This window comes from Cibotium barometz, chromosome 41 (genome assembly GCF_041138505.1).
Source record: "Cibotium barometz isolate CiBa-2024 chromosome 41, ASM4113850v1, whole genome shotgun sequence".
In the NCBI taxonomy this organism is placed as follows: Eukaryota; Viridiplantae; Streptophyta; class Polypodiopsida; order Cyatheales; family Cibotiaceae; genus Cibotium; species Cibotium barometz.
In genome coordinates this window covers 16,506,499-16,578,587 of record NC_141086.1, presented here as the reverse complement: position 1 = coordinate 16,578,587, position 72,089 = coordinate 16,506,499, and the positions used below count along the sequence as shown (strand labels likewise).

The 72,089-nt window shown below is 39.7% G+C and overlaps 1 protein-coding gene across 2 annotated transcripts; it reads right to left on the bottom strand.

The window, feature by feature from the left end:
• Nucleotides 1-50,139: 50,139 nt before the first annotated feature.
• On the bottom strand, nucleotides 50,140-53,014 carry LOC147614717 (transcription factor bHLH35-like). Of its 2 annotated transcripts, XM_086780052.1 has the most exons (4): nucleotides 52,020-53,014; nucleotides 51,464-51,667; nucleotides 50,518-50,688; nucleotides 50,140-50,421 (listed from the first exon to the last, which is right to left on the bottom strand). In XM_086780052.1, exons 1-4 carry the CDS (start codon nucleotides 52,590-52,592, stop codon nucleotides 50,335-50,337), a joined length of 1,035 nt encoding a protein of 344 aa, XP_086636178.1. In that variant the 5' UTR covers nucleotides 52,593-53,014; the 3' UTR covers nucleotides 50,140-50,334. The 2 variants fall into 2 exon arrangements, with proteins under 2 accessions (XP_086636178.1, XP_086636179.1); XM_086780053.1 differs by lacking the exon at nucleotides 51,464-51,667 and having other exon boundaries at nucleotides 52,020-53,006.
• Nucleotides 53,015-72,089: the final 19,075 nt, after the last annotated feature.

The window sequence follows — 72,089 nt, the reverse complement described above, 5'->3', positions numbered from 1 at the left end:
TTTTGGTAATTTGTATGGGCTCACCTTAGCTGTAGTGTTCTCCTAGTTCTCCTTTTGCTTTTGCACCCATTCCGAGATCTCCTGAATCTCTCCTTCTTATCCTAGATTTTGGGCCCACTTAATTTCTTCCATGGCTTTCTCCTGCAAGGTTTTATTTAGCTTTGAGCCTTTTGCTTTCCTAGAATATGCTTCTATATTCTTTATTTGATCATTTGCTACTTTTATTTTTTTGCCCTTTGTTTCTGTATGTTGCCTTATTGCTTCAACCACATATATCATGTACAACATGTAAGATTCCTCCCTCCAGCTTTTGAGGTGTAAAGGTGTAAGAACCTCCCCTTCTGTTCTTGTAATTATCCCCCTCTCTGAAATAGAAGAAAGATCTTGTTTTACCCTATTTTGGCCTAGAGAGAGAAAATATCTAGAGAGAGATAATCCAAAATTGAGATATCTTTGGATATAAAAATCCTCCTAGTGTCTAAAATGGATTCCCCTAAAACAGAAATTCAAAATGAACTTTCCAATGTGAACTTGGAATTGATTAAAAATGTGTATAAGGGACTTAGCCTAAGGATCTACATTTTCAAGAATTTTTGGATTATGGTCCAATTAAGGTTCCAATGGGCCAATTGGATTAATCCAAGTGTTGGGATGAGATAAATCCAAAAGAATAAAAAAAATACCCAAAAATGAGTAAATGCTCACATAAGATGAAGAGTTGACTGAGTACAAGGTTTAATAGTTAAAAACTATGAGATATTACTAAAAAAATGAGATATTTTAGAATAATGATGCATTTTTGACACCTTGGTAGTAAGGAGAGGGGGACACTTGAGGTAGGCGTCTATTTCACACATATGGAAGGGTTTTTAATTCAAACAAATTGTGATATTTTTATCTCTCCTCTCTCCTAGATCAAACCAAATCAAAATGGGAGCTAAACTGGTCCAAATCTTGTCCAAATTGAGTCAAACTGAACTTGTCCAAATTGAGTCAAAATGAACTTGTCCAAATTGAGTCAAACTAAACTTGTCCAAAAATTGAGTCGAACTTGTCCAAATTGAGTCGAACTTCTCCAAATTGAGTCAAACTGGTCTAAATCTTATCCAAATTGAGTCAAACTAAACTTGAAAAATTCTAGAACCAAGTTGGACTTGGTTAGTGGCCTCCCTCATCTATAAATAGATCCTTAGTCTTTTGAAAAAAAATCTGTGAGCTATACCATGCCAATATTACATTAAAATAATCATATTTTATATTATCCCTTAAAAGTCCTCTACTTTTGGAGAGCTTGGAGCTTCTCTCTCTCTTCAACAACTCTTGGATCTTTCTTCTCTACTTACTAAACCGATTTATTGGTTGGGGGCTTCACTTCTAAATAAAGAAGCAAGCCAAACCTTGAGGTAAAAAGGAATTTATGGTTTTTGTTAATATTCTCAAATGATTTCACTTCTCAACCCCTCTCAAGCTTGAGAAGTTTCTAATTAGTTGTTTGTAATACAAATCAAGCTTTCCCTAAGAATTTTAATGATTAATCATAAAAAAAGTTAATCTTTATTCTTATTTAGAATGCTTTTTATGTATATTTCTCTCTCCCAAAAGAATAGTCATTCCTAGGGCTAATTCTTTAGAAAAAGAATGCTTCTCATTGATAAATTCTTAATTCAAAACCAAACTCTAAGCTTGTAAAGCTAGAGGATAAGAAAATGGTATTTTTATGCTTTTATGATAACAAAATAATGGTAAATTCTTTTAAATTATTTAAGCTACTTTAAGTGATTCTAAATGTGAAAGAGATAACCCTATCATTTTGGAAAAAGAGGAATAATAGAAATAGCATAATCTAGTAGAATAATCATAATTAAGTTTATGATTATGGCTAAATTTATGATTTAATATCATAATTTGGATTTAAGTTTAAGAATAGATTTTTTATCATAATGGTATTGCAATGTCTTATTCTTTTTTAAAAAAATTAAAAATTATGAGTAATAGCAGTGAAGCTATGGCAAAATTTTTAGGAAATAATACATATCTTATTTTTATGCATAATGCGAAAAGAGGACTTCCTACCATAGTCTAGGATTGGACATCCTACGCAAAAAGATTGATTTTCATCATATTCATGAGAAATAATTTTGTAATTATGCATAATTAATTGATTATGAGAAAAGAGTAAATTTTGATAAATTTATTTTTATGCAAAAAGAGGAATTCCCATGATAATTGAGATCCAAGTAATTAAATGGTAAAAGAGGAATTTTTGATAAATTTATTTTATGCAAAAATAGAAATTCCCATGATATTTGAGATCCAAGAAATTAAATGGAAAAAGAGGAATTTTTAGTATAATTCAAATTATGAGTATTTATCAAAAGTGGAATTTTGAGCAGTATTGGGAAATATGGGTAGAATTGATTTTTGTAAATCCCATGAATCTTTCACTCAAAAGAAGAATGTTGAATATATTTCACTTGAGAAATTGAGATAGAATATGAAAATATCCGTCGAGAAAAAGTACCTTTAACTAGGCCAAGTAATTGGCAGAAATTTAGAAAAGTCTCATCGGTATCAAAAGTACAAAATGTTACTTAATATGAATAGATGTGAATACGATGTGAATAAGATGTGAATACGATGTGAATAAGATGATGTGAATGCAATGTGATAGGATGTGAGTGGATGTGTTGTGATAAGATGTGGATGTGGGTGTGATGAGATGTGGATGGGATGTGATGTGATGTAAAGGGATGTGGATGTGGATGTGATGAGATGTGGATGGGATGTGATGTGATGTAAATGGATGTGGATGTGATGAGATGTGAATGGGATGTGATATGATGTGATTGGATGAGAATGGATGAAGGATGATGGGAATACATATGATTGGATGTGGAATAAACAATGTGAATTGATGTAGAAGAATGTGGAATAATGAGAAATGATGTGGAACAATGTGGAAAGATGAGAGTTCGTTAGAAATTGTATTTATGAAACATGTTTTTAAATGACTGTTTTATGTCAAGAATGCTAGGAAAGCATTTTGACCATCTTGTGAATGAGGTCATGGAGACCTAATTGATAAAGTTGCAATAGCTGACGGAGAGTCAATGGAGGACGTCTCACATAGCAAGGTCGACTGAGGTCTTGACCAGCCTCGGTTCGATTTAAATGGTGAGCTTCCGGTACGGTGGATGAGGGACCAAGGAAGCGGCCTATGAGTGAAGCGCTAGGTGACCTGCGAAGAAGGAGCCTAAAGGGTGCTAACCATACGGTGCTTGGGCTCTGGGTCACACAAAGATACCCATGCGTGCATCAAGGAAGAAAATGGAACAAGGAGTTAGAGTTGTTTTCTAAACTTGGGCATGGATCTGGTTGATTGATCTTGCTGGTCCTCAACAACGACGGATGAGTCCATGGCTCTTTTATATGGATCTTTTGGTTGATCTTGCTGATCTTCAACAGAGAGTCCATCTAGATTTTTATAAGTGAATATATTTCTGGGTACTATGAGCTAAGAACTATTGAAAAGGCCCCTAAGTGGACAAGTGGTGAGCGTTCTGGTTGCCAATGATGCCATAGGTACACCGATGAAGGAATGATTGGAAGATAGAATTCAATCTGGATATGTTGGAGGATTATGATCAGTGATACTATGGTTTCATTAAAAGATTGTTTTAAAGACAGCTAAATCTGTGAGAAAGGCAATTTCATATTGGGTGTGTAAGTGGTGTGACTATCTTGAAGTTTGCTTGAAGCTCTTGGCTAGGGGGCTTGGGAAGTCTTTTCCCTGGTATGCGGGGGGCAAAACATAACCAAATTCCTAAATGGATCCTATCACTACAGTGGTTGGGCGGTTGGCTAACCCATGGGATTGGCTGGACTGATGGATCCCTAAAATGAGACTCAATTCTGTTATGGTACGATAGATGAAGTAAATCCCGGATCCTATCACTATAGTGGTTGGGCGGTTGGCTAACCCATGGGATTGGCTGGACTGATGGATCCCTAAAATGAGACTCAATTCTGTTATGGTACGATAGATGAAGTAAATCTCGGATAGTTTTTATTCTATGGAAAAGAAGCAACGGTTATGCCTCTTGATGAGGAAAACAAGTGCAAGTCTCTTCCTTGATCTGACCATGTGACTTACAGGTTCGGTCGGATCAGTCTGGTTAGTTAAGGCTCCTTAGTACTACGTTAGAATAAATATATCCTGGAGGAATTGCCCGTGCTTTCTGGGCGAGGGAAGTTTTTCCGGGTTCGGTTTTGGAAGAACCGAGGGATTAGTCTCTTGTCCAGATATCCGTGGGTGAGGCCCCGAGTGAGAGGCTCTAACCTGCGCAAGAAGTGCTACTTCCACTGCTAGCACCCCCGATTTTGTTGCACGGAGGGGGCAGGGATCTTTCACAACGACACGAGGTCTGGATGTTTATGGAGTATTTTGGTCTCTTCATCGTCATCAAAGCCTTCTAACATGTTGAAAGTTTTGGCATGGACTGGCCTCCGAGCAGGTTTTACTAGCTCCTTTGCATCAGTGAGATCCACATGAACCTTCCGCTTTCCCCTTGTAGTGGTGATTCTGTTCTTGCCCCAGTCCTACTTTACCTTACCATGTCTCATCAGCCAAGGCCTTCCTAATAACACCTAGTAAGATCCGGTGTGATTTTCTGTGGTGAGTGATAACAACTAAGTTGACCTTGAAGTCAACCTATTTGATCCTCATTGAGACATTTTTCATGGTTCCCTTAGGTACCACTATCCTATTGTCAGCCATTCTTATGTTGAACTGAATGGGCTCCCACTTGAGGCCCAATCCCAATGCGGTTTCTTCACTATGACAACATTCACCCCAGATCCTCCATCCAGTACTGCATTATTAATGATAACATTGCTGAGTTGAATTGTGACTTTGGCCACTTCATCATCTCTGGATGCTGGTGGTTCTTCTGCTTACATATTGCCACACTCTGGGGTTTCTTCCTCTATCGTGTGCTTCAATTCTTTGCTAAGTCCTTCAATGGTTGCCATCAAGATTTTGGCCTTGAAGCTTGGACATAAATCCAATACTTGTTTTTAGCCAAACCTGTCTATCTAGTAGCATTGACATCACATTTGTTTGCAACCAGTCATCATTTTTTTGGTTTTCTTCCAGGCATTCCTTGTCAAAGTGCTCTGTTTTCTTGCTTCCACTTGCTTCTGGGAAATCTACAATGATTTCTCTTGAGTCATCCTCCTTTTTCTTGCCTTGCCTTCTTTCTATTTCCTTAGCAGTTTGAATTATCACCTTAGCTTGCTGTTCCCAGTCCAAGCTGCCTTTTTGTGGCCTTTGGGTGAGTCTTGATTACCAAGCAGAATTATCATTGCACTAGATTCACTTACCTTAGCCCTTGTTTACTGTCAGGATGTCATGAACCTCCATTTGCGTGTCCTCTGCTACCTGCATCATGTAGGCACTTGGCGAATTCTCCTTGAGCCACATCAATTATGCCTGTCCTTCTTCATCATGCTTTTTCTTCATTGCACATTCCGCTTTGGTATGTCCAGGGGCTGTTGACAATAGTAGCATGTGAATCTAGTGGTTCCTCTAGAACGTCCTTGGGCCTCTTCTCCCTGAAAAATTTCTGCTACCTCTATTCCCATACCTTCCCATTCTAGGGTGTCTTCTTTCCGCTCCCTCTATGTTGTTCACCATAGGAGATCTATTTTTCATGTTGTACCTATAATTCCATGTACTGTGGTTGTGCATGTTACAGCTGGAACAAGTTGGAGGCACGGTGCATTCTTCTTTGAGGTGGCCTTCTTGTTTGCATTGTGAACAGAACACATTCTTCCAGAAATCTGCACCTTTGCCCTTTTTCATTTCTTGCACCAACTACTTTACCTGCTGCATCAACTCTCTGGAGCTTGCTTGTACCTTTGCCCTTTTTCATTTCTTGCACCTGTCAAAGTCGTGCATGCGGAAGCTTGAATACACGCTGTGAGAGAGAGAGAGAAGTTGACGCAGAGAGAGAGAGAGAGATTGGCGAACAACGCTTGAACTGCTTTAGCAATGAATAGATGAGAATTACAAAGGTGGGCATGGGTATTTATACCCTCATGTTGGAAATGGCCGACCTATATAGGATAAATTAAATAAATAATTCATGCCCTTTGTTAAGGCTCGTTCCCACATGAGATACTACTTTTAACACCCTCTCTGTAGCTCATAGTGGGCATAGATGAAGAAACCAAGTCGATGCAGATGCAACCATGGACACCTCAGTACTGGCCGGATACCAAGTACACCTCGGAAAATGCACCAAACAACCTATCTCCTCAAGGAATGCCATCTTGAGCTTCAACTGCCACATAGAATAATGAATTGCAGACAACTCCACATCCATGATCCCCCATTCGTTGAACTGCGAACACATCACGTTCAAAAAATCCTCTGAACCTTGAACTATCGACACACGACGCCCAAAATTCTGCTACACAATGAACTAGGAACTCATCCCATCCATAGTCTGCTCTACCAATCAACTACGAACACATCACGTCCATAGATTTGTCAAGCTGTTCCATGCCAGATGCATGTGCCTTGAACTCCGACACACGGGTCCAAATCACCAAAACGGGAGCACAGACTGCCCCTCTCTGCCACTCACATGCCTCTCTCTGGCTAAAGCACGTGGTAGCATCCATCCACCAAGCTAGAATGCTGGAGCATGTGCCAGTGTAGTCCTCGCCACACCGGCAGACGCCGTAGCATCTCTAGTAGAATCACTGTCACTGTCATCCTCATCAGCTTTGCCTTTGCCTTTGTCATTCATCGAGCCTTGAGCTTTAGCTTTGGATTTGCAATCCCGAGCCAAATGCCCTCGCTTTCCGCACTTATAACAACGGCTCCTAGACTTCTTATTGGATTCCGATGCAGCATGTGCCGATTCTACATCCTTCGGAACTCGAATCTTGCCTTGGGAAATGAGCACTGCTTCCTCCTTAATGAGAAAAGAGCTGAGATCATCAAATTCCAGCTTTTCTTTCGTGACTTGTAAGCGTAATTCCCTCGAGACCATCTCATACTCCTCAGGCAACTTCGTAAGAACCAAGGCAGCTAACTGGGTACTAGTTAATGCACTATTCATAGCCGAAAGTTGATCTGGCGAAAGCATTCTTTCTTCTGATGGAAGTTGGAAAGTCGATTGTATGGCCTGTGGCACAGCAGATGTTGACCGCTCAATGTGAGTTGAGAGTAGTTTGGGAATACTTGCACCAGAAGTAGCCAAAACAGTTGATTTCGAGCTGTCCTTTTGCAATCGTAGAATAGAAGCATAGGACTTCTTTGGTGCCTCCTCGACTCTTCAACTATATTTATGGGTGAAGCCTCCATCGCACATTGTGCTGAACTTGCCTCAAACTCAATAAATGCGAAACATACTCCTCTCCTCTGGTTGCGAAGATTAACCCCCCCCATGCTTCGTGCCTACTCGCCTTGCTTGGCTGACCTGCTTCACCAAACAAAACGCAAGATTCTCCTTACCTCTTGCTCGCTGCAGCCGCTTGTGGTGTGCAACCTTGCGCCACCAAGCGCTACTGGAACAAAAGCGCAGCCTTGCTTGTTATACTTTACCCTGTTCTCTTCTCTTGCATGTAGCTTTAGCGACGTTTGGCGCTCTGGCGGCACCTAGATGCAGGAGCCTCTTCCGCGGGGTCTCCCCGTTAGCCTCTTCCTAGCATCGAACCGGAGCCTATACTCTCGGCCGTCACCTGCAGGCTCCACGACGTCGGCAGCGAACCGCACTCTCTTCCTCTTCTCCACCTCTCTATGCGCTTGTCCAAGGACCCTAGAGCCTCAGCTCTGATACCATGTCAAAGTCGTGCATGCGGAAGCTTGAATACACGTTGTGAGAGAGAGAGAGAAGTTGACGCAGAGAGAGAGAGAGAGAGATTGGCGAACAACGCTTGAACTGCTTTAGCAATGAATAGATGAGAATTACAAAGGTGGGCATGGGTATTTATACCCTCATGATGGAAATGGCCGACCTATATAGGATAAATTAAATAAATAATTCATGCCCTTTGTTAAGGCTCGTTCCCACATGAGATACTACTTTTAACACACCAACTACTTTACCTGCTGCATCAACTCTCTGGAGCTTTCTTGTACCTTTCCAAATTTCTTCTTTTTGTCTTTCTTTTTTGTTACTGCCACACTGGAGTGTCCTCCTACAAAGAGTTGCTTGAATTGTCCTCTTCAGTGGGGTGACGCTCTTCCTGGGCTTCCTCTTTTGTCTCCTTTCTCGACTTCTTTTTTTTGACCTTTTGGCTAGCTCCACCAATTTCTCAAACTCTTTTTCAGTTTTCACTTTGCTTTGTGCTGACTGCTATGTGGATGTTTGGCTTAAGCCCTTGGACAAACCAATCAACAACATTTGCATCGAGGGTCGAGTTTGTTCCGCCACTCTCTACCTCAAGCTCAATAGCTTTGTTGCATAAGCTTCCACATCCATGTCCTCTTGTTGGAGCTCTCTCATTTGATCACAGAGTTAAGTTGTAGACTTGATCTTGCAGAATCTTCCCAAAAAGGCAATCATGACTTCTTCATAGGTCTAGAAATGGTTGTCCTGATATCTTGATACCCACTCCGTGGCTTTGTCTTTGAAGGTATTCATGAAGGCATCTCTATGGATTTCACTCAGCTCTAGTTCTTCTAAATCCTAAGGTCTGTCACTTTCCAGTATTGCTCAAACCTCCTCACATGGAACAAGTTGGAGGCATCTTCCCCTTTATTGCTTGAGAGCACCATGAAATTTTTGGCTAATGACACCATGGCTCCCTTGAACAGGGGGTTTTCTTATGGTTGTTATTCTTGGTTTGGTTACTCCACCCTTTCTGGGTCTTTCGAACCTGGATTGTGCACTACTTCTCGCTCTTGGCACTCCTTTTCTTGGTCCAAATGGTACCTAAGTTTTGATGCTTCCTCTTGCTCGTGTAGGTTAGCAAATGTTTTTGCATTATCTTCTTCATTATGATGGTGTGAAGTACTCCTAGTTGCGAGCTTCCTAGAGGGTCTCTTGGAAGGCATTACTTTTCACCTTTTCTAGATTTTTGAACATACGAGAAGCATGCTTGAATCTAGTGGGTTGGGTGGTAAAAGGCTCTTTGTATTGACTTTCTAGAAAATTCCTTTCATACTGTGGTTTCACCATGGATTTGTTCCAAATAGATTCACACTTTCCCTTTCCCACTGGTGTGGAATGCTACTCAGCAGAGGTTTCCCAGTAGGATCACCAGGTGTTTCTTGCTGATTTTCCTATCACAGCAGAATGGTAAGATAGCAATCTGGTGTATCAGACTAGTCATGTTCCATGGGAGACGTGTGGTCTTCCGCGCCAGAGATTTTGGACTCAAACACCAACCCTTATGTGGTCATGGGGAACATTCTAGTCTTCGCTCAGTTGGGCAAGCTTAAGCATAGTGTTTCCCAGTTCTCAGTCTACATCACTCCTTTTCTTGTCACACTCACACTCTCTCATACACAGAATGTACACTTAAGTAGAAACACAATAGGTTTAGACATCACAGAGTAACATATGACACAGAAGAGAAATGTAATGGCAAGTGTGCTCTTAGTTTTATTCCAAAAGAATTACAGAGTAACACAGAATAGATACCCAGTATAGATTACCACTTGCAAGATTCTAACATGCTATTAAGCTTCATGACATAACTATCAACTAATATTGAGAGCTTACAAGACTACACTACATTACACATCCCTCAGATAACGAGTCGGCACACACACTCTCTCTCCTCTGCAGTAGTTGGTCACCCTTTTAAACTGTGTGTTCTTGATCTTGGCAATGGCTCTACGGTGGTTACAGTCCGCCGCCTTCACATGTGTGATACCGAGGTGATGCTCACATCGTGCGTTGTGGGTTGACCGCTTCGCCTGCTGCCACACTGATCCTTTCACAGCCATTGCACTGCTAGGCGCAACACATGTATACATATATATATATACTTATATACAAATATATACACACACATACATGTTTATTATGTATGTGTGTGTGTGTGTATTTATATACATATATATACACACACATACATGTTTATTATGTATGTGTGTGTGTGTATTTATATACATATATATATCTAAAGTTTGTAAATATGATCCACCTCACACACACACACACACCCCCCCCACACACACATGCAGGTGCAACAATACACCTTTGACACATCATGCCACGTTCACACATACAAGCACGCATATATAAATCTTTATATCAAATACATCTACATTTGTGGGTGTTTATATGTGTGCACCCTTTTGAGTAGGGTATACATTTATGTGTTTTTGTGTGTGTGTGTGTGTGTGTGTCTATATGCTTATGTATAATGTGGTGCTCTCTCTCTCTCTCTCTCTCTCTCTCTCTCTCTCTCTCTCTCTCTCTCTCTCTCTCTCTCTCTCTCTCTCTCTCTCTCTCTGCCTTCAACCCCCTCTAAAACTGCAAATTTGTGAGCTGAAATTATGTATTCGGGGTTGTATATATGTATGTATATATATACATACATACATACATACATACATGTATATATATGTATATATGTATATGTGTGTGTGTGTGTGTGTATATGTATATATATATATGTATGTACATATATATATATATATATATATATATATATATATATATATATATATATATATATATATATATATATATATATATATATATCACATGTACATGTGTGTGTGTGTGTGTGTATTTATGTATGTATATATTGTGTGTGCGCCCCCCCTTCCCCACTCTCTTCCCAACCTTGTGCTTTCCTCCTTCCTAGATCCCCCCCACCCCCCAAACACAAAACCCCTCTCTCTTCCCCGTGGGGTAATGTGAGTGCATGTGTATGTACGTGTGCGTGCACAATATTAACTAATTCTAACCCAAAAAAAAGTGTCATTTTTGGAGCCCCCTCCTCCTTGAAGTCCCCTATTGCCCACCCACCAACTCTCTTCCCCCTTGGGTAGTGTGAGTGTGTGTGTCCCCCCCCCCTTTCTCCCCACTCACTTCCCCCTCAAGTAGTGGGAGTATGTGTGTCTTATCTCCCTCCTATACCCCCCTTCCCCCTCGGTGTGTATTTGTGTGTGTGTGGCCCCCCTCACGTAGTGTGTGCATCTGCCTATTTGTGTGTGTGTGTGTGTGTGTGTGCCCCCCCTGCCCCTATGATAGTGTGTGTTTTTAGTCTTTTCTATATTCACAGCTAGAAAAATCCAATAACCATATCCAGCTTGATAAGTGAAATGTTTAAACATTATTATACAACATCTAATTTGTCTGTACTAATCAAGTCAGGCTCATAGCCCAGTATCTAGTGATGTATAGACAACCTTTGGGGATGTAGTGTAGCCCCACGTTAGAACCATAGTAGATATGTATTATGTAATGATTACCAAAGAAAGTGTCACTCATCAATTTGTGAGAGCATCTAGCCATGCATAAGGAAGCACGCTGATATCTTCCAAAGACTAGTGGCTATATGTAAGGAAATTGCAAATCATTCTGTTAATTTACCAAAGTCAAAAATTATTTTATGTTAAGTTGTCCATACAACATTTGTATTATACAAGGCAAAAAGGCGCAACGCAATCAATCACCATAGTTATCAGTATCTGCATAGCTATCATATCCGAAACCATGATCAGCAAAAAAACATAGCCTATTCTTGAGATTCCTCTCGAGGGAATACATACACAACACATCAACTAATGTGTTACCAACAACAACTCCTTTATCACTGGTTGTAGTACATGAATTATTGATAGTAAATAGTAATATCCGTATTCTAATCAAGAACAAGAGTAAGGGATTTAAGCCCATAAAAGTCATGACCAACACCGTAGGTAGTGCATCAAAAGCTATCGTTACCCAGCACACTGACCAGTCAATGGACATTAATTCAGACACTATGCATGCCAAGGGTCTCTGCATCGTCATTGACCCTAAGCAGCATGCATAAAAGCCCATACGCACAGTATTCTAGTTCTCAAACCTTGAAATATAAGGTTGCAAAAAGATATATAAATCACTATAGAAGAATTTTATCTAGTCATTGGGGACAACATCGTAGCCTACATGCATGCTGTGGGTCTCTAATCCATCATTGACCCAAAGGAGCATGCGTCATGCAACATGCATCATTTTTTTCATGAAGACACTTAACATTAAGGAGTTAGAATATGCAGACAATCCATAATAAACCTAGGAGATTATATATTGCAAAATCCCAGTTTGATTGCATAGCTATGACTTCCCCTTTGCAACTGGTGTAGGGGCGAAGAGTTTGTATGGATACAAGGTAATACATAATAGATAAATCAAAGGATCCAAATATGCTATCTGAGAAGGACTCCCATCGATAATGAGCATCATAGACATACTAGAGAAAAAAACCAAAAACCACAGGCTAAGTGAGTAGGATGACTCACTAGTTGGTTCTCTTAAATAGGCAGTCGTAGTTCTTGCCAGTTTCCCTCATGAAGGAGAATCTTTATAGCCATATCTGTGTAAGGCTAAAGCCCTATAAAGAGCCAAAACCCTTCATATATTAAGCCTCTGACGCGGGAGGCTCGCCAACCCGATTATTATTGAAGTTAATACATGTGCAAAGTGTTTATTCAATAACCAACTCATGTGTCGATATAAATGTACCAAAAACCTAGCAAGTTATGTGTCCCATAATCCACGAGAGAGAGTCTGAATGCAAGAGTTAGTGTAATGTGTAGCTATGTGGTAGATAAGTGGGTTTCAATGTGTAAGTGTGCATGGTGTGTGTAAATGTGTTAAAGAAAAAAGAAAAAAATCCTCTAAACCATGATTTTTGTGATAGATTTGTGTGTGTGTGTTTACTGGCAATGTTTGCCAGATAATCTAGTATGGCACTAAGCCTCTTCATCCTTTATACATGCCAAGACATGCTGGCAAGATTTTGAGAGGGTACATTTCATCGGAATCTTAACACCCCTTAGAAGTGGTAGGATCTAAAATCAAAAGAAAGTTATTAGAGTTTGAGATGAGTATGAGATAAGTATGAGATAAGGACTATCTTTAACCAGCATGCAAAGTAAAATTATTATGAGCCCTTATCTCGCCCCCAAAAGTAAAGCCACCTACTTGAAACCTATCAGCTCATTGAGCATAATGATGCTGAGGAGAGATAGTGTAAGATTCCTCCCTCTAGCTTTTGAGGTGTGCAGGTGTAAGAACCTCCCCTTATGATCTTATAATTATTCCCCTCTCTGAAATAAAAGAAAGATCTTGTTTTACCCTGTTTGGCCTGGAGAGAGAAAATGTCTAGAGAGAGATAATTCAAATTTGAGATATTTTTGGATATAAAAATCCTCCTAGTGTCTAAAATGGTTTCCCCTCAAACAAAAATTCAAAAAGAACTTTCCAATGTGCAATTGGAATTAATTGAAAATAGGTATAAGGGTCCAGATTTTCAAAAAAAATTGGATTATGGTCCAATTAAGGTTCCTATGGACCAATAAGATTAATCCAAATGTATGGAGGAGATAAATTGAAGAATAAAAGAAAAACCCCCCAAAAATGAGTAAATACACACATATGATGAAGAGTGGACTAAGGACCCCCAAAGAAAACAATTTAAAAACTGAATTTTGACACCTCAGTGTGTGGGGATCTCCCCTCATGAAGTAGGCACCTTTTTCTCATATTTACCCCCAATTCTTAATCAATAAAATGAGATATTTTCATCTCTTCTCTCTCCTATTTCAAAACTAGATCCAAAAAGTAAGCTGAATTGACCCAAAAATGGTCAAAAATTGACCAAACTGATGTGGAAAATTCTAGAATCAGTTTGCTTGGTTAGAGGCTCACTTTTTCCTATAAATAGAAGCCTCCTCCTTTGTAAAAGCTTAATGGTGTTTATGCACTATTACTCTGCTCCTGCCCTGAGCCATCTACATTGAATTTTTTAATAATTCAATTGTTTTTGGCCTAATCCTCTCCAAAGTGAATTGGTGGCCACTCTTGCTTCAAACAAGAGTAGAACCCTCAATCCCTCAAGCCAAAGGAGAGCTTACAAGCTCCATGTAAGCTAATTTTCTTACTTGTTTAATGAAAAATCTATGGTTTTCTTGATTTTTATGAATTGCAGATGATTGAATTAAATTCAAATGCTATGCCTTTGATGTGAAAAGGCCACCCCCTTCTCTTCTTTACATTCCAACCCTTTTTAATCCTAGAAATATTACTTAAGGGATTAATTAAACTCTTCTTATTGTTTACTCTCTTGAATTTAGAAAATTGTGTAGATTAGAGTTCTATAAATCTAATTTGGGTTAATTTAAGTTAAATAAAGAATGATAAAAATGAGAAATGGTCAGCCATACAAAGGAGGTTATGGCAAAATTTTCCAGAATTTTATGGAAAAGAAAGTTTGTTTTTATGTTATTCCAGAAGAGTAATTCCCACCATTTTTGCATCTAAAAGAAATATTCTAATTACTCCATGTACATATTCACCTATGAATATGCATGAATATCTCTGATATTAATTATTAAATTTAATTTTTATGCATAGAAATATGCATAAAGGAATTTTTTTTATTACAAAAGTGTTATTCTTATTAAATTTGATTTCTATGCATAGAAAGATGCATAATGGAATTTTTTTATTAAAAAGTGTTATTCTTATTAAATTTGATTTCTATGCATAGAAAGATGCATAATGGAATTTTTTTTATAACAAAAGTGTTATTCTTATTAAATTTGATTTTTATGCATAGAAAGATGCATAAAGGAATTTTTTTTATTATAAAAGTGTTATTCTTATTAAATTTGATTTCTATGCATAGAAAGATGCATAATGGAATTTTTTTTATTACAAAAGTGTTATCCTTATTAAATTTGATTTCTATGCATAAAGAAAATTTTTTTATTACAGAAGTCTTATTCCTATTAAATTTGATTTCTATGCATAGAAAGATGCATAATGGAATTTTTTTATTATAAAAGTGTTATTCTTATTAAATTTGATTTCTATGTATAAAAAGATGCATAATGGAATTTGTTTTATAACAAAAGTGTTATTCTTATTAAATTTGATTTGTATGCATAGAAAGATGCATAAAGGAATTTGTTTTATTATAAAAGTGTTATTCTTATTAAATTTGATTTCTATGTATACAAAGATGCATAATGGATTTTTTTTAATTACAAAAGTGTTATTCTTATTAAATTTGATTTCTATGCATAGAAAAGCTGCATAAAGGAATTTTTTTTATTACAAAAGTGTTATTCTTATTAAATTTGATTTTTATGCATAGAAAGATGCATAAAAGAATTTTTTAATTACAAAAGTGTTATTCTTATTAAATTTGATTTTTATGCATAGAAAGATGCATAAAGGATTTTTTTTAAATTACAAAAGTGTTATTCTCATTAAATTTTATTTTTATGCATAGAAAGATACATAAAAGAATTTTTTTAATTACAAAAGTGTTATTCTTATTAAATTGTATTTTTATGCATAGAAAGATGCATAAAGAATTTTTTTTTATTATAAAGCGTTATAAGATGTGATGGATGTGATGTAAATTGGGATAGATGTGAATGGATGATATATGATATGAATGAATATGATGTGATGAGATGTGGATATGGGTAGATGCGAGTGCACTTCTGCATCCTGGATATCCATGACACAGCACCTCCTGTGAATGTAAACATATAACCGGTAGTAGACTTCCGGTTATCTGGATGACCGGCATAATCCGAATCCGTGTAACCATGCACTAATGCATCCTGTTTGCCAAAGCAAATGCACATATCTTGTGTGCCCTTCAGGTATCTCATGACACCTTTCACTGCTTCCCAATGCTTCTTGCCAGGGTTGGCCATGTATTCCTATTAAATATGATTTTTATGCATAGAAAGACGCATAAAGGAATTTTTTTATTACAAAAGTGTTATTCTTATTAAATTTGATTTTTATCCATAAAAAGATGCATAAAGGAATTTTTTTAATTATAAAAACGTTATTCTTATAAAAAATAATTTTTATGCATAAATAGATGCATAAAGAAATTCTTTTTATTTTAAAAGTGTTATTCCTATTAAATTTGATTTTATGCATAAAAGAATTTTTTTTATAAAAGTGTTATTCCCATTGAAGTTGATTCTTATGCATAAAAGGATTTTTTTATAAAAGTGTTATTCCCACTAAAGTTTATTTGTATGCATAAATAGATGCATAAAGAATTTTTATATCAAAATTATAATTCTCTTAAATTCTATGAGTATTTGATAAATAAATAATTAAATACTCTAAGAGAGAAATTTCTATCGTTTTATATTCACACGGATTGTAAAAAGAGAATTAAGGAAATCTATCGAGATCGAAATATTCAGATAAATGATTAATCTATTCCTCATTGGAATTCATAACTAATTTAGAAATCAGTTAGGTGAATATTCAAAGAAAGAAATTCAGTAAAATAGTAACTGAATTATCATACCTGTTCGAGAAAGATAAATCAGGAAAAATCTTATCCAACTCGAACCTTGAATCAGATTATGACCAAGACCAAACTCTTTCGTCAGTTTCGAGGAAAGAAGGTGTGACCAGTTTAGAAAAATACACTCAAAACTTTTGCCAAATCTGAAACTAAGTTTGAGACCCTTCGAATTGATCTGTGGATAAGGGTTATAGAATTCGAGGAATTCTGGTATGAAATTCAGAATTCCAATCAAGAAGTTTTGGGGATACTGATTCAAGAAATACTCCTTGTATTCAAAAGAAAATCAAACTGAAAACTTGCATAGAAATGAGATGTGATGATATGTGATGTGAATAAATGTGATGAGATGCGATGTGAATAAATGTGATGAGATGAGATGTGAGATGTGAATGAATGGATGAGATGTAATGTGATGTGAATCAGGATGTGAATGAATGAGATGTGATGACATGTGAATCAGGATAGATGTAAATGAACGAATGGATGAGATGTAATGTGATGTGAAACGGGATGTGAATAAATGAGATGTGATGTCATGGAAATCGGGATGTAAATGAACGATATGGGATGTGAATGGATGTGAATGTGTATGTGAAGAATGGATGTGGATATGTATGTGAAAGAATGGATGTGGATGTATGTGAAAGAATGGATATGAATGTGTATGTGAAGAATGGATGTGAAGAATGGATATAGATGTGTATGTGATGAATGGCCGTGAATGTGTATGTGAAAGAATGGATGTGGATGTATGTGAATGAATGGATGTGAATGTGTATGTGAAGAATGGATGTGGATATGTGTGTGAAAGAATGGATGTGGATGTATGTGAAAGAATGGATGTAAATGTGTATGTGAAGAATGGATGTGAAGGAGTATGTGAAGAATGGATATGGATGTGTATGTGAAGAATGGATGTGGATGTGTATGTGAAAGAATGGATGTGGATGTGTATGTGAAGAATCGATATGGATATGTATGTGAAAGAATGGATGTAGATGTATGTGAAAGAATGGATGTGAATGTGTATGTGAAAGAATGGATGTGGATGTATGTGAAAGAATGGATGTGGATGTGTATGTGAAAGAATGTGATGCGATGTAAAGAGATGTGATGTGACATGAATATATGTGGATGTGAAGTGATAGATATGAATGTATGGATAGATGTGGGTCGTCGTACATATGAACGATTGGATGGATGTGGATGAATGAGATGAGATGTGTATGAATGAGATATGATGTGGATAGGTGTGATGTGATGTTATGTGGATAGAATGTATGTGATGGGATGGTGATGAGAAAGAATGTGATGGATATGAATGAATGTGATATGATGGATGTAAAAGAATGTGATGGATATGAATGAATGTGATATGATGGATGTAAATGAATGTGATGGATATGAGTGATGTGATGGATGAGATGAGATGTGATGTAAATTGGGATAGATGTCAATGGATGATATGTGATGTGAATGAATATGATGTGATGAGATGTGGATATGGGTAGATGCGAGTGGATGAGATCTGATGCGGATAAATGAGGAAAGATGTGATGAGATGGAAAATGATGTGATGAGAATGGAAATACATATGAATTAAATAAGGATTGATGTGGAACAATGTGGAAAGACGAGAGTTCGTTATAGATACTGTATTTGTGACCTGTTTTTAAATGACTGTTTTATGTCAAAAATGCTGGGGAAGAATTTTGACTGTCTTGTGAATGAGGTCGTGGAGACCTAACTCATAAAGTTACAATAGTTGATGGAGAGTCAACGGAGGACGTCTCGTGTAGCAAGGTCTCGGCCTTGACCAGCCTCAGTTTCATTTAAATGGTGAGCTTCCGGTACGGTGGATGAGAGACCAAGGAAGTGGCCTATGAGTGAAGCGCTAGGTGACCTACGAAGGATCCTAGAGGGTGCTAACCATACGGTGCTCGGGCTCCGGGTCGCCGTAGATACCCACACGTACGTCATGGAAGATATTGGAACAAGGAGTAAGAGTTGTTTTCTGAATTCGGGCATGGATCCGGTTGATTGACCTTGCTGGTCCTCAACGCATGAGTCCATGGCTCTTTTATATGGATCTCTTGGTTGATCTTGTTGAATCTTCAACGGAGATTCCATTTTGATTTTTATAAGTGAGTATATTACCGAGTACTACTATGAGCTAGGAACTATCGAAAAGGCCCCTGAGTGGACAGGTGGTGAGCGTTCTGGTTGCCAATGATGCCATAGGTAGGCCGATGAAGGAAAAATTAGAAATTAGGATTCAACCGTATATTTTGAAGGATTATGATTAGTGATACTATAGTTTCATTAAAAGATTGTTTAAAAGACAGCTGAATATGTGAGAAAGGCAATTTCATATTGGGTGTGTAAGTGATGTGACTAGTTTTAAGTTTGCATGAATATCCGGCTAGGGGACCTGAGAACTCTTTTCCCTGGTACTCGGGACAAAACCTAACCAAATTCTTAAATGGATCCCATCACTACAGTGGTTGGGCGGTTGGCTAACCCACGGGGCTGATGGATCCCTAAAATGAGACTCAATTCTGTTATGGTATGATAGATGAAGTAAATCCCAGATAAAAAAATTGTTCTATGGAAAAGAATCAACGGCTATGCCTCTCAATGAGGAAAAAAGCGTTGGTCTCTATGATCCAAGTGCAAGTCTTTTCCTTGATCTGACTATGGGACTTACGGGTTTGGTCAGATCAGTTCAGTTAGTTAAGGCTCTTGACTACGTTAGAGTAAAAATATCCTGGAGGAATCGCGCGTGCTTTCTGGGCGAGGGAAGTTTTTTCGGGTTGTTCGGTTTTAGGAGAACAGATGGATTAGTCTCTTGTCCAGATATCCGTGGGGGCGAGGCCCCGACGAGTGAGGGACCCTACCCCCGTGCATGAAGTGCTAGTTCCACTGCTAGCACCCCTGAATTCGTTGCGCGGAGGGGACATGGATCTTTTAGCTGGTATCAGAGCAAATTGGCTAAAGTGGATCAACCGAAAAACAAGAAATGTCAAAAATTTATGAAGTAGCAATAAAAGGTTGTAATTGTGTGATGAAATTCATACAAATTGATATTCAGAATGAAGATTCATAAATAGGTAGTTGGGTCTTCAAATGGAAGTATCGCAATTGTATGGAATCCTTGATTTGCTTGAGGCCTAGACATGAAGATATTTACCTTAAATTTCCATGGTCCATGACTACCCTTATATACCGAGGGTATAACTGTAGCTCTTTACTGGCAGTATATACGAGTAAATCTAAGACCTTGAAATTATAAGCAAAAATGCTATCCAGATGATGAATTCGAATGTGGTGGATATGATTTTAAAATTCTGGTTGAGAACTGATGAGTTGAATTGGATTCTGATTGAAAAATGATGATTCTTGAATTTTGGTTGAAAAGCGATAAGCTGAGCAAAACCACAATGAGGATGAATGGGACAAGTCCGTGTGATGATGTTCGTAACTGGATTGATGATAATGACTTCAGCAAATCACTATGAGATTAGTGGATTGTGCTGACAGATTGCTACTGTTAACACTTGACCCAATGGATCAAGTTAAGGGATGACAAATTAAAAATTTGTATAATTGAAATTCCCATTGAGGACTGTTCAGATGGAAAATTCAGTCTAATGGACCATTATTGTGTTAAGGATATGAATGATATGATCTAAATGAATTGTTATCTGATGATGAGTTCTATATAAGGGATCTTTATCCCAGGATTCTGTTGGGTTCACCAGACTATAAGGAACCCCAGAATCAATTGGATCTTAAGGGGAAAGAGTTGTAGTTTGCGAGATGAGGACATCTCGCGTTTTTTAAGTGGAGTAGATGTAAGATTCCTCCCTCCAGCTTTTGAGGTGTGTAGATGTAAGAACCTCCCCTTATGATCTTATAATTATTCCCCTCTCTGAAATAAAAGAAAGATCTTGTTTTACCATGTTTTGGCCTGGAGAGACAAAATGTCTAGAGGGAGATAATTCAAAATTGAGATATTTTTGGATATAAAAATCCTCCTAGTATCTAAAATGGTTTCCCCTAAAACAGAAATTCAAAAAGAACTTTCCAATGTGCAATTGGAATTAATTGAAAATAGGTATAAAGGACCTTAGCCTAAGGGTCTAGATTTTCAGAAATTTTTGGATTATGGTCCAATTAAGGTTCCTATGGACCAATAAGATTAATCCAAATGTAGGGAGGAGATAAATTGAAGAATAAAAGAAAAACCCCCCAAAAATGAGTAAATGCTCACATAAGATGAAGAGTGGACTAAGGACCAAAGAAAACAATTAAAAAACTGAATTTTGACACCTCAGTGTGGGGATCTCCTCTCATGAAGTAGACACCTTTTTCTCATCATTACCCCCAAGTCTTAATCAATAAAATGAGATATTTTCATCTCTCCTCTCTCCGATTTCAAAACTAGATCCAAAAAGTAAGCTGAATTGTCCCCAAAATGGTCAAAAATAATTGACCAGACTGATATGGAAAATTCTAGAATTAGTTTGTTTGGTTAGAGGCTCACTTTTTCCTATAAATAGAAGCCTTCCCCTTTGTAAAAGCTTAATGGTGTTTATGCACTGTTACTCTGCTCCTGCCTTGAGCCATCTACATTGAATTTTTTAATAATTCAATTGTTTTTGGCCTAATCCTCTCCAAAGTGAATTGGTGGCCACTCTTGCTTCAAACAAGAGTGGAACCCTCAATCCCTCAAGCCAAAGGAGAGCTTACAAGCTCCATGTAAGCTAATTTTCTTACCTGTTTAATGAAAAATCTATGGTTTTCTTGATTTTTATGAATTACAAATGATTGAATTAAATTCAAATGCTATGCCTTTGATGAAAAGGCCACCCCTTCTCTTCTTTACATTCCAACCCTTCTTAATCCTAGAAAGATTAACTAAAGGATTCATTAAACTCTTCTTCTTGTTTACTCTCTTGAATTTAGAAAATTGTGTAGATTAGAGTTCTATAAATCTAATTTGGGTTAATTTAAGTTAAATAAAGAATGATAAAAATGAGAAATGGTCAGCCATACAAAGGAGGTTATGACAAAATTTTCCAGAATTTTGTGGAAAAGAAAGTTTATTTTTATGTTATTCCAAAAGAGTGATTCCCATCATTTTTACATCTAAAAAATAAATATTTTAATTACTCCATGTACATATTCACCTATGAATATGCATGGATATCATTGATATTAATTATTAAATTTAATTTTTATGCATAGAAAGATTCATAAAGGAAATTTTTATATTACAAAAGTGTTATTCTTATTAAATTTGATTTCTATGCATAGAAAATTTGTTTTCTATGCATACAAAGATGCATAAAGGAATTTTTTTAATTACAAAAGTGTTATTCTTATTAAATTTGATTTTTATGCATAGAAAGATGCATAAAGAAATTTTTTTAATTATAAAAGTGTTATTCTTATTAAATGTGATTTCTGTGCATAGAAAGATGCATAATGGAAATTTTTTTATTACAAAAGTGTTATTCTTATTAAATTTTATTTCTATGCATAGAAAGATACATAAAGGAATTTCTTTTATTACAAAAGTGTTATTCTTATTAAATTTGATTTCTATGCATAGAAAGATGCATAAAGGAATTTTTTTAATTACAAAAGTGTTATTCTTATTAAATTTGATTTCTATGCATAGAAAGATGCATAAAGGAATTTTTTTTATTACAAAAGTGTTATTCTTATTAAATTTGATTTTTATGCATAGAAAGATGCATAAAGGAATTTTTTTATTACAAAAGTGTTATTCTTATTAAATTTGATTTTTATGCATAAAAAGATGCATAAAGAAATTTTTTTATTATAAAAGTGTTATTCTTATGAAAATTGATTTTTATGCATAAAGAGATGCATAAAGAAATTCTTTTTATTTTAAAAGTGTTATTCCTATTAAATTTGATTTTATGCATAAATAGATGCATAAAAGGATTTTTTTTATAAAAGTGTTATTCCCACTAAAGTTGATTTTTATGCATAAATAGATGCATAAAGAATTTTTATATCAAAATTATAATTCTCTTAAATTCTATGAGTATTTGATAAATAAATAATTAAATACTCTAAGAAAGAAATTTCTATCGTTTTATATTCACACGGATTGTGAAAAGAGAATTAAGAAAATCTATCGAGATCGAAATATTTAGATAAATGATTAATCTATTCCTCATTGGAATTCGTAACTAATTTAGAAATCAGTTAAGTGAATATTGAAAGAAAGAAATTCAGTAAAATAGAAACTAAATTATCAAACCTGTTGTTCAAGAAAGATAGATAAGGAAAAATCTTATCTGACTCGAACCTTGAATCAGACTATGACCAAGACCAAACTCTTTCATCAGTTTCAAGGAAAGAAGGTGTGACCAGTTTAGAAAAATAAACTCAAAACTCCTGCCACATGTGAAACTAAGTTTGAGAGCCTTCGAATTGATATGTGGATAAGGGTTATAGAATTCGAGGAATTCTGGTATGAGATTCAGAATTTCGATCAAGAAGTTTTGGGGATACTGATTCAAGAAATACTCCTTGTATTCAAAAGAAAATCAAACTGAAAACTTGCATAGAAATGAGATGTGAATAAATGTGATGAGATGCGATGTGAATCAGATAGATGTGAATGAATGGATGAGATGTAATGTGATGTGAATGAATGAGATGTGATGACATGTGAATCAAAATAGATGTGAATGAATGAATGGATGAGATGTAATGTGATGTGAAACGGGATGTGAATGAATGAGATGTAATGTCATGGGAATCGGGATGTAAATGAATGATATGGGATGTGAATGGATGTGAACGTGTATGTGAAGAATGGATGTGGATATGTATGTGAAAGAATGGATGTGGATGTATGTAAAAGAATGGATGTGGATGTGTATGTTAAGAATGGATGAATGAGTATGTGAAGAATGGATATGGATGTGTATGTGATGAATGGCCATGAATGTGTATGTGAAAGAATGGATGTGGATGTATGTGAAAGAATGGATGTGAATGTGTATGTGAAGAATGGATGTGAATGTGTATGTGAAGAATGGATGTGGATATGTATGTGAAAGAATGGATGTGGATGTATGTGAAAGAATGGATGTGAATGTGTATGTGTATGTGAAGAATGGATGTGAATGAGAGTATGTGAAGAATGGATATGGATGTGTATGTGAAGAATGGATATGGATGTATGTGAAAGAATGAATGTGGATGTGTATGTGAAAGAATGGATGCGGATGTGTATGTGATGAAAATGGATGTGAATGTGTATGTGAAGAATGGATGTGAATATGTATGTGAAAGAATGGATGTGGATGTATGTGAAAGAATGGATGTGAATGTGTATATGAAGAACGGATGTGGATGTGTATGTGAAAGAATGGATGTGGATGTGTATGTGGAAGAATGTGATGCGATGTAAAGAGATGTGATGTGACATGAATATATGTGGATGTGAAGTGATAGATATGAATGTATGGATAGATGTGGGTAGTCGTACATGTGAACGATTGGATGGATGTGGATGAATGAGATGAGATGTGTATGAATGAGATTTGATGTGGATAGATGTGATGTGATGTTATGTGGATAGAATGTATGTGATGGGATGGTGATGAGAAACAATGTGATGGATGTGAATGAATGTGATATGATGGATGTAAAAGAATGTGATGGATATGAATGAATGTGCTATGATGGATGTAAATGAATGTGATGGATATGAATGAATGTGACGTGATGGATGTGATGAGATGTGATGTAAATTGGGATAGATGTCAATGGATGATATGTGATGTGAATGAATATGATGTGATGAGATGTGGATATGGGTAGATGCGAGTGGATGAGATCTGATGCGGATAAATGAGGAAAGATGTGATGAGATGGAAAATGATGTGATGAGAATGGTAATACATATGAACTAAATAAGGATTGATGTGGAACAATGTGGAAAGACGAGAGTTCGTTATAGAAACTGTATATTTATGACCTGTTTTTAAATGACTTTTTTATGTCAAAAATGCTAGGGAAGCATTTTGACCGTCTTGTCAATGAGGTCGTGGAGACCTAACTGATAAAGTTACAACAGAGCTAACGGAGAGTCAACGGAGGATGTCTCGTGTAGCAAGGTCGGCCGAGGTCTTGACCAACTATTTAAATGGTGAGCTTCCGGTATGGTGGATGAGGGACCAAGGAAGCAGCCTATGAGAGAAGCGCTAGGTGACCTATGAAGGATCCTAGAGGGTGCTGACCATACGGTGCTCGGGCTCCAGGTCGCCGAAGATACCCACATGTACATCATGGAAGATATTGGAACAAGGAGTAAGAGTTGTTTTCTGAATTCGGGCATGGATCTGGTTGATTGACCTTGCTGGTCCTCAACGGATGAGTCCATGGCTCTTTTATATGGATCTGTTGGTTGATCTTGCTAAATCTTCAACGGAGATTCCATTTTGATTTTTATAAGTGAATATATTGCCGGGTACTATGAGCTAGGAACTATCGAAAAGGCCCCTCAGTGGACAGGTGGTGAGCGTTCTGGTTGCCAATGATGCCATAGGTACGCCGATGAAGGAAAAATTAGAAATTAGGATTCAACTAGATATTTTGGAGGATTATGATCAGTGATACTATAGTTTCATTAAAAGATTGTTTTAAAGACAGCTGAATCTGTGAGAAAGGCAATTTCATATTGGGTGTGTAAGTGGTGTGACTAGTTTTAAGTTTGCATGAATATCCGGCTAGGGGGCTTGGGAACTCTTTTCCCTGGTACCCGAGACAAAACCTAACCAAATTCTTAAATGGATCCCATCACTATAGTGGTTGGGTGGTTGGCTAACCCACGGGACTGAATGGGGTTAGGCTGGACTAATGGATCCCTAAAATGAGACTCAATTCTGTTATGGTAAGATAGATGAAGTAAATCTCGATATCAAAACCCACCCCCCTAATTTTCCAAGGAATAGACTCTTGTTGAGATACAATACCCATAGATGCTCTAACATATTCTTGACAACCATTTTTTGTTTATCTACAGCCTGATCCAGAGGTTGCTCTACATGGTCCAAGCTCTCCGTATCATCTTTTTTTGGAGAATCTGTTTTCTGCTACTCCATCCTGTCCTGTAGTACAATCTCTTGGTGCTGCTCCATTGTCTCCTCTACTACCCCTGGAGAATCTGTTTGCTGTGCTTCTCCTCATCAGCACTAGGTCCTTGTTCCTGTGGCACCACATCAGCATCATCTGTGTCATCAAGGTGTATGACACTATCTCGGACTTTAGAGCGCTCTCACCCAACTCGATAGTAGCTGGTACAATAGGTTTGGGAGAGGTATACTTCAAAAACTTCCAAATTGTATCAGCTCTGAAACTATATACATAGTTCGAGCTGAAGCTATCTTCTCTCATCTGCAATGGCATATGATGATTTAGAACACTTTGTACCAATATCAATTATTTTGAAGCTAAATGAAAATTATTTTTTTTTACAAGGTCTGGCTGTCCTATCTCAAAATAGCTTGAAAGTATATATTTGGCACTGATCATTCAGCACTCTCCAGCAACCCCGTAGCTACTTGAATCATCTTGTTGTGGTGTCTGTACAGTTGGAAAGATATGTTAGAAACTGTTAACATCTGAACAAAACAAAATTATTCAATAGGTTCAAAGGCATAGCATGAAATAGACATCAGTAGGGGAAACGACTTTCTACCTCTAAATTTATTGACTCTATTGAATCAAAAAGATTGACATTAGGAGGACAGTGATCCAATGCATCTAGAAACCTTCTAATACAACTGCAATACATATAATTCAGTTAGTGTGCATTAAAACAAAATAATAAAGTTTAAAGTTAAAAATAGCACACACACCACTTACAATTTCAGCTCTCTGTGTGTGTTTTTAAGAGAGTTGAATATAAAGCATTGCTTCTGCTGGATATCAATAGAAGCAAAGCTCCAGTGGTCACTGTGTAAGGAAAAAAGCATTAAGAAATCAAAGGCTACAAGAGTTCTCAATCTTAAAGAAGAATCCCAAAAGAAGCAGTCACCCACATGCCTGTTATGGTATGGAAGTAGCAAAACATCGATAACATCAAAATTGCAGTGTCTGAACCAATTGAAAATATCCATGGGAGTTTCCTTTGCATCTCTTAACCTGGAGGAAATGGCAGGATCAATAATATGAACTGTATGTTGTACAGTGTGGTTAAGCTAGCTTCTCATCATGCTACATTGGACCAAACAATAATTAGGGTAGGGTGTAAAGGAGATACAAGAAGGATTGTTTTGCAAACAAATGTAAAATAAAAGACACTTACTAGAGCATTGCAAGAATGATAGTATCTGAGCAATACTCATTCTTATGAGCCAATGCTGCCAAGCATGGTTTTGTCAAGTCAAAATTATTCACTGAAGTTTCATCCTCAATACGGACAACTATGTTAGGGCCCAGCTCCTGCAACCTTCTCTGTATCTGCAGCTCCCTCTGTACAGTCTCCACATCTATAACAGATTTGGATTCTTTTATTTGCTGCTTCAGTGACTCCTCATAAGTAGCTTTCCCTCTGGTGTTCTTTGAGTGGGTTACTTCAACAACCTTAACCTCATCTACCTTCAACTTTTTTGTAGGTGGAATTAATAATATGTCTCTCATCTTGATGTCCTGCCATACATTGCATCTTCAAAATATTTCTCCAAGTAATCCTCTGCCATTTCCTGTAAGGAAAGAATGGCAATCCTGTTCCACCTGAAACCAAGGTGCCAACTATCACATATATCTTTCACTAGTCTCTAAAAAGGTGCCTTGGGGATTGCAAAGCCTATAGCTTTCTATTGCTTCCTGATCTCCTTTAGCACACCTGCACCATGTTTCAATCTCTTGGCCTTTTGCTGGAGCAGGCTCATTGGCTTCCCCTTCCTGCCATGTGCAACTCTTCCCTTTGGAGGCACACTAAATTCCTTGATACCTGCCCCAGCTGCTGCTGCTGCAAGCCCTAGCCCCTTGCCAGCACTCCTTGCAGTTGACTTGGTTCTAGCCATCACTCTGACAAGCTGCACACAAAGCAATGGAAAGAGATTACAGCCATGGAGAACATGGAATGATACAAAAAGGCAATGACAGGGGTGGATGAAGCAACATTTATAAATTTGCAACAAAACGCGATTTCGACAGTTTGAAATTCCTAATAGCTCACTCTCGCGTTTTCCTGCAAATACTTGAAGTAACATGTTGGTACATTCCTACAGTGATTTCTCTGTCTTTACAACTAAATACAATACATTAGGAAAAAAGGGAGCTCATTTTGGGGCATTTTAGAAGAGAGAGAAAATAGGCTCTCAACCAATCAGGAGTGGGCCAACGTTACGTTGAAAATTCAACAAAAGAAGATGAAAATAAGAAAAATAAATAGTACTGTATGTTCATAGAAGCGTGTCACATTAATAAGCTGATCCAATTTGAATCTTTAAAAAAATTATTTTTTGTGCAAAATTTGGTGATTCTGACACTGCAAACGCGTCCGGAATGGCCCAAAACCCCAAAAACGGCACTTGAAACGCTGGAATCGGACATCCGGAGACCCGGAAACGGCCAAAAAGGCCCCAAAAGTGAGATTTGCAACAAAACGCGATTTCAGATGTTTGAAATTTCTAAACCCTTCTCCTCGCGTTTTCCTGCAAATTTATGAGGCAGCCTGCTAGAACATGCCTTCAGTCATTTCAACCATCCCAATTCAAAAGTCTTTCTGCTTGTGGTATTTATTCTAATATCTAAGCTACATCACATCCCAAAAGTATGTGTTATACTATTAAACAAGAAGATAAGGATATAGAGAGTCTTACTGACCTGGAAGCTATCTGTGGGTGTGCTGTGCTGTTGATGAGTACCCTGTGCTGGGGATGAACCTGTGTTGCTAGTCAGGATGCTGATGGTGCAGAGTAGGGAGGTAGGGAGGCAAGAGAGCTGAGAGGGGAGGGCCAAGACAGGAGAGATTAAACAGGAGGGAAAAGATTAGTGCAAAATACAAAAAAGGCAGCTACTAAATGATGGAGCCGTTTTTTCACACGTGTGGATGGGACCCAGATCTCTTGGAGTTTGAAACTTGGCACTGTGAATGGGACACTTTTTGCCTTGGAACTTGTGCCAATCATGATTTCATAATCAGTTCCATAACCACTCTTCCCTCCTCGTCTTTCATCCTTGCCAGCACCCTCCCATCATCCTTTTCCTTCCCTCTTTGATCCCTTCCTACCCAACACACTCCATCCAGACTGCAACCTGCCTGAAGACTACTACCACTGCCAGATCTCCAGGTTACCTAGGCTGTAGCTCAAGTTTGGGAGAGAGCAGAAGATTCACCAGTGCAACTCCAACAGCATGGAAAAGGAAAAGAAAGGTCAGAGTTCTATATCCTTTTCAATGTTTTTTGATATACATTTCTTCCATCCATAGATTTCTTGATGTCCAGATATCTGGGCAATTCCCATCCACCACATCCCATATCCCAAATTTCCACATCCTAGTTTTATATTTGCAACAAAACGCGATTTCGGCTGTTTGAAATTCCTAAAGCTTTCTCCTCGCGTTTTCCTGCAAATTCATGAGGCAGCCTACTGGAACATGCCTTCAGTCATTTCAACCAGCCCAATTCAAAAGTCTTCCTGTGGTATTTATCCTAGAAGCTATCTATTTGATTGGAGATGGATATCAATAGAACCTAGAAGTTTGCAACAAAATGCGAGGAGAGTGCTTAACATTTTCCAAATAGCCCTATATCGCGTTTTCCTGCAAATTCCTATATTTCTTTTGGTTTTCATTTCTTTCTCATTGTTTTGCTTTCTTTGGCCCTGGGAAATTCTTCCTAGTATCATCTACTGTCCAGGAATCTTTGAGGTGATCCTAGCATTTGATTGGAGATGGATAGCAATAGAAATAGAAAATTTGCACAACAAAATGCGAGGAGAGTACTTGACATTTTCCAAATGGCCCTACATCGCGTTTTCTTACAAATTCCTGTGTCCCTTTTGGTTTTCACTTCTTCCTCATTGTTTTGCTTTCTTTGGCCCTGGGGATTTCTTCCTTGATGATGATGAGAAAAGTTTTTGCTTTTGGAACAGTTGATTCTCAGGCCCCTCCTTTCAAGAGAAACTTGGACTTTTCTGCTGCTATACTTAGACCACAGCAATCACCAGGTGAGTCATGTGTGCTCATGAAGGGAGTTGTTTGGTGATATCCTATACATTCCCTGATTGCATATGTCAGCATATAGAATTCATGATATATAAATTTTGGTTCAGGCAAAAGGAAGAGACTGGAGCAGAAAGCTGAGTCTTCCCTCTCAAAACAAAAGGAATCAGAAGAGCACAAATCTCCAGATTTGCTCCTATTTGACTTTCTTCACAAATGCAAGGCTCAGAGGAACTTCCACATATACCACATTATTTTCAAACAGGGAGTTCACTATGAGCTCTGTACTGGAGCATCACAGAGATTTTCTTTCAGATCATTGGGATACCTTCAAACAACTGACAGAGGCAGGAAGAATTGTGGAAGGTGAAAAGGTTTTTGTGCATATAAATCATATTGTCTCCATTGACAGGCTGAGGTACCATGTGAATAGAAGATTTGACAGCCTGCCTGAGAAATATAAATTCAATTGTAGCTTGCACACCAGAAAGTGTAGAGTGCTTGAGGAAACCATGGCATTCCTTATGTACATTGTCTTTAGTCAGTACTCTCTAGAAGAGCAAGGACAGGAGGCTGAAGAACAAGACACATTTGAAGCAGAGGAAAAAGAGGATGTTCCTGTGGCAACAGAAATGGCAGAGCAAGAATTAGATATCACTCTCCAGGAAAAAGAGTCCAATCAAGATCAAAAAGAGAGTTCCGATTGGTAGGCCCTGGGAGTAATAGGATTTAGTCATCAAATATAGCACAAACATTATGTTGAAGTTGAACTGATTTGTACAAAGTCTTTGATCCTCTACCTTTCCCTTTTGCATTTGTATTTGATGTCCAACGTTGAGGTGGTGCAAGATTTTTATAAAGTGGTAAACACTTTTTATAATAATGTTGATGATCGTGTAAAGTGCATAAAGGAGATGACCTCATTTCGATTGAAAGAGGGTTTATTTTCCAACTCCCTTGTTCAACAAATGGCTAAAGAGCAACCTGCATGGAAGTGGTGGATGATGAATGGTGGTGAGCATTATGCTTTATTGCGCAACCTTGCGACGATGAAGGTTCTAAGTCAGTGATCTTCAAACTCAGGCTCAGAAAGAAACTGGAGCATGTACAAATATATTCACAGTACTATTCGCAATCGACTTCTTGCAAATCGAGCAGATAAACTTGTTTACATGTATTGCAATGAAAAGATCTTGCGAGACATTGAAAGCGAAGAGTATGAAGAAGATATGCCCAGATGGATGTACGATTGTGATGATGTAGTAGACGAGAACTTTGATGTTGGACGCACGTCGTGCACTACCCTTGAGATAGAAGACAATTTGGACATTGACTTAGATGAGCTTAATTTAGCAGACGAGAGGGTAAACGGTGAAAGAATTTTGGAGCAAGATACTGACATAGAGGAAGAAGTCATTTCATTAATTTCATAAAAAGTACTTGTACAAATGATTGTATTTGGAGAAATTATCAATACAAAAGTAGGATTTATGTCTTTCTTAGCTTTCATCTTGAAATAAATTGCGAATTGCACTAGGAGTTGCATCTAAAGGTCCTGGTGGTTTATATTCGCTAGAGCCATGCCGAACACTGTATAAATACCTTGATTTATTGGGACACTACACAATGCACATGTGGAAATATTTTGCATTTGCCTCACTAAACATATTAAGTGGTAGTAGTGTCCACAGGGTAGTATATACTAGGCGCTCCACCCATCGAATACTTCGTAACATACAGGACATTGGGGGGTGGAGGAACTAGTAGCCTCAGTAGAAACTCCCATAAGATCAAGATGTATCAAAAAATGAGAGATGTGGTTCCTTTGGCGCACAGGAGCTATACACGAAGAGATGGTCTGTACATCTTGGCTGATCTTTGTGAGCAGCTCTTGAATCCCTCTATTGGCCGGGGGAGGAGTTGACGCTTGAGATAATCGTACAGCTTCTTTCTCCTTCTCTGCTAGCTGTGCCCCTAAGCTTTCTTTGACCTTGTTTAACTCCAATCCAGTGCCCTCCACCATGAGAGCAAGTTCCTCCCTTGTAAATGTCACTGTCTCTTCACGTATGTCGTGGGTGTTGACAGTGGCCTCTCTGGAGGCAAAGTCCACTGGAGTTTCTAGGATAAATTGTGCATATAGCATCTTAGCAAAATAGAGTGGAGTGTCGGCGTTATGGAGAGGACGACCGTACACCTCCAAGAAAATGCGCTCGGCATTAATTTTGATATCATTATGAGTGCAACGCGAAACCTTCCATCTTCCCTTCTTAATCTCGCCATCTAGACATGGCCATATTTCCTTTATCATCTTTGTGGTTACGCATTTATTTATGTCTTTCCATTGGGCATAGTAGGATTTGTCCATTTCGACAACCTGCATGCTGTTCTCGTAGCTTCACGGGCTGTCAGTCCATGTGCAAGGGCCTTCATTTGCTCATATGCCTTCTTGGCTAACTCTTGATGCTCGTTTGCTTGTGCTTCTGCCATATCTACATGAACGTAAATGACTTTAGGATTTTAATGAACTGTAAAGATCAACGTAAGATAAATTGACCATTACCCTCAAAAACTTAAAGTTTAACACCACGAGATGAGATATGTATTGCAAAGACTCAATGAGAAATATCCACTTGACTCAAAAAATACTTCAAACAATGCGCGCACATCAAATTTTGAAGAGAAAACATAAACTTAAACACCACAAGAGGAGAGAGATATTGCAAAGACTCAATGAGAAAATATTTCAAACAATGGGCACATAATTTTGAAGAGAGACAAACAAAGAGCCATTCTTGAAACTTAATCTCCTGATACTGTATCATTACAAAATTGGGGTGAATGACACTGATAGCTCTACAAGAGGACGTTGTGCCCTCGTTGGGTCAGTATTTAGTGATCTAAAAAGTTCCACTACTTGCAAAACAGATTTTCGCTCGTCGCGATTAGGCAGACACATCCAATTTTTGACTCTATAAATAATAGTATCCATGGGTAACCTTGTCATAGGAACTATTGTCCATCCACAACTCTTGTACTTTCTACCAAAAGTCTTATAAAATTTGTAATAAATACCCTAAAGCAAAAACATCAGATGCAGGAGTGTATGCATCTGCCAAAAACGGATCATAAATTTCCGGGGCTATCCACGGCCGTTTATTTCGCTCTCTGTCTGCGTAGGAGATCGCCTGTGCCACCTTCTCAGGGTTCTTGTCTGCTTTAAATACAAAATTGAGAGACACCCGTTTTTTGGGCACTCTCAGCAGTAACCCCCAATCAATAATACCTACGCGTGGCTTCAACTCTTTTGTAAAATCCAACACTACATTGAATGGATGTAGGTCGGTATGTACAATTCCTGCCAAATGTGCTGCCGCTAGGCCTTCCACCAGGGCATGCATAATATGTGGCATGGTTATTACTATTTGTTTTATTTTAGAAAGTTCTAGATGACTTAAAGGAATATTATCGGGCGGGGGTTTTCTCCATCCTCGATCCAAACGAAAAATTGCTCTGGTGAACTCACTGAATCTGAAGGGGACCTTCAGAAGAGTATCACCAAGTGAGCCGCCATTATAGTATGGGAAAATAGTGATCCAAGGAGATTCTTTTGTGAAGGCAATACACCTGACAATTGATGGGTGTAGAACCCGCATGCCCTGCTCTGCCTGGAAGCTCTCAAACTTAGCGCTGCCTTCTCCTTTGTAGTGCTTTCCGCAAAAAGGAATGTGCTCTGGCAAAAATGATATACCTCTAACTGTATACTCTTTTACTGTGCCAAAAATACCAGAGCCTATTGTTCGCCCTTCGAGCAGAGCCTCGTGCGGGACGCCAATGAGGTGTGTGCACATAGAATTATAGATTGTACGATTAATGGCACCTGTCCCACTCGCATCTGCCTGGCTGGACGTTGCAGCGACGTCCTGGGCAATGCGCACTCTTTTGGGGAGTGACTCTGCATCCAGCGCCTTCATGCGCTTGCTCTTGGCTCTTTGCTCACTCCATACAGCGTCCCATAACTGTAGACGATGCATATTAGCTTCAGGCGGGGCAGCATCTCTAAGATCATTGCATGCTACACGCATGCTCCCCAAAATAGTTCGTGTTATATGTTGATGGTTGAAGTCTGCTATCTTTTGTCTATCAAGCAACTCAGCATTACCTCCGCTTCGAAGTCGACGCTGTGCATTTTCCCATATCTGCTCTAATAGATCTCGCATGAGTATCTCAGACTCATTGATCTTTTTGACGACGTCATCTGCACATTATGACACTGTGATGACTGCTTCAATGCGAATTGCTCGTAGAACGATTCTACGCTCTTCAGGGGAAAGCATGTTGGTCGTCTTCGTAAATCTAGCAAATATCACTAAACACAACAAAAACAGAATATTAAACAACATTACTGAAATCAACATCAAGCAATACATCATCAAACGTGAGAGAACATCAACAAGTGTATCATTACCTATCAATGATCAAACAAAAACGGAATATCAAATAATATTACTGAAATCAACATCATCCAATACATCATCAAACGTGAGACAACCGCAACAAGTGTATCATTACTTATCAATGATCAAACAAAAACGGAATATCAAACAATATTACTGAACTCAACATCATGCAATACATTATCGAACGTGAGACAACCGCAACAAGTGCATCATTACTTATCAAGTGTATACATGTTGCACTCCTCATCTACACACCTACCGTGACAGAGAGAGAGAGAGAGAGAGAGAGAGAGTTGTGAAGTGTATCATGAGAGAGAGAGAGAGAGAGAGAGAGAGAGTTGTGAAGTGTATCATGAGAGAGAGAGAGGGGGGGGAGGAAGCGAGAGAGGTAGAGAGAGAGGGGACATTAGATGACATTTTTAATAGTTTTGTGAGTTCCTAAAGAGAGAAAAATAATGTTTTGTATTCCTAAAGCACTCCTCATCTACACACCTATCGTGGCAGAGAGACAGAGAGAGCGAGAGAGAGAGAGTTGTGAAGTGTATCATGAGAGAGAGAGAGAGGGGGGAGGAAGAGAGAGAGTTGTGACAGATAGAGAGAAGAAATATTAGATGACATTTTCAATAGTTTTGTGAGTTCCTAAAGAGAGGAAAATAATATACTGTTTAATATTTTAAGAAAATAGAGAGAAAAAAAGGAATTTATTAGGAATTATGTATATTTTAAGAGAGAAAAAAAAGAACTCCTCATCTACACATCTATCGTGTTGTGAAGTGTATCATGAGAGAGAGAGAGAGAGAGAGAGAGAGAGAGAGAGAGAGAAAGAGTTGTGAAGTGTATCATGAGAGAGAGAGAGAGGAGGAGGAAGAGAGAGAGAGATATTCATTTTTTCGAGTTACGATATTATGAAATTAAACTTAAAGACAATATGATGTAAACTTTGATCCATGAAATACTCATGCCGCGTTACCAACCAAGTATCGCATGGATCACGCACAATAAAAACAATACAAGTCAAATCAAGCAAATTTATGACATTTTTCCGATCGCGTTAACGATCAAATGCCGCAATATGCAAAAAACAATATATGCACTAGCGGACGACACCAACTTGCCGCATTAACGACAAAATGCCGCCCGATTCTATGGGAATACGAATAGGATACAGACATACACTGGCCGCGTTACCGACCATATGCTCGCATTTGACAAAGGGAAGGGAAGGGAAGATGACATCGCCATAACGATACTATGCTTGCCGCGTTACCGACTAGTACCGCTACGGCGTGCCATACTTACCATAGGACACAGACCAGCCGCGTTACCGACTAAGTGCCCCAAGATAAGCACCATTCCGAAGAATGGCCTTACACACACACCCCTCGTGTGGCGGACCACCCACATCCTGCTGTGCATTGCGACAATAGGCGGCTGCCCGCACGAACACACACCCACACAAACACACACACCCACAACTCTCATTACCTGTGTATACTATCAGCAATGAACTCCCAAAGGGCCCCCGGGCCCATATATATACAAAATTGTAGCCGGCCGGGCTAGATGACGACCCCGACGGGACCCGCCGGGTTTTTAATTTTCCCGGCGGGACCGTCGGGTATTGCAAAATCCCGGTGGGATTTTAGCCGGTTATCAAGGAACCTCCCACCAACACCATATTAGATAATTTAGAAAAAATCCCATTCCCATTTGAAAAATGGGAGCATGGTGAACTTGTCCAAAAGTTTGTCGAAACCTCCTCATGTGACATATCATCGGAAAGATCTTAAAGAGTAGAATCTAAATCTATGATCTCCGACAAATTTGGAGTTAGTATGTTTAAGATATGTCCAAAACTATATGGAGTAATTAATTCCCAAAATGTGAGATTTTTTTCAAATTACCTAATATTGACCTCACCGGCTTTTTTGGGAACATGTTAACACATGTTATTAACAAAAAAAATTTATGATCACGTGAATATAAAATCATTGCACTCAACACTCAATTCTATTCTATTGCATATCACAATGAACCATACAATGATATAGGCCCTCTAGCCTTATCCCACTTTACACATCCTTTTCCACTCTTTTGGTCAACACTCACACACCATACAATATTACATGTGGCATTCCTATCTCACCACAATATCTTGCATCTCTAGGGTGCTTTCCCACATACACACAACACCACGATTACATCTCTCAACAATGTGAATTGATGTAGAAGAATGTGGAATAACGAGAAATGATGTGAAACAATGTGAAAAGATGAGAGTTCGTTAGAAACTGTATTTATGACCTATTTTTAAATGATTGTTTTATGTCAAGAATGTTGGGGAAGCATTTTGACCATCTTGTGAATGAGGTCGTGGAAACCTAAGTGAAAAGTTGCAACAGCTGACGGAGAGTCAACGGAGAATGTCTCGCGTTAGCAAGGTTGGCCGAGCTTACTGATCTTCAACGGAGAGTCCATCTGGATTTTCATAAGTGAATATATTTTCGGGTACTATGAGCTAGGAACTATTGAAAAGGCCCCTGAGTAAACAGGTGGTGAGCGTTCTAGTTGCCAATGATGCCATAGGTACACCGATGAAGGAATGATTGGAAATTAGAATTCAACCTGGATATTTTAGAGGATTATGATCAGTGATACTATGGTTTCATCAAAAGATTGTGAATCTGTGAAATAGGCAATTTCATATTGGGTGTGTAAGTGGTGTGACTATCTTGAAGTTTGCTTGAAGTGCCGGCTAGGGGACTGGCACTCTTTTCCTTAGTACCCGAGACAAAACCTAACCAAATTTCTAAATGGATCCTATCACTACAGTGGCTGGGCGGTTAGCTAACCCATGGGACTGGATGGGGTTAGGCTTGAGTGATGGATCCCTATAATGAGACTCAATTCTGTTATGGTACGATAGATGAAGTAAATCCCAGATAGTCTTTGTTCTATGGAAAATAATCAATGGTTGTGCCTCTCGATGAGGAAAAAAGTGTTGGTCTCTATGATCCAAGTGTAACTCTCTTCCTTGATCTAACCATATGACTTGCGAGTTCGGTCGGATCAGTTTGGTTAGTTAAAGCTCGTGACTGCGTTAAAATAAAAATATCCTGGAGAAATCGCCCGTACTTTCTGGGCGAGGGAAGTTTTTTTGGGTTCGATTTTGGAAAAGCCGAGGGATTAGTCTCTTGTCTAGATATTCGTGTGGTGGGTGAGGCCTCGAGTGAGAGGCTCTGCCCTTCGCAAGAAGTACTACTTTCGCTGTTAGCACCCCAAATTCATTTGCGAAGAAGGGGCAGGGATCTTTCAGCACACACTCCCCCACCCCCTCGTCTCTCTCTCTCCCTCACCCCACCGACCACCCCCCCTCTCCTTCTCTCTCGTGCTGCACCCTCGCGACCCTACTCTATCTCCCCCCCCACCCCCCTTTCTCTCACTTGTTGCACCGCTGCCCCCCCCCCCCCTCTCGGCTTCTCTCACCCTCACCGAACCCCGCCCCGCCCCCCCCCCGCCCCGCCCCGCCCCGCCCCCCCCCGCCGCCCCCTCTTGCACGCACCATCACACCCACCCCCGTGGTAGCCGTTGAAACTGAATGCAACGCCTCCTTATGGGCAACCACCAGTAGAGTGCAGTCCGAGCAGATTAGGCCAACTAACACTTTAGGACCGGACCATCCGACCGGCAGAGCATCCGACTGGGCAGACAACCAGACCAGCTGGTGCTATGAGCCGTATCCGAAGCCATGGTTCGAGTCCGAGTCGGAGGCGGAATTTGGACCATCCCCCTGGCCGACCACCATCCGACTAGCGACACTAGTAGTTGGGGGGGACCAAGCTCGAGTTCAATTCCGAGGCACCCGACCTCACTTTCAGCATGCCGTCTCCCAGTGCTGCTTAAAGATTACAAAGTGCAGCTACAGAGTGGCAATTCTTTACAGGGTATTGAATGGGCACTATATGCAGCAGGATAGCTCTTGTCCGATGTAAAGCCACCCTTTCCCCCCCCCCCCCCTTCAGCTCCATGGCTCGCTGCACTCCCTCAAGCTCCATGGCAAAAGGATTGGGCCATGATCAGAGGCTAATCTACACGGTGATGGGTTACTGCAAAGAAAAGCCCAACAAACAGCGTGAAAGCTCAGTAATCTATCGATTTGATGCAATTTGGGCCTTGAAATATAGTGAGAGCCTTGATTAGGCCATATTCTATGCTGGATAAGAGACAAATCTCAGGGAAGCTGCACCAAAGCATCACCCTAGATGTGATTTGGGCAAGAGAAAGCCATAGAGGGCTATGATCAGCTCATATTTACAATGGGTTGTTGCATGTAGTAATAGGAAATGCACATGAAAACTTTATTAAATCTTGATTAGTTACCAAATTTTATGATGATTTGCTTCATGTAGCTGTAAAGAAGCCGAGAAGCTTCAGTTTTGGTCTAAATTGGGATAGAGAAGAGAGGCACAGAGAAGAATCTTGGCTATGGGGATTGTTGCAAGCTATCGGAGGATGTAGAGAGGGATCTTCCTGTACTAGCCATGGCCACGTTTCATTTTGCATCTTTGTATACCTTGACTTCATGCCGAAAGTTTTGCCTGGATGATGTGGCCAGTGATTATTGTTTAGATTGGTTTTGTGCTTTTGTTGGTGTCAATGTAACCTTCATGTTGGATGCCTTGCCTGGGGGATAACAATGGTAATACATGTAGTGATCGTGTGCTTGATAAAGTGCCCAGGAGCTCTCAAAAATGGCTTGCTGGATGAAGTGCCCAGGAACTCTCAGTTCAATCATTTTTCCACATCTCGCTTGCTAGATAAAGTTGCCCAAGAGCCTAGTTGATTCATTTTATTTTTTTTGCATCTCTCCAAAAGGTTTGCCTGAAAGGATCATTGTATGAGGTATGCCTGGGAGCCAGCTTGCCGGATGTTTTGCCCAGAGGCTTTTGCCCAAAGGCTAGCTTGCCAAAGAACTATCTGCTATTTTTATTTTTTTTGTGGCATTCAGCGGGACGGTGAATAGAGTAGTAGTGGGCGACCTATGGATAGGAAGTCAAGTCCTCCACACTCCACCAAGAGCTTACCACCATCGCCTCCAACGACAGCTCTAGCCGCCAGTGCCCTCCGACCGTCGATGCCCTCTAACGGCTCCGACCGCCGTCACCGTCGATTCCCTCCTATGGCTCCAACCGCCGTCACCACCACCACTCATGGAGGCAACACCCCTCTCCCTTTCCCGAGGGATGTCGAGATCCTCTTGAGCACCATCTTCCTTTTCCCAATAGAAGATCTTCCCTCTATATCTTCCCTCTACACTACATGATGAGGGTTGGGACTTCAAGGAGGAGGAGATAAGGGGAGCACTCTCTTGGTAGCAAGACAGACTCTCACAGGCACACAGAGGAGGAATCTCTTGCTTGTAGGACATACATTGTAGCACATTCTGTATTGGAGAGCAGAGTCTCTCTTGTATCATTCCTTTCGGTATTGTGATATACAGTGTTACGCTCTTATAGTGTTTGGGCTATCTCTCTGTGTGAGTAAGGTGAGTGAGTGGTCATTGGTGTGTGTGGTGTGTGTGGTGTGTGTGAGAGGCCAGTAGGGATACTACGGTGCTAGGTGGTGGTTGGAGAGCATGATAGATAGTGTAGAGCATAGATCTTGCATGTCTAGCCGGTGAGGTCGACTCATCCTTGGCGGGTATACTTCCTTGAGAGAATCCACGCTCCCTTTTTCCCAACCCTAGTGTTTGTGTCGGTAGTCCTCGAGTTCCCTAGCGCGAGCACCGGCGAAGTCATCCACAATACATACACACACACACACACACACACACACACATAGAAGCATGCTTAACAAAAAAGTTATAGTCAAAAAAGGCAAAATATAAATTGTACATTACTAGAGAGCAAGATAATCCCATGGGGATAACTTTCATTTGTCTGAAAGCTTGGTCTCCTAGCTAAACAGTGTTATGGTTAAACAACCAGCACAAGACATCTTGAAACTCATAATTATCCATAGATTGAGGAAAAGGTAAAATAGATTTTTCACCCATTATGCATTTCTAGACAGTGATTTTTGAAAAACCAAGGTTTTTTCTTCTTTCAAACACTAAACCACATACTTTATTTAAAATATTAATCAATCCTGAATCACCAATTAGTGGTATATTTTCATAGCAATTGTGATATATGCCGTATATATTGAATAGATAATTTTTGGCAGATTAAGCAATACCTCAGTTGAGTTTTGAACCACCCAGAAGGTATTGGTGTTGATCCCAAGGAAATTAAATAGATCCTTTTGTTTTTGTGCACAAATCAGGTTATGGAAATCTAGCATGATGAGATTTAGTATCTGAGTGATGGTGTCAGTGATGTCAGCGAATACACAAGAAGATGCATTTGAAATCCATCTAAATTTGTTTTTATGTATTTTGAAAGTAGGAAAGAGTACAGGCAACTTGGAGTTAGGATAACTAAACCCTTCTCTGTCAATTTCTCCTGGAGGAGTACAGAAGTATCATAAGGATTCTGGGAGAGAGTATAAAACTGTACTCCCTCTAGTCTTTTTTTAGCCGTCGCTAAAAAGGCCAACTATTTACAGATAAAAGAAACATTATTTGGGGCTTTATCCAACCCAATTATCATAAACTTGTCACAGCAATCAAGTAAAAATCTTTTAAAATATCTGAAGTTATCCATGAATTATCATTAGATAACCACTTTTTAGGGATTTTATCAATGAAGCCCATGAAAATACCAAGAATAGAAGATGAGATTGCAAGTTGAATCTCTGGCTCCAGTTGGAGCTTGTCGGCAATGTTAGACGCACAATCCAGAAGGACACCAATGGCCAAATATGGGTTCAAAAGGCTCAGGAGGTATATGATTGAGCCCTTGTTTTAACAATTTCCTAAAATCAATATTTCCAACAAGGTTCAAGTCTGTAGTACAGACACGCATACCAAGATCCTAAAAAGGAGTCATAAATTTCAAAAATTCTTTACAAAAACAAGGAGGGATTTTACTTATACGAAGGAAGTCCGTTCTGTAAAATAAATGCTTAAGCGGAGTAGTGTACTTCGAACCAATTCTAATCCTCCCCAAGCAATCATGGTTCCCTAGGATCATATCAAAGGCACATGAAAAAATCTTCATTGGAGAGACAAATTCAAAGAGATTATTAGCAAAAAGGCAATGCACAAAACATGAATCAGTTGGATTATATTCAGGAGTACAGAGAGTCCATCTTCCAGTGGGTCCCTTGCGGACTTGAAATAAACAAATATAAAATAGAGGATTACAAATCTTGAAGATTACGGACAGGGAACCCACGTCCCCTTCCTTTAAAGTATATGATTTAGATTTTCCTCTAGAAGAGCTATTAGTGACAGCAGGAGATAAGAAAGAGCTATTAGTGACAGCAGGAGATAAGAAAGAAGTAAAAGCACTAGGGGTGCTACTAGAAAGAGTAGAAATCTTTCTGGGAGGGGACGTAGAGGAGGAATTAGTGTCAATGAATGGGGAAAGTAACCCATGGATCATACTGACCACTTTAAACTAGCCATAGTTAGTAAGTAAGTTGCCAGGTTTTGAATTGTGCAATTCCTTAAGAATCTCCAGCATTCGCTCACGCAAGTGAATAAAGGCAAACTGTGCAATCACAAGATTCTTTGCCTGCCCTCCAAGCCAAAAACAGAGAAGAGATAGGTGAAAAACAATATCTTTGTCTCAGGAAACAAGTCTTCTAGATGGTTGAGTAAAGAACCAAAATGCATGATCAAACCATATGATACATCTTTGTCAAGAAACAAGTCTTCTAGATGGTTGAGTAAAGAACCAAAATGCATGATCAAACCATATGATACTGGATTCACAAGTGTTAGAAAACATGGGAGCTCAAGGATGGATTGAGCACATGATTAGAGCAAGGATTAAGAACTAGGAAGCAAGACTATGCTTAAGCATGGCTAGATTAGCTAAAGACAAATCATATGAGCATAATGACAATGTGAATAAGGCAAAAGCTAAGTGTTGTCTTCATTAGATGAGGAGCCTTTAAATAGGCTGAAGTAAAAAAGGATTAAGGAGAAGATTAGGATCTAATCCTAATCAAGATGCTAGAAGTGAGCACCCAAAGCCTAGAGTAGAGTGCAAGAAGTAGAGATTCTCCACTAAGGCATATAAAAAGCTGAAAATAGGACCATCCAAAAAAGGAGCTACTAACCCTTAGAGAAATAATCTACTAAGGTCCACTACTAAAGCCATGCTACTAAACCTTAGAGAAATAATCTACTAAGGTCCACTACTAAAGCCATGTAGAGGGGCCATAAATTCCAATACCCTGGACCTCAACATGGCCTAAAAATAAGGCAAGAGCATCCAAGAAGTGTGAAGGAATACCAAAATACCCTCCCATGTTCCAAACACTAACTATGGGACTAACCAAAAAGATTTGCCCTCCCAGGAGGCAAATGTCTAAAACGTTACATGAGCTACATCATGTGGTGCTCAGAGGTAACCATTAAATGAGTGATGCTAGAGTGCCAAGTCACACTTAGACTAAGTCAAGTTATCCCAAATGAGCTATCATAGCTTTGTTGTACCTCCCTTATATAAAAGGAGTCATTTTCAATCAATGGAAACAAGCAAGCTCTCAAGCCTCTTTATGAGTACAACTCTCAATCTTGTAACCTAATTGTGCTTGAGTCTAAAGCTTAATTAGTTTAGGGTATTCATCATGGTTGTGTTTAGATATCATCCTCCCTAGAATAGATTAGTATTAATCACATTGTTAATTAGTATAGGATTAGGTCTTTTTTATCACAACCATCTCCATGAGAGCTTGATCCACAAGCTTTAACATGGTATCAGAGCCAAGTCTCTTGCTCCCTACACCTTAGCATTCACCTTTCCAGTATCATTTGCATTAATCTCTGTTTATTATTTATCATTTGTATTAATCTCAATTTATTAGTTATCTGAGGCCATGTGATGAACTCAAGCTGAAATTCATAGCCAAAGTAGCATAAGGGCTAAAGTAGTTTAGCACAAGGGGAGAGAGAGAGAGGAAGAGTGAAAGCCTAAAAATTGTACCCAATCTAGCATCAAGGGGGGGTGTGGAAATGAGTGATACTACGGTGCCAAGCCACCTAGTCAAGTTATCCCACATGAGCTATCATAGCTTTGTTGTACCCCCTCATATAAAAGCGGTCGTTTTCAATCAATGGAAACAAGGAAGCTCTCAAGCCTCTTTATGAGTACAACTCTCAATCTTGTAACCTAATTTTTCTTGAGTTAGTCTAGCGTATTCATCATGGTTGTGTTTAAGTATCATCCTCCCTAGTTTAGATTAGCTTTAATCACATTGTTGATTAGTATAGGATTAGGTCTTTCTTATCACCCATCTCCATGGAAGCTTGATCCACAAGCTTTAACTCCTTTTACCCTTGGGATGAAAATTTTGACCCTTCCAAGAAAGCAATAATTTTAAAAGTTGTTTAGTATGTCCATATATATATATATATATATATATGTATGTATGTATGTATGTATGTATGTATGTATGTATATGTATATTATGTATGTATATATGTATATGTATATGTATATGTATATGTATATGTATATGTATATGTATATGTGTATGTATACGCAAGGAGGTACATCACACACACTAGTTACCTCCCCTTGGGATGTAAGGCGAGGGACACTGCATCCCATGTGAGGGAGGATTCCACCTACCCTAGTATGCCCTTCTTATATCTTTGGTGTAAAGAGGGGACAATGTTGTTGTAGGGGGGTCACTTATATGATGAAAATGTGTCTCTTGCACGCACACACTTGCACACACACACACACTCTCTTGCACACACATGCACAACACACATACATACATGTACACGTACACATGTATGCACATTCGAGCATGCATGCATACACACATGTGCACCTATGCCATAGCCCTTGCCACAGCATTCACCCATGTGTCACTCTTTGGCCATCTCATTTTACCACATGTAAGAAGGGAGAGTTAAAGAGTGAAGGACAAGATTTATTCCCATTTCAAATTCAAATTTTAGTATAAAGAGGGGACAATGCTGTAGGGAGGTCATTTATATGATGAAAACATATCTCTATTGCATTCACACACTTGTAAACACACGCACAACACACATACATACACATGCACATACATATGCATGCACACTCGAGCGTGCACACATACACACATACATACACATGCTCATACATGTGTATGCACACCCAAGCAAACACGCATGCGTAAACATGCATGCACACTCAAGCGTGCACACATACGTACACATGCACATGTGCACGTGCACACATGCACACACAAGTGCACGTGCATGCACACATGTACACACGTACACACACATGCATGCACATACATGTGCATCCACACACACAAGCGCATAGCTGCACACCCACACTCTCTTACCCACGTGCACACAGGCATATACACGTGCATGCATATAGACACACGCACACACACTCTCATGTATGCACACAAAATCGACACACACCCAATCACATGCACTTGTGACATGCACACACACCCACACACATGTGCACACAAAAACACACACACATGATGCACATACACACAAACTTGCATGCTTGCACCACACATACACCCTTGCACATACATGCAAAACATACACATGCAAATACACGTGCATGAACACACACATACACATGCAAATACACATATGTGTATGTGTGTGTTCATACACACACACATGTATGCACACACATACACATGCACACACAGGTGCATGTGCACACACACATATGCATGTATATATATGCATGCATCCACACACACAAGCACACAGATGCATATGCACTCTCTTGCTTACATGCAAATAGAGACACATACACATATGCATGCACACACAAGCGCTCACGGTGATGTACACGCATATACGATTTTGTCGACACACACAATCATACGTGTGCACACACAGAGTTGATTACACACAACCTCAGCATGAGGGTAACATGAGAGTCACCTTCATTAAGTCTTTAATACATGTAGGTGCACTGAGACATGTGCGTGCACACACTATTGACACATAAAGGCACACACACTCGCACATGCACGTACATGCACACACAGAGTTGGTGTGCACACACTTGACACACACATGCACACATACACACACACACACACACACACACACACACACACACCACGTGTGTGCACATACATAAATACGTAGAATTGCACGTGCATATACGATTTTGTCAGCACCATGCACAATCATACGCGTGCATACACAGAGTTGATACATACATACAGTCTTAGCGTGAGGGTAGCGCGATACACACATTCTCAACATGAGGATAACGTGAGAGTCGCCTTCATTAAGGCTTAATACATGTAGGTTCACTCACCGAGACATGTGTGTGCATACACTATCGACACATAAAGGTACACACACACATGCACACACACACACACTTTTCTACGTGTGTACACATACATAACACACAGAATCGACACACGCATAATCACACACTTGCACGTATACATAGAATTGAGACATACATGCATATGCATGCACACACACCCATACACATGCACGCATACATGCACATGGTATGCGCGCACACACACACACACACCACGTGTGTGCACATACATAAATACGTAGAATTGCACGTGCATATACGATTTTGTCACAGCACCATGCACAATCATACGCGTGCATACACAGAGTTGATACATACACACAGTCTTCGCGTGAGGGTAGCGCGATACACACATTATCAGCATGAGGATAACATGAGAGTCGCCTTCATTAAGGCTTTAATACATGTAGGTTCACTCACCGAGACATGTGCGTGCACACACTATCGACACATAAAAGTACACACACACATGCACACACACACACACACACACACACTTTTCTACGTGTGTACACATACATAACACACAGAATCGACACACGCATAATCACACACACTTGCACGTATACATAGAATTGAGACATACATGCATATGCATGCACACACACCCACACCCACACACATGCACACCCATACACATAAATGTATACACACACTTACCTACTTGCACGCACACACTTGCACACATACACACAACACAGATATAGACATGCACATGTACGTGCATGTGCACACTCGAACATGCAAACACACACGTGCATATATATGCACGCACACACATGCACACACAAGTGTTTCTACATGCATACACATGTATATATGTACACCCACATGTATATGTACATGTACACACACATGTACGTACATATACACATATACATGTGCAACCAAACACACAAGCATACAGATACTCTCTCGCACACATGTACATAGAGACATACACGTATATACACATCGACACATGCACACAAACACACTCTCTCGCGCATATGTACAAAGAGACATACACGTATATACACATCGACACATGCACACACAAACACACTCTCTCGCGCATATGTACAAAGAGACATACACGTATATACACATGGACACATGCACACACAAACACACTCTCTTGCGCACATGTACAAAGAGACATACACGTATATACACATGCACACACAAACACACATATACACGGGGCGACACAAACAATCATACATGCATGTTCAAGACGCCAACAAGACGCCAAAAGAGCTTAGGTTGCGGTGGGTGTGTGCATGGATCATGAGGCTAAGGGGGTGGCAGCAGCATTCATTTATGCACATGATCAAATTGAACTTTCTTTCTGAACTGAGCCAAACTGAGTGGGGGCACTGAGCGCTCATCAGCTAAGCTGAGCCAAACCTGAGCGCCATGGGAAGGGCATGCCTGATGAGATCTCGCACAAGAAGAGGACTTCTCTATAAATAAGTAATTATTCTCTTTGGGTTCTGTCATTAATACTCCTCGGCGTATTTTTCAAGGATGATTTTGGAAGAAAAAAAAAAGGACCAACATTTTTATTAAAATTCTTGAAAAATAAGGATTACCAAAAATATGACCTTGTGAAAAAAGGTCTCAAATTTAAACAACCTTAATTTATAGATTAAAAACAATAAGACTACTCTTGAATTCACTTTGCAACAGTACCACTGACCCAGTCTCTATAGAGCTAAGATGATGTCTTTTTGTGGTAGTCTTATTGAGTTTTCCTAGAGCTTTATGCCTTCCATATGGGCCTTTGATTGTGGCAAGGGTTTAGAGCTAAGATGATGTCTTTTTGTGGTAGTCTTATTGAGTTTTCCTAGAGCTTTATGCCTTCCATATGGGCCTTTGATTGTGGCAAGGGTTGCTGGATGGAGTTTAACAAATGTCACCATTAATAATCCCAAGGGCCAAGATCATGGTGGATTTTAACAAATGTCACCATTAATCCCAAGGGCCAAGATCATGGTCATGGTTAGGGCCGTTGTAGTTGTGGACATCATCACTATTGTTGTCAATGATGCAGACATGGCCATTACCATCATTATCAATATTAATCATCGCCTTAATGTTAGTATGCAACATTTTAAAGTATCGAGGAGACGTGCCATTGAAAGAAAAGTATCCCATGTTACTATGATTGGTAAGAATTGATATGACTCAATGTTGTAGCACCACATCATGTGAGAAGGGATTTAGTGTTCAAAATGTCATCAAGACTAAGTTGAGAAATCACTTGAGCACAAGAAATTTGATGCTTTGATGCACGTATCAATTGGAAAACGAGACCAAAGACAAGCAGACACATTTTCAACAATGCAACAAGGTAACTCACATCATGTTATCTCTTATTAACTTAATATATACTACTCAAATTTTCCTAATGCATTTTTATTCTTTGTATTTCAATTTTTCAACAAATGTAGATAATGCCCAGCTCTTGATAATGTGCAATGCACTTTCTTTGTTGCACTACTTTGCTATGCTTTTCAAGTTTTTTTTTCCCTCTGGGTATTCTTGGAAATCATGTATGTGTATGTATTTTAGATATTTGTAATATAGCTTGTTTTGCGCCTTCGTGGGTAGGATGTAAGAATGTCTTATAAAAATCAAATTAATTGAGAATGTTTCTCTTACAAAATCAACTTAATTGTTTGGCAAGTGATGATCATAGCTCATACTCAACTCTCATGAGAGTGAGATTGGGTAGATTCTAATATTTTCACTCTCTCTCTCTCTCTCCTTTCAACTTTATCTTTTTATTTACTTCTCCCCCTTTTGTAGTTTATTTACCTTTCAACTTTATCTTTTTATTTACCTCTCCGCCTTCTGTAGTTTACCTTTCAACTTTATCTTTTTATTTACCTCTCCCCCTTCTGTAGTTTACCTCTTCCCTCTCTACTTTTGTAGTTTACCTTTCAACTTTATCTTTTTATTTACCTCTCCCTCCCTCCCTCTCCCCTTTTGTAGTTTATTTACCTCTTCCTCCCTCCCTCCCCTTTCGTAGTTTATTTACCTTCATTTCACCTCTCCTTACATAGGTTCTTCAACTTTTTAAATTTTATCATTTAACTTACAAACTTTATTCAGCTTTTCAAATTTGATCATTTAGTATATTTTTCTACACTATTTTATGTTTGCCTCTACTGGTTTAAAAAAGAGAGTCTTGCAAAATGAATTTCAAAGTGCACACTTTCACCACCATGCTTTTGGATTTAATCAATCTTCATGACAGATTAGAACACAAAAGCATACATTTAATGTTTCAACCTTTTAATTAAAAAGAATATACCATAGAAATGACTTATGACTGAAAGCTATCAATGACAGGGACAAGGATTGATACGGCTTTTATTTATTGTGAAATGCTTATTTAATGTTAAATCTTTAACTAAAAAGAATGTACCATAGAAATGGCCATGACTGAAAGCTCTCATTGATATGGGACATTGATTGATATGGATTTTATTTATTGTGAAATGCTTCACTTGGTTACTCTTTTGTCTACTCCTCCGTTGTGAGCCTAGCTAGCAAGAACCGTTTTTGATGGCTGCCTTGCAACACTTGGGCTATTTTTAATACTCAACATCATGCAACTGTAAGAGCTGATTTTGTAACATACAGAAGAATCACCCTCCCACTTCTCTCTACTGATTACATAAGAAGCAGACCACCTTCTTGTTCTGTGGAAACCAAGTTACATGAGAAGGAAGAATGTGAAAGCTTCCTTGGGAGATCAAAATATTGTCATTAGCCTTGGCACATATTATTACAAAAGCCTGCAGGTGTAATACACAACGTACAAACCATGTGCATACATGTGCTTCCGTGGCGCTGGTCAGATTTCATGGCTTCATTTTAATGCTATGTTTATTGGTTGATTAAGCACCTTGGCCAAGGAGTAGCACACAGCTTCCACAATCCCAAATCATAGTAAAGCTTTGTGGTTAAGATATGGTCCTCCCACACCATTGCATTTGTAGCACACGTCTTTGGCTGTGGTGAAGGTTTCAGTCAGTGGTCTGTTGAAGGTCCTCTCTCTCTCTCTCTCTCTCTCTCTCTCAGGTTTTAAGGGCTTTGATGTCCTCTGAAGGCTCCAAATTTCAACCCTGCTCTATCTCTCTCTCTCAGAGCAGTCTCTCTCTCAGGTTTGAAGTGCTTTGATGTCCACTGAAGGCTTCAAATTTCGTCCCTGCTCTCTCTCTCTCTCTCTCTCTCTCTCTCTCTCTCTAGAGGTTTGATGTCCTCTGAAGGCTTCAAATTTCAGCCCTGCTCTAGCTCTCTCTCTCAGAGCAGTCTTTCTCTCAGGTTTGAAGGGCTTTGATGTCCTCTGAAGGCTTCAAATTTCAGTCAATCTCGGTCAGTTTCTATAAATTATCAACCCTTCCACCTAATATTATCTCCTGCTTCCTACTTTACATTCATTAGCGTTTGGTTTTTAGTTGACAAACACAAGTAGACATTTGTGCAAGTGAAGCAAAGGATTCAATTCAACAAACAGCAATTATCCAAACAGCAATTGTCCAAGCGGACAGTGCTTGTGGCTTAACGCGCCTCGCAGCCAAACTGTCAAAAAACTGCCATTTTCAACGGCCTTCAAGTAGGCATGATTTTCAACGGCCTTCAAGTGGGCATGTAATGAAAAATACAAAATTCGATCTCCTTCAGTAGAAAAAAAACCCAAATTTGGGAAGTACTTTTAATGCCATATTGCGAAGTTCTTCCGTCCTCATGATCCACCCATTCTTGACCTACAAAGAGAAAACGAGAAAATCATTGAGAACCAGGAGCTCTCCCAATACAGGCAGTTGGTTGACAAGACTAGAGCAAGTGTTTGAATGATTTACCTCAACAACAACAGTGTTCAAGATGTGGTCATCTACAGAGGTAAGGTTAGCATTCAAAATCTCAAACTCTAGAGCTTCAAGGGCTCGTGTTAGCTGAACTAAGACTCCTGGGCTCTTCTTGCAATGAATACGAAAATGATAAATGTGTTCCTCCATCTGGGAGACCTCCAACTGTCACAATTTCAATACAATAGAACATGAGACTTGGAAGTGATGGGTACCAGAGCAAACTAGTTACACAACACAATAACTCAGTATATAAACAGCAACTCACCTAAGAAGCTCTAAGCTTCAAAGCTTCAGCATTCACCTGATGCATACTTTGACCTTCCCTCTACTACACAACACTATACCAGAGAGTATAAAACTCACTTACATGATCAGGACTCAAAAGCATCCCACTCTACCATTTTGTGTGCACACCATTTAATTCCGGTAAGAGTTATCTCATGACTAGACTAGACAACAGCTGAGGGGAGCTAGTACTTGAATGCACTTATCTGTAGGCTTCTGCAGACACAGCAGAACATTTTCACAATTTAAAATAAGCCTACTACTATCTGCACACATCAGACCTGCATGCATGTGTGGGTGTGTGCAAGGGCACACGTGCACATACCCCAGGCATGTCAGCTGGTATCAAAAGGCCCAGCTTGCCAATGGAGACAAATGTTTACATACACTAGCTGTAGACTACAGAGCTCATAAAGGACACTTCAGCACATACTGACCAGCAGAACAGTAATGTTACCACATCTCATACTTGTAGCTACAAGAGACAAGTAATGCAGAATCCTTTTCTACATAAATGATCATAGATCATACTCGGCAAATCAAAGAACTACAGTAATGACAAACTGTTTACAGGCTGCTGTTGAGTCCACATAGGAAAGTGACTAAGCTTAAGCCTTATCAACATACCAAGCAATAGTTGAGGTACACATACCGACACAATCTGATGATCCTGCTTAATTTTCTTGTAACATGCTATTGCATTCATGCACCTTGGCTCTTGAGCTCTAGAAACTGCAACAGCAGCAACCTCCTTCTGAGCCTCAAGGTCAGTAATATCAGTTTGCATTTCATCTACCTGCTTCTGAAGGTCTTGTACATAGGTTATAGCATCATTAACTATAGAAGCTTTGTCCATCTGGACATGTCAACACATCCAAATCAAATAAAGGAAGTTAAAACATTGACTCCTGGGGGTCATGAGTAAATAAACAGGCTGCAGAAATGATGAAAGCATGCATAAATGGCCAAAAGAAAACAAAGCTCACAAATAAGCATGCATGTATGCATATGAACATGTGGAACATATGAGTTCAAATTCCCGAAGCCCCTGTGGATATTGTGGCAGCCACAAGTTGTAATACCTCCAGACAGGAAGACCAAGCTGTGTCTGATACCTAATTGCAACTACGGGAGAATCTACAGGGAGAAGAGGGTAGGGAGGAAGAGACAGAACAAAAAAAGGACGGCTAGAATCAAAGTTCAAGTACCTTGCTAATGTTGGGGACAATGGCTCTGAGAGAATAGAGCCTCTCATTCAGCTTCTTTCTGCGCTTGCGCTCTGACATGAGGTTCTTTGACATGGGAGCCTTCCGCTTCCCACCACTCTCATCCCCATCATCCATAACATCACTGTTATCCGAAGAATCGAACTGCTTGAACAGGTCATTGGATGTGTCAACCCTAGCAAACCCTAACGAGTTATGGCTCACGATATGGTTAAACTTACGGCCATCATTACGGCTATGGTTAGGAATAAATCTAGGGCTAGGCTTAATGTTAGGGTTAGCGCTGCTGGGATTGGGATTAGAGTCAGGGTAAGGGTGCCCTTCCTCTGCAGTGTTCTCTTCTCTGTTTTCAGGAGTAGCGTCACCATGGCCTGCGCTCCATACATCGATTTGGCCTCGTTTCCAAAGAAATTTTGCAGGCAAATTCCACTGCTCAGAATGCTCCATGTGAGGGGAGAGCTCTTCGCATGACATGGAGGATAGCATCATCTCGTGTTCGTACGAGGGCAGCACAACCGGAGTCTCCTCCGTCATCTGCTCCTCTTCGCAAGACATTGTTACTGCACAGAGAGCGAGAGAGGGAGCTGCTAAAACCTAAAAACTGGCACAGGCAAGGCCGGCGAGCTCTAAAAGAGGCACAGGGCACTGTGAAGCCCTAAGATGAGCAGAGGAAGAAAACCCTAAGACCGAAGTTTACCCTCCGAGAAGCAGGATGAGGGCTAATTCCTGCAGAGAGACAGCTCGAGACTGGTGAGAGCCTTGAACAAAACAGGGAGAGAAGCGAGGGTTGGCGTCAAAGCTAGAGAGAGGACCAGGATGCAGAAGACCCAAAGGGAGATCGAGGGCCAAATTCAACAGAAAGCCATGGCACTCACCACCATTGGAGCAGCTTGCAGCTGGTTAGAGAGAGAGAGAGAGAGAGAGAGAGAGAGAGAGAGAGGAGGCGGGCGGAGGATCTCCACTTGGCGATTTGGAAGGGAGCTGAAGTCTTTTTCCTCATTTAAAGAGAGAGAAAGGGAGCGCGCGCATTAATGACAGCCTCCACGTGGCGTCTTACGATTGGTGTCACTATTCCCCATTTAATGAAATACTATTTTTCCTGGCCCCTTTCCAGTGTCAGAAAAAAAAATTAACAAAAATCTAACCCGCCCGTGAAACAAAGGACGGGCCTTTTTTTTTAATTGAAAATTTGCATTTTTTTTAATTGAAATGTTTTTAATTGAGAAAATAAACAGTCTAACCAGTTTTATAATTGGAATTTCAAGATTTTGAAATTTTTAGTTGCTAGGGCGCTGTAATCTCACCTTTTTTTAATATATTCTACTGTTTTTACCCCAAAAAAAATTGAAATTTTACATTCACAAAATTACCACCGGCCCTTTTTTGAAATTTGAATCTTTAGAATTGTACAATGTATGGCCTTACTATTATAAATAATCAATATTACTAATGTCTTATCACACATTTAATACAATGAATTAATTATGTAGTAGCTTTCAATGCATACTTGACACAATTGACTCTTAGTTTCTCTTCCTTACAAAGTACTAGGTAGGACTTTGGCAGAATCTCCTCTTAGAGCTCATGTCCCATGGGTCAACTGCACTCAAAACCTTGCAAGTTTTGTACAATATACAAATTACAATTGACTTGAAATATTTTACTTTCCCACATCTCTACTATATATTATAGGGCTTCGCTTAAGCCGTCACGTCACATTTTTTTTCAGAACTAAATCAGAAGGAGGGTTCGGGAAAAGACGGGTTCGCTTTAGCCTAGAACTTGTTCAACTTCGGGAAAATCCTTCTCAAATTCTTATGAGAAGGAAATAAAACCCTTTCAAATTTTACAAGTTTTAGTTATATTTTCTAAGTTCACATAGAAAATACCATCTCAAAAATAGCAATTTCCTTCTCATTTAGTCGTGAAAAGGATTTAGTTCCTTTTCCCTAAAAATGTTTTCCCGCCCTGATTCAGAAGCATCTTTTTAATCTACTTTTGCTCCTACCTCCATGATCATGCTATTTTACTAGCATCAAACTTGTCATCTTCATAAAAATTAAACATCTTGGAGGAGAATGTATTTGTAATGTTGCAAAGCATCTCATCTTTGCACACTCATCATATCCTAAATTAAGGAATATTCTTTATTCCCTATCAAAAACTTTTTCTAGCAAGGTGAATAGTTTCACATTTGTCCATCCATCTTCTTTTGACCTCAGTTGTGTGGCAGCACATTTGCAAAGGTTGCATAATAAGGGAAAACCTATCACTATTAGTAAGTCCTTCGTTTATTAAACATACCTTTGCTTCTTTCAAGATTTTCTCTTCTTTGTTTGGTTTATCAAGGTCTTGTTGCGCTCATAAAAACTTCTTTCTTCACCATTAGTCTCCATTTTCTTATGGTCTTTAGAGGTGTTATATTGATACATAGAACAAACACAAAGAAGGCAAAATCTAGTTGTATTAGGTTTTGCCTAGAATGCTGAGGCCTCTTATTGGTAGAAATCCCCTAGATTAGAACCATGTATTTTGTTAACCTTCTTCTTCTTGCTAAGAGGGAGACTTCCTACTAGATTATCTAGGTGGGCACCCATGGCCACTCAAATGGGAAGCCTTGAGTGTATGATTCAAATAGATGTTTGACATCCTTAAGCTCTTCTTTAAAGTTTTTCAAAACATTCTCCACATTCAGATCATGGCAACAAAACATGGCAAAAACTCTATTGTTCTCGAGACCAATTTCAAAGGATGTGGCCATCCACTTGTCAAACTTGAGTTTGTTATGCCCATCCATCTTGGATAAATCTAATCTGAAAAATGGGTCTACATCTCTCACTCTCTATTTCGTTCCCTTAACATAAATCTTATAACATGCTAACAAATAGTTGACGTAGACATGCCAACAACTACATCTCGCACTCTCTATTTCTTTCCCTTCACGTAAATCTCCTAACATGCTAACAATGGTTCATGTACACACGCCAACAACTATATCTCACACTCTCTATTTCTTTCCCTTAAAGTAAACCTCCTAACATGCTAACAATAGTTGGCATACACGTGCTAGCAATAGTTGACATGCACGTGCCAATTTATTTGGGAATTGTGCTTTGTATATCCAAACTTTGAAAGGTAGTAACACAATCATAGAGCTAACCTCTAGATTCTTTTATTTAGGAATTACACTGTGTGAGAAGTTTCATTCAAAAAATCTAAGAAGGAGACAAATTGTAAATCACCATCGAATGTATTTTGTAAATGCACTCTAAAGTATTACTACCAAAAGTGCAGAGATTTAAATGAACATAACTTAGAGTTTTGTACAAACTATAGAGATAAATCAACATCAAACGCGTGAGAAACAATATTCTCTCAGAGTTTGTACAAAGCACAAAGTTAGCACGATGTCTTTGGCTTTGCAAAGTTCACTTAGCGATGAGAAACAAAGGGGCCAGCTTTACAAAGTGCACTTGCTATGAGAAAAAGGGGTTGGCTTTACAAAGTACACTTGCTCTATGTGAAAATAGGGGTTGGTAGCAAGTGTGAGTGGGAATCAAGGATGGTTTTTGAAGGGTTGGGTTACCCTTCAAAATGAGGGGTTTAGTAAAAATAATACCCGTTTTTTCATAATTCACCTTTTTTTATAACAATCACTCAGAATAAGTGGGTGCAAAAATTCTCAAAATGGGCTTGACGCTTTGTGGGAATCCATTTTTCTTAGAAGAAGACAATATGATTTCTGTGCTCAAAAGCCCTCCAAACCAAAAGACTAGGGAAATTATGCTTTCTTGCTTTTTCTTAGCTATAAAACATGATAGAGTATCCATTAAAGTTTGTACAAATTGTAGAGAAAAATTAGTGACAAGCAAAGAGCATAATTAGAGATTGTTAATTTTGCATTACACTTTTGGTGGAGAAACAAGGTATAAGAAACAAAGGTCTCTCAAAATTAGTGACAAGCAAAGAGAATAATTAGAGATTATTGATTTTGCATTACACTTTTGGTGGAGAAACAAGGTTTAAGAAACAGAGGTCTCTCAAAGTTCGTACAAAGCACAAACCTTAGCCCAAAGTTTCTAGTTTTTCCCATGTGCCCTGCTATGATGTGATCTCTATAGAGGAATGAGCCTATTTATATAGATCTCCAAACCAAGGACAAGCACAATTGTGCTTTCTTGTTTTTTTATAGGCTAGCCCTCCAAAAAACTAAAGCAAGTCTCATATTTTTAGAACTGTGTGCATGTGCCACAATACCCTGTTTTGTAAGCTAAGCACACCCAAACCTCATAATGCAATTACAAGTGCGAGGTGGTAAGTAAGAGTGTGAGTGTGAGTGTGTAAGTTTAAGTGTGATTGTTACAATCACGAGTGCAAGTGAGTGTGAGTGGAAGGTGTTTTTACAAGTGTGAGTGTGAGGTGAAATAGTTTTAGTGAATGTTATGTTTGGTCATCCAAGGTTAAGTATTCTGTACTTCACTCTCCTCCTTCCTTCTCCTTCAAAGGGTATGCCTCTTTGTGCCTATTATTTTTCTAAGCAACACAAGGAAAGATATAATAGAAATTTCTCTACCATTAGACTTTCACAAGCATATCCACAATGCCACTATTCAACCCCACACCTTGACCTCTTGCTACCTCCTCTTCCTCTTCTATGCATGTTTCTCTAACTCCACTCCCTTCGTATGCCCATGCTTTACTCCACCCTTCCTATGCCCATGCTTTATTCCACCCTAATCTTGTGATTTCAACCTAATATTTGCTGCTTCACTCAAGATCAGTCAATGCAAGCTTCTCCTACTCAGGCACACCTCAAATCTTAAGCAAGTCTACAAACTTATTAAAGAACACAACCACATAAAAACTAGAACACTTATATGTCCTATGAAGTTAAAAATTCCAAGAGAGCACCACACATAGAGAGTATATGTAGTCTTTTATATGGTAGTAATGTGTGGACATTGTAGGCTATTAATGGGCCAAGGCACATTTTCCCTCCTTGTTAGGAGGTTTTCTCCCTTGAGCGTGTGTACACACTCTTATGATTGAGTGAGTGTGTAAGTGACCTTAACATGTCACTTCACTTCTACTTCACTCATTCTCATCAATCTACTTTGAGCGTTGTGCCTCTCTATATCCATGCTTGCTTGCCCCATATGTCTGTGTGTATTATTACCTTTGTCTCCACTCCAATAATTGGTATTAAAGCAAGTTCTCTTGGCTCTCACCTCCATCATTTTCTCTCGCCATCACCTTCTCAAGCTTCTCTTTTGATTGTTTCAAATTGAGCTATCCTCTTAGGTGTGGAGAAGGTATACCCTATTTTTGTGAATTTTAGGCTATTTTGGGCATGTTTCAAGCTTTTTTTGGGGGGGGGGGGGGGTTGGGGGCCTGTTTGTATGTTTTAGGGGTCTGTTCATATGCTGCAAGGTTTTTGTTAGACATCCCAAGGGAGTGTTAGTTCAAACTATCTTTGTTTATTTCTAAGTTGTCTATAGTGTGGCATTATAAATTTAGCTGTATAGACATTATGTGCATATATCTATAGTGTTACAAGGCCATCATTGTCGTCATTCTTTGTCATCATCAATGTCACATCTTTGAGCTCATCATCAACAGCTGTGTTAGCGTCATCACCATTGTCATGGATTTTTATCATTCTCATTAAAATTTCTATATTCTACACTCTGTCATTTTTCATACACTTTACAGGTCTCTTCATCATTAAAGATTTCTTGGTAGGACTTACATGTTGTTAGGATATTTGCATTTTATGTCAAAAAGGGCAAAATTAGCCCAATCTTTTGGCAATAGGCATCTCCCTTGTATTCAGCCTCTATACTTGATAAAGAAAGAAGTTGTTGGTTGTTTCTTGTTTCTCTAGCTACTAACAACGCTCCCAAAAGAAAACTTAAAGCCACTAGTAGATCTCACGTTTAAGACACTACTAGCCCAATCTACATATGTATATCCATGAACCTGTACCTGTACTCCAATATCATAGAAGAGTACATAGTGTCCTATCGACTTTATGCACCTTAGTATCCTCCTAGCCGCATCCAAGTGTAGCTTCCTTCGGGCCTAGATAAATTAACTCACTAATCCAACATAGCTTAAATCTGGCCTAACAATAGTCATGTAGATTGAACTCACCCGACAATGCATGTGTATATAGTAGGGTCCTCCAAAAGATCACCTATGATGATGTTCTATTTTGCTTCAATGGCACTAAGATTGTCTTACAACCTATCATTCCGATGTATGACCATTCCTTAACTACAACCATAGTAATGTGACTACTCTCATGGTTTGCCATCCTAGCAATCGAGCAAAAAGTTTCCTCATAGTCAACACCATAGGTTTGTGCATATCCCTTCTTTCCTTGTACCTACTCACACAAACCCATCTAAATTCTACTTTACTTTATAGATTCACTTATATCCAATTACCTTCTTCTTCTTAAGCAAAGGCACCAACTCCCATGTCTCGTTTGCATCCAATGCAACCATCTCTTCATTCATGAGATCTTTCCAATACTTATGTCTAAGTGCCTCGAAAACATGTGAGCTCTATCTCTTATATTGCTTTAACCATATATGTATAATGATGGGTTATATACCCATCATATCTCAACTTATTCATTGGATATCTGACTCTTGTACCTATGTACAACCTTGTTAGGTATTGTTAACACTACTTTGGCTCTTTCTACGCTAGGTGTAACAACATCTAGGATCCCAAACTCCTCATCAAGGATATGTCCTAAGCCACTATCCCCATCAACAAATGAATGACCTTCTAAAACATCAAGCATTATGAAAGGTTGAGCTACCTTCTCTTTTCCCTTTATACATGTGAATTTGTTGAATTTTCAGCACTTGTAGTACTAGCAAATGATGTGTCAAAATTCCTTGCATTCGCTACCTCAACCTTCCTGATTAAGATCTAAAAATAGACCCGCTACTTGAGGACTCTCCTAGTCCACGAAGCACATGTGATTGCTGCTCTCCATTCACTATGCATCCACATGTGATGAGGTAGAATTCCTTGCATTCTACCTCAACCTTCCTGACCAAGGTCTAAAAATAGACCCACTACTTCAAGACTCTCCTGGCCGAATAAAAACCACATGTGCTTGTTGTTCTTCCATTCACCGGAGCCTGGACTCTCCTGGTCCACTAAGCACATGTGATTGCTACTCTTCCATTCACAACAGCCACATTGTTGTATGCATTTGCCTCCTCTATGCAATATTTCAATAATGTAGACCAAGAACTCATCTCATAAAATACATCCCTACTCATTTGTATATCTCACGCATATACTAGCTACTTATCTCATAAAAAATATCATCCTTACTCACTCGCGTCTCACGCGTAGTGTATGGAGTATGTTTTTGGTCATACCATTGCATGTGCATATGTGTGTTTTCCAGGGTTTTCTTTTTTAGCTTATTAGACATCTTTTTGTAGTGACAACATGCTTTATGTGTTTTTAATCACAATATGTTCTTTTTTTGTTTCCTAATATAACAATCAACAAGTACTATGCTTTTTGTAAATGGACTATGTCTTTCATCCATGTATTCATTCAATGGGTCTTGTAATAGCATTATCTTTCTAAATATATAATTTTATTATTTCTTTAAACCTTGAGATTAAGGATAGAAAACTAAAATTTGTACACCCTTTTGTCAAAAAACAAACACTTCCAAACTTGCTACAAAAAAAGGCTTCACGTTTAAAATCCCCCATATGTTGAAAAATCATAATTTTAAAGATTTTGTGTGTTATTTTTATCACTAAGGTGCAAAAGTACTATAAAAATGAGTTTATAAGGCTTCACATTTAAAATCCCCCATATGTTGAAAAATCATAATTTTAAAGATTTTGTGTGTTATTTTTATATCACTAAGGTGCAAAAGTACTATAAAAATGAGTTTATGGTCTGTGGTGCTGTTTAGAAGAAATGGATTTTGTACCCATTTGAAAAGCTCATAGATTCTCATTATGTCTTAATTTCAAGTCTCACTGCTTAGCCCCAACCCTTTTTTTTCTACCTTGTCTCTCAAATATTAAATTAATTGCGTTCAAATTTGTGTTCATTGTATTTTATTTCCTAGTACTATAGCTATGTTGTTAAATGAGATGATATGCTCATTTTTACTTTCTATGAATCTTATTCAAAAAACAAGTCTATGAAGCACTTTCCCAAATATTTTAGTGAAGTAGAAAGCTATATTTACATGTGGTAGAAGAGAGATGAGTAAATGTGAAGGGTATGCATTTTATTGTATGCTACTATAGAGATTGCTAGCAATTGTAATGGCTTCAAAAAAGTATATTTGATATAAGAAGTAAATAGAAGGTACACATGTATACACATGTGTGCACACACACATGCGCATGTGTGTGTACTTGCAAACACACACAGACATGAACACACACACACACACACACACACACATGTAAAAAAATACAAGTGGGTCAAACAAACAAAAAATAGAATGTGTAGCATGAGGGAAAAAATCTGATGTTCTATTTTGGAGGGTTTCTCTAGAGGACTCTTGAAACAACAAAGTGGCTATATGAATTAAGGTCAATTAAAAATGTTAAACTTTTAGTTACAAAGTTATAAGGCTAGGGCTTCTTAGTTGCCACCACTAAAATGCTAGATATGATCAAACCCAAACCTAATGCCATGAGATAACCTTATGTACATATTTTTGATACATAAAAGCACCCAAAAGACCCTTTGTTATGTACACATTATATGTGCATATACTAGGAGGCTAACCCACCCTAGGCATGTGAGCATAGGAGCATGGGAACATGCTCTAGTGGGGCAAGGGTTAGGTCTAACCTTGGCTTAAGGTTAGGGTCAAGCAACCAAGGGTCACACATGGAAATGGAGTCAAGAGTCACTTGAGGACCCTCCTAAATAATAGGGGCATGGGACACTCTCAAGGGATATTCTCTTGTGTAGAGCATTGTATCTACTCTCTTGCCATTTCATGCTAGAGCTATGTACTGCTAGAGTGAAGTCATATCTCTTGGTGGTATGGGACACCAAGGTAAGGTATGTGGTACTTCATTGTATTTATGTGTGCACGCTTGGGCTCGGAGGAGGTCAAGTGGATAAGTATATACCTAGTTTATGCATGTTTATTGCATAGTGATTAGCTAGAAAGATCTTTAGGGTTTTAACAGTGGTATCAGAGCGATCTCTAGTTAATTTTTGATGTTTTTTCTCCTCTTAATTTTCTCTCATTATTCCATTTTTAAAGCATTTTTAAGTGAGTTTAAACATTTACTAAGCAAAAAATGTTATTTTTGGTTTGTTTTGGTGGCCTATGCATTGGCAACATCAATATGGCGGTTGGGAATGCGGTTCTTCCTGACTTGGATGGACGTATCGACGTTGCGAGGAAATTATGTGAGTGGAAGTGCTATTTTTCTCTATTTTATGGTTAAAATAAGAATTTTTATGGACTTTTTACCAAAATACCACACACGCTATTGCAAGTATTTTTTGGTAGAAAGGATTCCCTAAATTTCTACAATTTTTATGAATTTTTCCTACTTATTACCATAGCTCATATTGACTTCTCAATCAATGATAATGTCGATGAGATGAGTGATCATCCCAACTCAGGTAGGGAAGATCTTAAATTCCAAGTTGAAGAAGAGGAGGATATTGGAAAGAGTGAATTTATGGAAGTGACAGAGCGTCTCGAGGCAACTATTGCCAAATGCTATGACGAGATGGAGTCACTGACGATGTAGATCTTGACTTTGTAAAAAGCTCTTCTGGCGGCACCTCCTACTCCTACCAAAGCAGTTGCTCCGTTGTTTGCCCAAAGGTGTATGGTGGTGAGAAAAAGGAGAAGACTGAGAAATGTGTAGATGCATGGCTCAATAGGTGGACTACACACTTTGCCTTTCATCCATTCACTGATGCCATTAACTTGGTAGAAGGATCTCAAAGAAGATTCTATTCCTACCACTTGGCAAAGTTTCGAGGAAGCTTTCAAAAAAGAGTCTGTCCAACGAGAGGATGAATTCGAAATAATTGCCAAGCTTGTTAAAAATAGCATGGAAAATCAATCTTTTGACAATTATATGTAGAAGTACCGCACGAGTCAGAGCTGGGGACTGGCCGAACATCATATGCGAGTCACGAATGGCTGTAAGCATACAACCAGGAACTAGCAAGCTCAAACAGAAAGCAAGGTGTGTCACTCACCGCTCAAACCGCCGTCGTGAAGGATTCCCGCGTCGCAGTGAAGAAGGAGCCGCCATCGTCGCTCTACCGCCTCGCCGCCACCGTGCCGCCACATAGTGCTCAATCGCTCTCTCTCTCTCTCTCTCTCTCTCTCTCTCTCTCTCTCACACACACACACACACACACACACATACGCAGGAGAAGGGGACCGAGAAGATAAGGCAAGAGCACACTTTGTATTCAACACATTGAGAATGAGAGTTTTAGGGTTACATTTGACTCTTATAGGTAACTTAGCCGTTCACACATGGGTGCCCATACATGGCCGGCCGATCTTAACCCTTATCCTGTTGATATTCAAGGTGCGCCTCTCATCGACGATCACCCAATCCCTTTATCCTTTACATATGGTACCGACAGGCCCGGCCCATGACTCATAATACTTAAATTAATTATATGACGTAAAACATAGTACGTCTCAATGTCCGTCATAGGTTAACATGCCCCCTTTCCTGATGTAGATTCCGTCCTCGGAAGCTATGGTATGGTAAGCTCGATAGGGTGTGTTGTGGTAGACCGTCTGCAAAACATGGAAGTAGAGTGAAAGTATGCTGGAATTCAAAAGGTGATGTAGAGGGATTCAGCTTATGCTTAGGGACCCAAATCTGGTCATTCCCTTCGTAGTACCCTTAGGCTACTAATAATTTTTTAGGAATCCATCGTGATGTTACATTGCCCTTTCTCGGGCGGGTAGCTGCTTTCCTTCTACGAGGCTTCTTGTCTGAACGAGATTGAGCAGGGGGTAGCTGTTATAACGAAGCTTTTGGGACCCATTTGTATGTACTTTTTGGCATAGTAAGCGGAGCCTTGGAGACCACACAGCTTGTTTCCACTCTTGGTGTTGAAGCCTTAGAGGGGTGGCAAACAATCAAAGATAGTTTTGCCACTTGACTTTGTGATTTTTCGTTACCTAGCATTTTGTCCAGAGTTTGATGACTTAGGTGCAGAATTTTGAGTGGTTAGCGGGTTCTTGCATTGTAACTCGCCTGGTTGCCCAATCAATATTTCACTTGGTGGCTAACATCCATTTGCGCCCTAAGTTTACAGTGTCCTCCATGGTACCAGCAGGCATAACCAAAAAGCTTTGAATTACGGTCCCCTTGTCATAGGCAACCGAAGTGTGCAGAATTCCTGAGACAGGGGTTTTTTTCTTGTTGATTCCTTTAACTTGGATAGCACTCTTAGATAAAGGTGGTTTTCCAAGTTGACACCACATGCCATATGATAGCAAATTGTGTTGAGCTCTTGTATCCAATAATGCATTATATAGCACCTCCCCGTAAGGACTCTGTAACTCAATTGGGTATCTTAGAGGCGGGTCAGATTCCAATGAATCCTCCTCTGCCTCCTCGAAAAATGCTTGCGTAATGCCCAAGTTGGCTTCTCGTTGGCGCCTAACACGCTGTTGATGTTCTTTGGCTTCAATTCTTGCTTGTATCTTCTTAAGCTCAGCTTGTTCTTTAGCTGCCTTCTTCTGATGGATTGCATGTAACTCCTCTTAGCTCAGGGAGTCATAGTATCTTTTGAATTTACTCCCATTAAGGAATCCAATGGTTTCAACTTCGTCGAGAGTCTCCACTCGGATGGTACCTTTCGGGGTAATTTCACATACTCTATACGGTCCCTTACCAGCATATTTGAGCTTCTTCTTTTCGTTACGCACTCCATACATCAGGACTTTATCCCCAACCTTGATGTCCTTGTCTTTCAGGTGGCGATCAAACCATTTTTTCCTTCTATCCTTCTCCATAAGGGCATTGTACACAGCCGATTGTCTTTCTTCGTTTAACCGCTCAAGGATATACAGACGCTCTACTAAGGGATTACCATCCCAACCCTCTTGAGTAGCAACACGAAGACTAGAAATGACAAATTCCCACGGCATGACTGCTTCTTGGCCGTATACCATCTTGAATGGTGTGGTAGCCACTTTGTACGCAGTAGTACGATAGGCCCAAAAAGCTGTCGTAAGCTTTAGATCCCAATCCGTGCGATGAGCTTCAACTGTCTTTGTCAAAACAGAGATTAAGGTCTTGTTGGTACTCTCGGCTTGGCCATTCGCTTGCAGGTAATAAGGGATAGATTTATGATGGGATATCATGAAATTTGTTGTGAGCTCCTTAATCACTTCATTTATAAAATGCGTACCATTGTCGCTCACAAGTTTAAAAGGACAACCGAAGCGTGTGATTATATTTTCAAAGAGGAACTTGGCTGTTGTCCTCGCATCTGCCTTATGTGTCGCTTTCGCTTCAGCCCATTTGGTCATATAGTCAGTGCCATAATAATATAGCGAGATTGTGTGTTGCGGGCCGCTAGGCTAGTCGGACCTACAAAGTCTAAACCCCACTTTTCAAATGGTTGGTTTACTTTAATTGGGTGTAGGGGCATCTGATCTTTCCGCTTGGGTTTCTTGTATCGTTGGCATTCATCGCAACCCTTTATAAAAAGTGATGCATCTTGGAACATAGTGGGCCACCAATACCCTGATTGTAAGATCTTTTGCGCAGTTAAGTCTCCTGAGAAGTGACCACCGGCTACGCCCATATGTGCCTCTTGTAAAATGTATAGATACTCATCCTCTCGGGCACAACGCCTAAGAACGTCATCCTTTCCTCGTTTATAAAGAGTCCCAGCTATCAGGCAATAGGGTTCGCATTCCTTGATCAGCTTTTGAGCTATATCTTTACGAAGTTCCTTGGGTGGAAAGCCATTAACCAAAAAGTTAACAATCTTTTCAGTCCATTCAGGCATTGTCTCCACCATGAACAGGGAAGTGTCAGGTAAGTCATTATCAACTCCCGTAGGAGCTTCACCATTAGGTATGCGAGACAAATGATCAGCCATGACATGTTTTTTGCCAGGTCTCACAACAACAGTGAAATCAAACTCAAGGAGAATCAATAACCATCGTGTGATTCTTCCTGTGGAGCATGGTTTGTTTACCAGATACAACAATGCTTGATGATCCACATAGAAAACAAACTTGGTGGTGGCAAGGAGGTAATAACGAAATTTCCTTACTGCATATATCATTGCCAACCCTTCTCGCTCCGTAGTGGTGTAGTTCATTTCAGCATCGTTCAACTGGCGCGACTGGCAAAGCTAATGGGGTAGTCTAGTTTATGTTCTCCAGGTTGAGTTAGTACACACCCACACACCCAATAGCAAAGTTTGATGCATCAATATGCACATGGAAGATTAAATCCTAGTTAGGAATTCTCAAGATTGGAGCACTCGCCAAGGCCTTCTTTAATAGCTCATAGGCACGGTCACAATCTTCGGTCCAAATAAACTCGATGAAGAGAAGCTTATAGAATGGTCGAGCTATCTCGACGAAGAATAGAATAAACCTTCGATAATAACCAACATGGCCCATAAAGCGTTGGACTCCCTTATAGTTGGTGGGTGGGGGCAATTCCAAAATGACCTTGATTTTACTCTCGTCGGTGGAAATCCCATTTTTGCACACTATATGCCCTAAGATAACTCCGTGTTTAACCCAGAATTGGCATTTGAAAGGATTCAAGGAGATGCGATATAATCTATACCTTTCAAATATTTTTCGTAAACACATCAAGTGCTTGTCCCAAGAGGAATGAACACAAAGATCATCTAAGAAAGCTTCACAAAAGTCCCTTAGATATTCTTTAAAGGCTGTGTTTATCAATCGTTGGAATGTTGCAAGTGCATTGGTCAAGCCAAAAGCCATGACGCGAAAGGCAAACACTCCAAACTCCGTGATATGATAAATGCTGTTTTAGCTTGGTCCTCTACTGCAATTGTGATCTGATTGTAACCAGAGTACCCATCTAAAAAGCTATATGCCTCCTTGCCTGCAACTCTTTCAAGCACATGTTCTGAATACGGCAAGGGGTAATGATCCCTTCTGGTGGATGCATTAACCTTTTTGAGATCAACGCACACTCTGAGTTTCCCATTCTTCTTTGGTACGATGACTATCGGGGAAACCCATTCTGAGTGCTCAATAGGGTATATGAATCCACATTTTATAAGCTTTTCAATTTCCTCTTGTACAATCTTTACAGTTTTTGATTTTTGTTTCTATCAGATTCGAACTCACTTGGTCGATCTTCACTTGTGTCCCCCTCACTCTCGGATGAATTGTAGGAGGTCACTGTCCTAGGCCTTGAGCACCTTGCTTCCACACTTGGGTGAATATTTGATTCATACCCCCTATTAGGCTGAGAGTCAATTTCTTCCTGAGATTCAGACGACTCAGAGTTGCATTGGTCAGAGTCTTTGCTACTGTCAGTGTCAAGGGGGTTTGCCACTTTCTCGCCATCAGGAGTCAAGTGCATAACACCTATCATGTTTATTGGCACTAACAGTGGCATATCTTGCCCCTCAGGTGTTACCCAACTTGTGCCTCTATTTCCCCATATATCTATGGTTGCCGCTAGGTGTACCCAATCCACGTTATCCGACTCAGTCATACCCAGTAGGACATCCATATAAGGAGAATCTTTCCCATCATCAGTCTCTTTTTTGCATGTATAGCAATACTTTAATGGGGCGGAGTGAATAGTGGTATCCGATCGATTATTGATGATAACCTTGCTTCCTAAAGGATGCGTGCGACCATTCTCAAGATCAACTTGAATGACAGAGTCCTGGAATTGTAGGTAGACATGGTTTTTCGACCAGTCATGCACCATTTGTGCTTCCCTCATGAAAGGACATCCTAAGATCATTTGATATGACATAGGATGCTTGGAGAAATCCATTACAATGAAGGTATGTCTTACCTTGTACCCCAGAACCTTGATCTTAAGGTCCCTTAACATTCCAATAGGTTTAGCAAAAGTTCCGTTTGCCATCTTAACCACTATGTTTGTGACTTCAAGGTGAGGTCTTCCCATAGATTCCCAACATTTTTTAGTCACAATGCTCACTCCAGCACCACCATCAAGGATTCCCTTTAGAGTTAATCCCTTGGTAGTAATGGGGAGGGTTGCATTAGATTTGTCACCTTCAAAGTACTGTCCCAACTTGTTAACATGTATTTCAACGACCGAGTCTTCATCGAGGTTGGGTTGTAGATCCCAATGTTCCCCTTCATCTTGAAGCTTGTCAGGTCTATCCATATTTGCAAATTGTGGTAACCCCGCCTTCAATTCTCCATTGAGAAATGCCCGAAGAGCTAAGAATAACTCAGGATCTCCGTATAACTTGGATATGATCATGGTTCTGATTTCAGAGGACATGAAATCCATTAGCTTGGACACATTCAACGGTACTTTTCGAGATATCGCCCCTTGACTGGTGAAGATGGAATCACTTCCTCTTCGATGGGGTCAGGCATTCCCTCACTAAACATTCTTTCAAGCAAGAAGGGTGTTTGCCCACTTCCTGATGTCCTATCCTCACTTTCTTCCCGAATGATACTAGGTATAGCTAACGGTTTATGGTTCCTGTGAGGCTGAACTTGCGTAGGAAACACTATGTCTGGAATTTGGATTGTTCTAGGGTTTGTTTGGCTCCAGTTCTCTTTGTGTTTCTTCCACCAAACCCCTTAAGTGTTGCACTTGTTCAATCTCCTCAACTGGGTTTGGGTAAGTTCCAATCTTTTTCTTGAGGGTTTTTGGCCCACGTGGCTTGTCCTGGGGAGTCTCAGTTAGTTTGGGTGGCCGAGAGGGCATTAGCTGACTTGGTTTTGGGGCCGGTGGAGTTTCCTTTTGTTTCCCCTGATTTATGTATTCGCTTGATTCTCCTTCGTTGAGCTCCCGAGTGGGTTCCTCCCTTAAGGTAGTGGCTTTGGTCCCCATGGTTTCTATTGAATCAGAATCATCTTCAGGATCATTCATATACACGAGGTCATCTCCTGTTACTATTAGGGCACTCCGCTACATGATGGCGTCCACCACAATCGTAGCATTGAAGAGGTGGTCTTCTCGCCAAGGTATTAAGGTTTTGCCCTCTTCTGGTGGCAAGAGCAGCTGCTTGATATACAGGCTTGACTTGCCCGAAATGATCCTCCATGTAGTACTGGGGAGTCATTTCAAACGTATCAATCCCATATGGAGCAGTGGGGTCTATCTCCTCTTCATAATCCCCACACGCACTATGTGACTCACAACCCATCTGGTTTATAGGGGTAATCCTTGGATGTGGAGGTTGTGGTCCTAGCGCACTGGTGGTGGTAATGGCACAGACTGGCCTACATTTGGGTTCCTTGGAACTATGTGTTGTGACGGTTGCTCGACCGGTGGTGCAGGCATCAATGCGGGTACTTGAGGTGTGTTTGACCAGGCTAGTGGTGCCTGATTTGCTAACATACGCTTAAGTACTAGGCAATCCTTAGATTGATGGCCATATTTACCTTATGCATTGCGATTCCCATTGAATTTGACTCTGAATGTGGGACATTCACTCGTGCTATGTGGTCCTAAGCAAACCGAACACCATTGTTGCTCTCTTCTTGGATACATATGGCTATTTTGAGGAGCTCGATTACCCCTAAAGTATTCTTGGAGAGCCTTAGTAAGGTAAGTCATCACATTTCGGATATCTTGGGCTCCTTGGCGATAGGTTTTATGGTCATTGGCTCGTGCCCAAATACTTGCGAACTAACAGATTTTGTCTCCAAAGATACCTTTTTACCTGCAATCATCAAGTTGTCTTCTAACTGGATTGCATTGGTAGTGACTGCTTCCCACGTTGTAAGACCTCTAATGACTAAAGCCATTGTATATGTCCTCGTGGCGCAATCCTCGGATGAATCTATCAACAAGCAGTTGGTTGTTATTGAAGCGCTCATCGGGAGCGCAGCGAGAATTTAGATGCTTTAATCGACTAATAAAGTCTCTCACTGACTCCCCTTCCTCGCGTTCAGCTTTTTGGAGTTGAGATGCTACTCCCCAAAGCACACCCTCACGTATGTATTCTTTCAAGAACAATCTCTTGAGAGTGGGATAGTGAGTACGCTCTTCAACCCTTAAAGTTCGATACCAATCTCCATTTTCCACTCAAGGTTAAGCCTAAGGCTTTACATTTATGTAGCTCATTGTGCTCTTCCAAGGAATTACACACGTGTTCAAAAACTTTGATGTGCTTCCTAACATCTTCGTTACCCCACTGAAGTTCTAAGTGAGCTTGGCCACTTGTACCGCCTTGCTTCTACATTCTCTCTTAGGCATGCCCCGCATGTTTTTCGCAATAGATCGTCCGATCGCTGTGAGATCACCTAGGTGAGTAGGCATAGTTGGTGGAGGCGCTTCTGGGATAGCCTGGTTGACAGGAGTTGGCATTGGTCTTGATATGTATGCAGCTGACATAGGATATGATCTGTGACTAGGCCTAGCTCCTCTTGGATAAGGGTCATGAGTGATAAGGCGGTCGTGGAGCATATGCCATTGGCATAACAAGAGGTGTAGAAGCTACATGAGCATGAGTAGCGATAGGTACATATGGTCGATAGGCACTGGCACGTACTGTTATAGGTACTGTTCCACTAGGTAGCAGTGTCGTACTAACTATAGTGGTAACAAGTGCACTTTCCATCATGCTCATCATTGGAGTAGGCATTGTGGATTCCCTAATGGAAAGTTGAGCCAAGTTTGGAAAGCTAAAGTTACTGCTCGTGGGCTCAACCTGCATTGAGACTCTAGGCGAAACAACATACGAAGGGTCTATGGGACTCACCGGGGGAGTCTCCAATTGTGACAGGGTTGGTTGTTTAGCCCTGCCTGTATCCAAAAATTTCATAGGGCCAATGGAAACTAGGTTCACTCCCCTATTTTGCCTCTCAAATTGGATAATTCTATGAATAACCTCACATATCATTTGTTGTTGCTCCTCTAGATTAGTGGCACTAGATGTAGATCGTATGACTTCTAACCAACCTACGTGGTATGTGTAACCCGTGTATAGGTCAGTCAGAGTCTCCGTGTATAGGTCAGTCAGAGTCTCCGTGTGTAGATCATATTCCCAATTTTCATTGAGAAATATCCCATCTAGACTTGGCGTGCCAAACGGTTCTCTTGAACTGGATGCAATGTCACTTCTTATGGATTGACTTCTAAAGACCTCTACTTTAGGGAGAGCGTTAGAAGGTGGTAGCTCAGTAGGGCCTTCATTAAACGAAGTGGGTAGAATATCCACATGGACACTCTTTGGGAGGGTAGGGTCTACATGAGATGTGAATGGCGAATCTACTACCTCTCCTTCTTCGTTTACTTCGCTTGTCGCATGTTCAGAGCGTGTAGCTCTACTAAAGGTCTCTATTAGACGACTAAACATGCTAGATCCGGGTTGTGGGGCCCAAACTGGCATGTTTTGGCTTGCCTCCTCAGAGTTCTTGGTAGGGTGCCCTTCCATGACTTCCGAGTCAGAGGACGAGTCACTAGCCGCTATTCGTGGATCTTGGGTTGCACTTCCTTGGGTTCCAGCTGAAGACCAAGATGCTAACGTGGAGGGATGGTGTGGGCCTGCATAGACTGAAACGCTTTCTAGTTGCTCAGACTCTAGCACTCGACCAGAGCGTAGATGCATGTGACATGGGTACCCTACGAGCGTTGGTAACTACCCTTGAAGCCCACACAAGTGGTTTCTTAGGTGTTTCGCACCTCGTTTTTACTTGTTTTTATATTGTTTTTAACTCCCTTACTTATGGTCGAACCTGGACTAGGGCATGTGATAGCTCGAGACGAGTGTATCGTTCAAGGGATCTTAGCATGCTTTACAGTAGCACAGTGTTTACCTATCCGGAGCTCTTGTGGTCCTCAGAACAATCTATTTGCCTGTGGGGGAAGGGTGAGGGCTTTATCCCACATGCTCACTTCACTCCTTGGGGGTGGACTACATATAGAGCTCCACTTCCCTTAAGATTTCACTTGAAAGAAAGCTATGGAGGCTCACTCTCCTATATATATATATCAAAAGACCGAGGCCGGGGTCAATTGGCCGAGGTCAATTGGGGGTTTTTTCTTTTCATTTTTTTTTTCCAAATAACAAATTTCTCTTTCCCCTATCCACGCAGGTTTCGTTTCGTTTTTTTTTCTCTTTTTTATAAAAATTGGTGTTTTTAGGGTTTGTGCTTGGCCGCAGCGCCTTGCTGCTCCCACACACGCCGCAGAGTGGGACTGCGAGTGCAAACAGCCTCGTCTGTGCTCACATACACACGCACCCTCATAGCGCAAAAAATAGAACGCACACACGCTGCATGCAGACCAGAGATATAACCAGGTAGGATAAATTGCAGGGAACGAATTACAGAAAATGAAAAAGTCAACACCATACACACATTCACACTTCTCTATGCCTTTCCTATAGTACAAGTTTCACTTCACGTAGAAGCCCGAGATGCAAACTGGAGCTTGGTGCAGGGCATTTCCCCGATAGCGGCGCCAAAAATGTGCACTTTTACCGCGGGCCACTTCCTCCTCTAGTCTTTGTGACTCAGCCAGTAACATCAGTAAGCCCTTCCCTCATCTTTTTATCTGTTCTCTTCTTGCGATCTATCTTCATTTGCTTTATTATATCCTTGGTCTCCATCAAAATGGCTTGCCCTTCGTGTACATCTTCAATTGTTAATGTGGGCTGGTCTGGTAGCAGTGCCAACTGTATATGTTCCTCTGGTTTAGGCTCCGAGAGAGGTCTTTTTGCGACATGATTGAGAACTTGTGTGAGAACGTATGGGTTAGATATTTTAGATTGGTGGGCCTTCAAGTAGTTCTCCATCTCCTTATGTAGATAGTATGCCCAATCTTCTTCTTTCTCTTCATGTACTTTTGCAATTCTGTTGAG

Excerpts from the sequence above, each read along its gene's own strand:
- LOC147614717 (XM_086780052.1), bottom strand. The coding sequence starts at position 52,592 with ATGTCTTGCGAAGAGGAGCAGATGACGGAGGAGACTCCGGTTGTGCTG. Across the intron at positions 50,689-51,463 it reads AGGATCATCAGATTGTGTCG|TTGGAGGTCTCCCAGATGGA; the intron begins GTATGTGTACCT and ends AAATTGTGACAG. Across the intron at positions 50,422-50,517 it reads TGAACACTGTTGTTGTTGAG|GTCAAGAATGGGTGGATCAT; the intron begins GTAAATCATTCA and ends TTCTCTTTGTAG.